Raw genomic sequence first — 62,374 nt, 5'->3', positions numbered from 1 at the left:
TCAGGTCATAATCTCTGCCACTTTTTAGTTTCCTTTTCTTTGCATGTGTCAATCTTAATCTTGTTTTTGCTTTTGAACGGCAGCTGTTCGTTATTCTGTCATTCACACTTCCGGTGAATACATCTTTTATTGGCTCCGCCCCACCAACTCTTTTGTCATTTAATGTCTCCCATCTTCTGCCTTATCACAGGCCTCCACATTTGGTCTTTTTCCACCTTCTCTCATTTGACCTAGTTAAAACTTATTACATTTCTAACTTTTCCCAGTTCTGATGAAAGCTCATTGACCTGAAACGTTAAGTGATTCTATCTTCACAGATGTTGCCTGATCTACTATTTCCAGGATTTTCTATCTTTATTTCCGATTTCCAGCATCCACTGTATTTTGGTTTAGTATCGGAAGCTGTGGCAAGTAATTCACTTCCTGACTCCACAAAGCCTTTCCATCATCTCCAGGTAAGGCATGCGATGAAATACGCCCCACTTGCCTATCTGACTGCAGCTCCAACAACACTCAGGAAGCATGACACCATTTAGGATAAACCTGCTTGATTGGTGTCCCATCCATCACCTTAAATATTTACGCCTGGCACCACCCACTGCACAGTGACTGCACTGTGTACCAGCTACTAGATGCACTGCAGCAACTAGTCATAGTTTCTTCAACAGCACTCCAAACATGCAACCTTTATTGTAAAGAAGGAGAAGAGCAACACACGCACAGGAATACCACCTCCTGCAAGTTACCCTCCGTCACACACCATTCTGACTTGGAAATAAAGCACCGCTGCTTCATTGCCACTGGATCAAAAATCTGGACCACCCTCCCTCACAGGGAGTACCTACATGACACAGAATGCGGCAGTTTAGGAAAAGGCTTACCACGTCTCAGGTCAATTGGGAAACAGCAATATATGCTACCTTCCCAGTGATGACCACATCCATGAATGACTATAAAAATAATCTGAGAGGGCTTGATAGATTGGATGCTGAGAGGCTTTTCCCCCTGCTTGGAGAGTCTAGAACTGGGGAGCATTATCTCAGGATAAGGAGGTGACCATCTTGGAGAATTTCTTCACTCCAAAGCTTGTCAGTTTTTGGACTTCTGTAACCCAGAGGGCTGTGAATGCTCAGCTATTGAATATATTAAAGACTAAGACCAATTGATTTTTGGACTCCAAGAGAATAAAGGGGTATTGGGATCAGAAGAGAAAGTGAAACTGAGGCGGAAAACAAGCCATAATCTTAATGAATGGCAACGCAGGCCCAAGGGCCCATATGGTCTAAGTCTGCTGCCATTGCTTGTGTGTGGCTGTCTGTATGCTGATGGGAAGCGTGAAGATGAAGAATGTGTGTTTCAGTGGGACTTTGATGTTGAAATATCTATGTATTGACAATGTAAGGGTCATGGTTTAATGATAGAGGACCATTCTGTTTGCCCCATTTTTTTGTTTTTAACCTGTATCATTTAATATTTTCATTCAATTGTTTATCCATTTCCCTCTGAAATCTTGCAACTCACTCAGCAGCAATATGCATTCCATATTCTAAAAAACCTTTTCTGTAAAAAAAAAGCCTTGAAATTTTCTCTGTTGCAGGCTTGTGAATTCCAAAGCTCCCTGGCTGACCTCCCATATTCCACCTTCTATACATTTACGCTTATCCAAAATTCTGCAGCCTGTATCCTACCTCACATCACATTCACTTCACCCATTGCCTATGCTTGATTGGTTCCCAGTCTGTGTTTAAATCCTTTCATGGCCTCATTCCTCCTTATCCCTTTGAGAAATCTGCCTTCCTCCAACTCTGGCCTCTTGTGCATCCTCCATTTTCTTCTCCCCACTATAGCTGGCTGTATCCAAGCCCTAGGCTTTGGAATTTCCCGTCTAAACCTCTTTATCTTACCCTAAATCAATAATACATTTCTGAAAATCCCTCATGCCTTTGGTTGCCTGTCCTCCTGTCTCCTTCTTTGAATCACCTTGGGATGTTTTGCCACATTAAAGATGCTATAGCTGTTGTTTTAGAGTTATCGCGTCCCTACTTTACTAACGTCAATCTCACTTTTAAAGATCAATTAACCTTAATCCCTCTGCCTGTCGTTCTATTAACGCTATCAATCGTACTCCTCATACCAAAATATGCGACTTCACATTTATCTTCATTGAACTGTATTTAGTTATAAACGATTTTTAGAAGTCCTTCTGATCTCTAATTTAAGCCCAGCCAGCCTCTGAAGTGGGCACAGTAATTACATGATGTGGCCTTAAAAAGAGAGATCAAATCGCACACAGTCACATGTTAACAGCATAATAATATATCGCCACGACATATTATAATGTTCCTGCCTTTTTAAAACAAAGAAGAAAGAAAAACATGCAAGTTCTGTAAAAAGTGGACGATTCACTCCATCAGATTGCTGCACAGGCTGTGAAGAAGACAATCTAACCTCATGTGATGGTCTGCTCCTTTCTAACACTCTTTCTAACCTTGAACATATTTGTGACAAATTGATCAAAGGCACAACTAACTGACTGTAAATCATCTGGAACTCAAAGTGCAGCAACAACTTTTTAAACAGCGCAATTAACGTGGGACAATGTCTCAAGGCGCTTCACAGAGGGTGAATGAAGAAACATATTGATTTAAAATGGTGATCTTTAAATATCTTACGTCTGAACACAAAGAAATACTATCCCAGTCTTCATTCCAATTTAATTTCTGAAACTGGATTAAGGGAACTCAATGATTCTACTTTCCTTTACAACTTGACTTTCTGAAACCAGAATTAGGTGGTCGGGACCCATTATTTCCACTTTCCAGTCCGATCTGACTTGCTGAAAAAACATGAAACAAATCCTTCCCAACAACAACATTGCAAGCGTCGCCTCACAATCCACAGGGGTAAAAAACAATTTCATTTCCACCTCAGGATAACTACAGGGGGAACCAGCCGAGACCAAATTAAAGCGTAAAAGGGATCAACTCGATTTGGAATATATAAATTTTGCTCTTCTAAAAGACATCAGCTTTTATATTTATATATGTATTAAAAATACCGAGTTTTACCTTCTGCATCCTACTGTGGTCTATCCAGGCTCTGTTGCTCGGCATTAAGGCAATGTTTGGTCAGGTCTCAGCTTAGCGGATATCACTCGGCTCCTCTCCTCGCTCCTGCCGGGTTGTCTCCCTCTGGTGATTTTTATTTTCTCCCTGAGAGTGTTTCCCCTGTTTCTCCGATTTACTTAATGCCAACTCCCCCCTCCCCACTCACACTCTCTCCTGGGGCTGAAATGCTTCCTTCGTGTGTCTGAGAGGACGAATATTCTACCCTCCCAACCCCCTCCCCATCACGCCGACTCGACTGACTTGCTCGATCTCTTTTATTGTTATTATTATTATTATTGTTGTTGTTGTTACTCCTCTTCCCCACTCACGTCTGCTGGAGCTGCCGCCGTTTAAAGTCTCTTCAGCCGCCCGTCACCATGGAGACGGGGCCTGCCCCCTACCAACGGAGCCTACTTCCAGGAGCCAGGGAGGGAGACAGACAGAGGAGGGTGGGGGGTGCAGGGCGAGAGTGGCTGTCGCCTCCTGTGACCCATCTCACCCCTCGTCCCCAGAAAGTATGGGGCCACTGCAGCTTCAATTCCCCCAAGGAGAACCTGCTGCCAAATGCAGGCAGCCAAGTTCAGCGAGCAGTGGTGCCAGCCTCCACTCGCCAACCCACACTGACTGGGGTCCTCTGCTTAAGACCATGAAGTCTTCAATGGCCAGAGAGATGTTGCCAAAATGCAACCAGTAGGGAGACCCCACACGCATTTACCAAAGTGGGGGTGTAGGTTCAGCCACTTTTTCCAGTCACATTGCCAAAAGGGGCAAAGTGCATTTCAGCTCCCAGTTACAATTCACGTGAGCAGCAGAAACCCTCAATTCTTTCAGAAAGTGGTGGTGGGTGGTGGAAAAGATGGGAAAATGGCCCTGCCTCGGTTGGTAGAACTCATCTCAATTCCTATGCCAAAAATGTCAACACAAAACTCAAGGCTGATGCCCCAATGCAGTACTGAGGGATTACTGTGCTGTTGGAAGTACAATCTTCCATGCGAGACATTGAGAGCAGATCAGGTCTCTGCTGAAAATAAAAGGTTCCTTGTCACTATTTTGAAGAGCAGGTGAGTTCACATCAGTGTCCTGCCCAATATTTATTACCTCAATCACTATTGCTGAACAGATCTCATAATCATCACGTTGCTTTTTGAGAGCTTGCTGTAATTGGCTGTAAAGCACTTCAGCACAGCCTGAGGTCACGAAAGGTGCTATATGAATACAAGATTTTCTTTTTCTTTACAGTGAACAGTGTCATGAGAGCATAATAATTTTCATGATATTTTTCTGGTTTATTGTAAAGTAGGTTTATGGAGGTTGTGTTTTTCTACCTTGTGTGATTTAATTACATTTTGTAGTCAAGCAGACTGTAAGTTGAAGTTATCAAAAGTAAGGTGTAGAAGTGTCTTTAAAATGCTAAGTAGGAAAACATGGCTGAGGTCTTCACATGTAAGGTGCGAAAGGAATTTGCGTTTTTAGGTAGATGAAGGGAGATTTGGATTTCAAAGAAATTAATGAGAATATTGGCAACATGAAAAGATTTATATTATAAGAAAGGTAAAGTTCCAAAGACATCTGGCAACAATGGAATTTACACATTAAAAAGAGAGAAACATATATAAAGGAGAACAAGGCTGTGTCAGGAGAAGGTATCATAAGATCTAACAGAAGTGTGAAATAGCCTTAATGACGCTTCCAGCATTTGTGCGTATGCCTACTGTCTAAAAAAACTGGAGCTGGAGAAGAGTCATTTGGAATTACACTGTCGAGGGTGTTGTGTTAATTTGCTGGATCTGTTTGAGTTATTATAGTAGTAATTTGTAGTTCTATATATGTGCTTGAAAATTCTTTTGTTAATAAATATTTTAATTTAGTTTTTAAAAAAATCTCTACAAGTCTTGGTGGGCTTATTACTTCTGAACTCACTGCATGCATCTCAAAGTAAATACAAATTGCAAAACCGTTGTGATAGCGCAATCCAGTTTCCCTCATGGATTTGATCTGCCTGGCATACATCATCTGCCACGTCATAACAGCAGATGAATAATCAAAAAAGCAATGGGCTATGAATTTAATAATCACATCTTCAATTTATGTTTGAATATTATTTTCGTTAAAAGCTATATAAATTTTATGTATTAACCTACAGAATACTTTAGTTGTGGTTGGGTGAGTGGAGTTTCCTGAACTGGCTTTGGGCTTCAGGCTACAGTCTACACTGATTGCATTTGTGCAAACAAACAACTTCACACTGATACCACTTAAAATGTGATGGCATTCTTAAAAGGCAAACTTTTAAAATTGTATAATCTAACTGTTCGTTCTACTGTTCATCCTCTTCAAGCACTTAATCTTCATTTTCCAGTATTACTTCCTTTCCAGTGGGTAACTATGTAAGTACCAGAAGCTGTATTGTTATCAAGCAGGCTTTAAGAGTGAATTTGTTCCCTTTCAACAATTTGATCCATGTATTTAGTGGCCTTGTTTGGTTATACCTTGATGCAGTCTCAGTGGAGTCTCATGTTTCCTAAGAGTGGTATTGATGCAAATGAATAGAACAAATTAATTCTAAGATGTGAAAGGGTCAAGTGCACAGACTTTTATCGAAAATCTCTAACGGGCAGAGGGATCTGGGTGTACAAGTCCACAGGTCACTGAAAGTGGCAACGCAAGTGGATAAGGTGGTCAGGAAGGCATATGGCATGCTTGCCTTCATTGGCAGGGGTATTGAGAATAAAAGCTGGGAGGTCATGCTGCAGCTGTATAGAACCTTGGTTAGGCCACACTTGGAATATTGCGTGCAATTCTGGTCACCACATTATCAGAAGGATATGGAGGTGTTGGAGAGGGTGCAGAGGAGGTTTACCAGGAATCTGTCTGGTCTGGAGGTTAGTAGCAACTCGGATTGTTCTCACTGAAGTGACGGAGATTGAGGGGCGACTTGATAGAAGTTTACAAAACTATGAGTGGCATGGACAGAGTAGATAGTCAGAAGCTTTTTCCCAGGGTGGAAGAGTCAATTACTAGGGGACATAGATTTAAGGCGAGAGGAGAAAACTATAAAGGAGATGTGCGGGGCAAGTTTTTTATGCAGAGGGTAGTGAGTGTCTGGAATTCGCTGCCAGAGGAGGTGGTGGAAGCAGGTACGATAGTGGTGTTTAAGAGGCAGCTTGACAAATACATAAATAGGATGGGAATGGAGGGATACGGCCCCCGGAAGTGCAAAATGTTTTAGTTGACGGGCAATACGATCGGTGCAGGCTTGGAGGGCCGAAGGGCCTGTTCCTGTGCTGTACTTTTCTTTGTTCTTTGAATCTTGCCAAGGTTTTATGGCTTACATCTTTCCAAATACATTATTTTTTCATGGATTGTTCAAAGTTTCAAGCCTATGATCTTTCCTGTAAACTAGAGGTGTTACTCAGGTCCATGAAAATCATTATCAGTATCCATTTTCCTGAAGAATTGTAACATTCTCATATCAAGCACAGTGTACATGAGGTGATTATACTCACTGCCAATTCTCAGTTTCCTGACTTAGTGTTATGTCTGACAGTTTCTAACCAATTGCTCACATTAAGTTTTACGCATTGAGATGGTTCCTTTACGATTGAAATATATTCCTGCAACCACATGATCAACATTTAACCTGCATTAAAGCAACAGACATACATTACAGTTTGCTTACTATATCCAATTCATTACTGCAGAAAATACTTGATCCATGGCCAGAACTTGTTGTTGCCTGGCTATATTGGCTTCAAAGCCAATTGAACACAGGTTTTACTTATGACATTCCTGTTGGCTGCTTCTATTTCATTCCTACTTCTGCTATTAGGACACAGGTGAGTCAAAAAATTGGTCTATCTGCAATGTTAATGGCATCTCTAAGAGAAAACCCTTGTGCGAGCAAATACAACATTACAACATTCAAGGGCATCACCATCTCTGAATCGCCCACTATCAACATCCTGGGGGCTTCCTTTGACCAAAAACTGAACTGGACCAGCCATTATAAATACTGTGGCAACGAGCAGGTCAGATGCTAGGAATCCAGTGGCGAGTAATTCACCTCCTAACTCCTCAAAGCCTGTCCACCATCTACAAGTCAGGAGTGTGTTGGAATACTCTCCGCTGCCTGGGTGAGTTCAGCTCCAACAACACAAGAAGCTTGACATCATCCAGGACAAAGCCTCCCGCTTATTTGGCACCCCAACCGTCAACCTCTCCACCAATGCACAGTGGTAGCAGTGTGTACCTTCTACAAGATGCACTGCAGCAACTCACCAAAGCTTCTTCAACGGCACCTCCAAAACCCATGGCCTCTACCACCTAGAAGGACAAGGGTAGCAGGTGTATGGGAAGGCCATCAACTCCAAGTTCCCCCACAAGCCACACACTATCCTGACTTGGAATTATATCGCCGTTCCTTCACTGTAGCTGGGTCAAAGTTCAGGAACTCCCTTCCTAACAAGCCTACAACACAGGAACCACAGTGGGTCAAGAAGGCAGCACACACCACCACCTTCTCAAAGGCAATTAGGGATGGGGGTAATAAATGCTGGCCTAGTCACATCCCATGAATGAATTTAAAAAGTTATGCTCCAAATCTCTATTTCTGCTATACGAGTTTACAAGAAATAATTTGCTTTTGTTTTAGCATGCATATGTTAAATAGGAACTTTCTTACAGTCCCTCGAAGCAGTTGTGTTTAATGTGACCAACTTAATTTTTGAGGCCATTTTTAATCCAATAAAATGTATTTCCCTCAAAGTTTGATGAAATTTGAAAAGCTGGACAGCTGCTTAGTACTAAATGGCATGAGCTTTTAAAGCCTCAATAACGCAGGTATCTAAAAATATTAAAAGTCAACACTGGTCATTGTTCTATTAACATTTATTTATAATTGCTAACATTTAAGATCTCCCAGTATTTTCAGTTTCAAACCAAAGGCTCCTTTATACACATATCAGAATTTATGGAATGCTTGGAATATAACACAGTTTGTCAAAAGTGAGTTTACATACAACACCTAACAACTAAACAATTTATACATCTCATGAAGCCAATGCAGGGGAAATACAATGAAAAAAGCTGCATGAGAAAGAGTCAGGTAAGACCAGAACTCGCCTTTTCTGTACTCAGAAGGGCTTTAATACAAAGGATATTAGTCCACAAGAGATATTCAGGCAGTCTAAGCTAAGGAAAAACTCAATTAAAAGCAAAGTCATTAACCATGAGACTGCACATTGGAAAAAAATGCTTACAGATTTCATGCAGAATGCAATACAAAATGCCTGTATTTTCCAAGCTATGTACCAATACATTAAGATAAATATATTACCAATATATAAGATAAATAGATCACACTACATTCCAATTAGGTTGATCCATCTTCAACTGACTTGAGTCCAAACACAAGAGAACCTAACTTAGACCTGGTCCAGACAAAGAAAGGATGGAACTGAACCTCCAGATGGAATGGAAAATCTTTGCCCTCAAGCCACATGACATTTTACAAAACCTATCCTTATACAAATGAGAAACAAATATGTAAACTCCCAAAAAGTCAAAGGGATACTACAACAAGCTGCAAATTTTAAGTGCTGACAAGTCTATTCTACTTTTGGTATTAATACCATTGGCTTAAAGAATCATGCTTAGGGCAAAATGTAAAAAGTACTAGCTGCGCATGCTGACTGGCCCAACATAATCACCAGCAGGTACCATTTTACTCTAGCAACCCACCAATCATTTGCTGAGAAATGCACCAACTGAAACATTCCACAACCTGTAGTCTTTCGTGAAGTTAGGAAGTTGTCTCATCTCTGCTCCAAAATGGACTCTAGTCGTGCAACAGCAAGTCTTTTCCGATTTATGCCCAACTTGACAGAACGAAAATGTAAAGGTTTCTTGTGAAGTAAACAGTTAAAACACCTTCAAAAATCTATGAAGTAATTTGAGCACCATCCCAGAAACCAATGAGTGAGTTGGAGAATGCCACATTTCTGAGCATAAGTACAGAGAAACCGAATTTGTCATTTCAGAATGTTATGTTGTGAAACAGCATGTTTAAAAGGTTTTTATTGTTCACTGGATATTTTCACCAATCTATGATCATTCGTTAACTAATAACAATAACTAAGATGATACACATGAATCATCAGTGATAGTCATTAGCTGCCTATAACACATAGGCAATCAGTTCAGCACCTTTCACACACTTGAAAGAACAATGGCAACGTTCAATTACTTGCAAGAAAGCCTCTCTGAAACCTTCACAAACCCCAATTTGTGCTGTGCACAAAATGCCTGCCTGGGTCACAGGCCTGCACGATCAGAAGACACCGATAAGACAGGTGCTACGAATCCTACTCAGGCTGAAAGATCTCAAAATAAACACCAGAAGAGTCACAAATGTTTGCTTTGCTTAAATACAACTTCTCAAGAAGTTTAACCACTGAAAATAAATAGGTCACGTGACAAAATAAAGAATACACGAATGCAGACAGCGAGGAGTTAATGCTTTGCGCCAGAGTCCCTTGGGTAGAACTCAGCCAGGATGCTCTGTGGGATTCGCTTTAGCATCTCCTTGGGGAAGATACGCAATAATTGCCAGCCGATGTCCAGGGTCTCATACACAGTGCGGTTTTCATAAGCTCCTAAAGAAATAAAAGTTAGAAAGCTAAACAATCCTCTGTGAGAGGACAAGAGTTTCCAAGTGTTGGGATATACAGCTCAAAGTTTAAAAAATGTTAACAAAATAAAATACAATAAGTTTGTCTGTATATATTATATATATTTATGATACGATCTATCCTTGTGTTTCAGGGCTTTTACTAAATGTGAAAATTGTAGCTGGAAAGGCTGGGTAGCAAATTTGTACTCCAGCAGAGGTCAGGTCAGATTTCACTGTTCTCCATAACCACTACTGCTACTTAGCCATGGGGAGAGGTTAGGAGGTGTGCAGCATCTGGCACCCCCTTCAATTTAACAGCCACGTGGGCCACCAGTTAAGGCAGGAGATTGGAATACCAACAGTACTGGGCCTCCAACCGCTTCAGATTATTGAAAGCCTAAAGTAGTCATTTGAGACCATGCTTTGAGGAGAGCAACGCAAAGATTTCCTGCAACTATGTCAGGAAGAAGAGCCATTGAAATTCTGGTGCGGTAAAAGGAACCTTACCCTGAGCAATGAAGTTCTTCTCAAATTTCTGTAGGAATTCCAGAAACAGTAGGTCATCAGCAGTAAGAGCTTCCTCTCCAACCACAGCTTTCATAGCCTGGACATCCTTACCAATAGCATAGCATGCGTACTGCAGGCAGAAAATAACACTGGTAAACACATCTTCAAAAGACCAAGTGTTCTGGGCATATTGTCTTTTATACCTCACGAATGAAAGCCTGGGTCATTCAGGGATGATATCAGGAAGTATTTCTTTATACAAAAGGAAGCTGTAAGCTGGCACTCTCTCCCCAAAAAGCTGCTCAGACTAAATCAGTTGAAAGTTTCAAACTGAGATTCATAAAACTTTTAAGGAAGGGTATTAACAAATACAAAACCAAGTGAGTAAAAAGAGCTCAAGTACAAAACAGCCATAAAAAAGAATGGCAGTAAAAGTTTGAGGGCTGAATGGCCTACTCCCGTTTCTCTGTTCCTTACCAGCTGGTTGGAAACATCTGCATGATCCTTGCGTGTCATACCCTCTCCAATAGCCGACTTCATCAATCGTGACAGTGAAGGAAGTACATTAATTGGAGGATAGATCTGTGGGGCAGCAGCACAACATTAAACAAAGGAGTCAACTCGCACCAAGAAGTTTTCTTCTTAAAAAGGAAAATAACTAAAATTCTAAATCTGCAACTTGTGATTATTTTGTAAAAGGAAGCTGGTGGTCACATTTTTATGTTGTTTCTATTAACCCATTCACTCCTTGTGATGGAAGTATAGCAAGGCCTTTGTAAGTAACATTTAATCCAGCTCACAATGTGTTTGATCACAATGGAATGCTGTACAGGGTATTCGTGCAGTCTTTAGATTCAAAATAAAACAAAAGCTGGAAGGACTTACCTGTCTGTTGTGCAACTGTCGATCAACATAGATCTGTCCTTCAGTGATGTAGCCAGTCAGGTCAGGAATGGGATGAGTGATGTCTGCATTTAACATACAAAATATCAACCAAAAAAAAAAAATCAACCACATTAAAAGCCACCAACATCAGCACCACTGTCATTGACACAGTCTACCAGTCAATGAAAGGACACACATCTTATCAGACTGGGAATAAATCTGGATCTATTTGTATTTTTTTGATAGCTTGTCTAGTTGAAACCTGATTAAGAGATTTCCTCACCTGCACCAGCAGGTTACAATTTCAAGCATCCCTCTGTCTGGTCAGAAAAGGAAAAACATATGTAATGTGCTAAAACTTAACCTTCACTTTTGTTCATATGAAAGTACACAAAGTAATTGTTAATCTTGGACACACTACTCCACAAAGAAATGCAAAATTCCACAGGCTTTGAATAATGAGAAACTCAGTCTGCTTTTGGAAAGCATAATTTCACCATGAGCACAAACAGTACTATTGGGAGAATGTCCATCAGTGGCATAAAAATAATAAAAACGTTTCGAAGAGTTAAGTACTGTAATAATCTGGTCTCTTGTGCATTCCCAATCATAACTACTACACCATTGGTGGCTTAGCCTTCAATTGCCTAGGCCCCAAGCTCTGGAATTCCCTCTGTAGACCTCTTGCCTCTCCAGCTCGCTTACTTCCTTCAAGACACTTCTTGAACCTACCTCTTTGATTAAGCTTTTGGTCATCTGACTTCATATCCCCTTATATGGCTCAGCATTTATAATACTCCTGTGAACTGCCTTGGGACGTTTCATTAAGTTAAAAGGTGCTATATAAACTTAAGTTATTGTTGTTGTAATTTAACAGCAAGCAACTCGGTGGGCCACAACTTCCTGAGGATACCCAAGTGACAAGATTATGGGACAGCCTATGATAAGGTTTATATGGACTTCCAGCAAGTTTTTGATAACGTTCGATATCTAAAATAGGGGAAATGCCTTTTCAACCAGAGAAACTTACTTCATAATTCAATTACCCTCTAGATGAAAATGTTCTACCTGACTTTTTTACTTCATCCAGTTAACCATTTGCCTGGATTCATTTTGTTTATTCTCCTCCTTCAGAATGACTTACAGGCTCTCATAGATTCTGATACATTGCAAGTGATACCCATAATAAATGTCCACTGAAGAATGTTCATACTCACAATGATTATGCTTACCATCATTAGGCATGGTTAGGATGGGGATCTGTGTGATGGAACCATTCCTGCCTTCTACACGCCCAGCTCTCTCATAAATGGTGGCCAAATCAGTATACATGTAACCAGGGAAGCCACGACGACCAGGCACTTCCTCTCGAGCTGCTGAGACCTACCATGATTGAACAGTAGGACAAAATATTCTCAGCTTGTTACATACCAGTACAGTGGGCAGTTGTACACTAACCCCATCAGCCAGACTTACTGCAGAAAATGGAATCTGTTAACAATTCTCAAAAATTTAAACATCCATTAAATTCATCCTTGCAGTTACAAGCGTAATGTATTTGAAAGTCTAATTTGACTCCTGCAAATTTGACACAGAAAATGCCTTTAGCAATATCCTAAAATGTATATTCAAAAATAAACAAATTCGAAGGACATATCATCTTAATCTGCACAACGCTATGTTTCGACAAATTTCCAGCTGCTACCTAAGATTTGTCAGATTCCATAGAGTTGTTTTGGTGCAATATTCTAAGAAACCTCAAGTGGAAATGCAGCAATGCATTTCACTATGTAAAAGATCCATGAACATTATACTCACAGCCCCACATCCTACATAAGACATGTAACAAGGCTTTTCCATTAAGCAGCTGTGCAACGTTTGAAAAAGTTTATTCCAGTTTTCTTGTCTAGATTTACCTCTCGAAGTGCCTCTGCATACGAGCTCATGTCGGTCAGAATAACCAGCACGTGCTTCTCACATTGGTATGCAAGGAACTCAGCGGTTGTAAGTGCAAGGCGAGGAGTGATAATACGCTCAATGCTGTGGGAGATAAGTCAACATTTAGTTCAGAAGTAACACTGCTTCTCGAAATAAAAATGCCATTTGTGGCCAAGAGGCCAGTCTCTCTTTCAGAAATGAACTACAAACTCGACAGTCTTTTCTGTTTTCAGTAGAACATCAAATTGTCCCGAGAACCAATATATACCGTACCTTCCAAATTTACAAATGTTATTTAAACCTGAACAATTCTCAAGATTTTCAGAACTTCAATCCGGTTACCTCAAGTCTCCCCTTTAGCAAAGAAAACGGCCCAACTTCCTTCACCCTTTCACATAACTTAGAATACTGACCCTCGGTCATGCTTGTTGTAATTTCTTGTCCAGCCTGTTTACATCAAACTGTGTAAACAGCATTCAACTCTCGACACAAGGGTCAGCTCAGATACACATCAGAGCTTCCAAACATTATGCAATGCATCTCAGGGCCTTCATCAATAGCAATAATCTCCATTCCAGAGCCTTCAGGCCGGTGGAATGCTGATATAAATTCAGTTGTAAATGAAAATACAGCATTTCCCCAAACTCCCCTGTGGAAAAACTAACTTACGTTGGGTCATTAGCCAGATTCAGGAACAGACACACATTATCCATTGAACCATTTTCCTCAAAGTCCGACTTGAAGAATCTGGCAGTTTCCATGTTTACCTTGAAGGAATAAGGTTTTTGTCATAACTTTAAATTCACTCAGTCCCTCTCCAAATAGTTGAACTAAACCGTTTCCTAATCATATGTTATTTTCAGTATTTTGTACATATGGTACATTATGGCATCATGATGAGCTTTCCATTCTGGCTTAAAAACTGATTTGAGGAAAAGGCAATAGTGTTAAAGCACACTTATATACTTTCCACTTGTAACACAGAGTCTCAATTTTGGACCTTACTCTGCTCACAGAAGGTGGAGGGACAATGGATGCTCAGTGTATAGATGCTGACAGGGGACTTCATCAAAATGTTGACCCGCTATTAATAAGAAAACCATGGACTGTGAAAAAGTCCCTTTGTCCCATTTACCTCAGTGGGCCAGAAACAGAGGCTAAATTTCCAAGAACTTAGCTTGGTTCAGCCTCCAGTACATCAATTTTCTCTAAGCCATGTATTTCCCAAAGTGTCTTTGTCTTCAATGATTGGGTGGAGATTCCTCTCGCTGCTACCTCAGTTGGATCCACTGCAGTTAGCAAAAAACCATATGCAACCCACTGACAGTAGCAGCAGTCTGAGGTGACAAGTACCATCCCATTGCCCTCCCCATTCTGTAGGAAGTTGCAATTTTTTGCTAACAATTCTAGATTCCCTCGGCTTTCAAGGATCACTTTATCCAAGTTGATAAAAAATACCAGGGGAAACTGAACAGATCAAAGAGTCTGGGTAGAGTGTTCGACTTGGGGTCACTAATTCCCCACACAAGGTAGATGCATACCATGCACCCCAAGGCCTCTTTGGACAGTCTTAACTAAGCTTCTGCTACTTCTCTTCATAGGCTTTAACCAATACAACTTTCTCTATGTAGCTTCACTTCCTCCTGCTTCATGTAGGCCAACTTCAAGCAAATAATTTGGATTGTTTTGGGGAAAGTGATAGCTCATTAGATACTTACACCCATTGCAGCAAACACAATGGCAAAGTTCTCTTCACTGTAATCCAGAACATCTTTGGATTTCCTTACAAGACCAGCTTGACGACAAATCTGGGCAGCAATCTATCACAAGATAATAGATCAGGATCACACCCATTATTAAATATTCTATCGTCACAAGAAAAAGAGTTGGTTCACTGCTACTTTGATGGCATCTATCTTGTGTATTCGTGCCGAGTGTCTCAATCTCAGCAACATACAGTCCAAATATTCAGCATGCCACAAAATTTGCATAGTGCCCAAATTGTGTGAGCTCATGGCTCTCAAGATATTTGATCCAGCACAATTCTGGCTCCTTTATACTGTATTTAGGAATCTTTGGTCACAACAATCGTATTGCAGCTCCATTTAAGTGGGAGAAAGAAAAAGTGACTTTCATTTTTGTATAAATTCTCTGCTATCTTTGTTGGTTTTCTCATGTCCTTCTTAAACCTCTGCATGACCCAACAGGAGGTACCAAAATGGAACAGAACCCAACATTGTTATGAGCCAACTGAGTCGGTCAAACTCTCCCCTCAGCTGAGGCCCCAATTTAAACAACCATTCATCTATGCATTGTTTTATGGGCACTGCAGACAGGTTCTCTCATATATAAAATCAGAATTTAGCTAGTGCCTGCTGATATTCTCACCCCTGCTTTGTGAGGGCTGAGCAGGCCCCGTCATTTACCTCATTGTGTGGTAAACCAGCTGCTGAGAAGATGGGAATTTTCTGTCCTCGAGCAATGCTGTTCATGCCATCAATAGCAGAAATCCCAGTCTGAATCATCTCCTCAGGATAGATGCGACATTGAGGATTTATGGGCTGACCTAAGAAATCCCAGCAATGGTGAAACATAATTTAAAGAAAACGAACTGTAACCAGCTAGCAAGATTGAAGTAGATTTTACTGAAGTGGAACATCCTGCAGTGTGACCCTCAGTTAGACTTTTCCTTCAACATTCAAAAACGTGCCCTGCTGGAAGTGCAAGCTAGTAATAGCATGGCAAGGGCAACGGGGATTCTAGAATCTCAGTGAATGATGGGACTAACAGTATATTCTTTTAAATATTTTAAGGTTTCAGATAAACAGAAAAGTAATGGAGAGGGATGGGGCCAACTAGAGTCAAAGCAAGTACAGAAAGATAAATAAAGAGAAGGGAGGAAATTAAGTGAGAAAAGGGAGACAGAAAAGGAGAAGAAAAAGTCTAAAATTTATATTAAAAAAAACTCTGACAACAATGTACAATGCATTTAATGGGCAGAGAGTGAACTGTCCTTTTCACAAGGCTAATGGCAGAGCAAATCATGCAGCAACTTCTGGAGCTTTACAATTCATAGGGTATCTCTTCCTCACCACAAGTTGCTGGATGATTTACATAATAATAGCCCGTGCATTAAACTCACCGTTATTAAAGCAGCAAAATCAGGGCCAATGATTTACAGAGTTTGTTATCAGATATCAAATGTCCCAAACTTCTTCCCACGAATGTCCCAAGGTACAGTATTTACTACACAGGTAGAGATATTACACAGCAAGCTGTCACAAGCATCAATGACAATCATAATCTATTTTTGGTGACATTAGTTGAAGAAAGAATGTTGGCTCGCCCATGTACCCAACTCCCTGTACTTCTTTGAATTGTGCCATGGCAGCTTTAACCCTCACCTCAGCAAGCAGACAAGCCTTTGTTTAATGTGTCAGTCAAAAGAGCGCATCCCAGATATTGCAGAATTTTCTCAGTATCAGACTGAAGTGTCAGTTTAGCATTTTTTTCTCTCAAAGTCCAGTGACACTTCAGGTAGGAACATGAACACATTAAAAGGATAAAAGCAAAAAACTGCGGATGCTGGAAATCCAAAACAAAAATAAAAATACCTGGAAAAACTCAGCAGGTCTGGCAGCATCTGCGGAGAGGAACACAGTTAACGTTTCGAGTCCGTATGACTCTTCAACAGAACTAAGTAAGAAGGAGGTTTGGAACAAATGCGAGATCATTTAACAGTTAGCATAAATTTCAGTGGTTAAAAATTTTCACCATATTTAGCCAAGTTAGTCCTGGGTTTGAGAGGAGATAATTGATTAGAGTTCCTGTTAGAGCCACAGAAAAGGTATGGTGCAGAAAGAGGCCATTCAGCCCATTGTGTCTGCGCCGGCCAAAAGAAACTAGCCGCTCATTTTAATCCCACTTTCCAGCACCTGGACAGTAGCCTTGCAGGTTACAGCACTTCAGATGCAGATCCAGGTACCTTTTAAATAAGTTAAACGTTTTGGCCTCAACCACCAACTTAGGCAGTGAACTCCAGACACCCACCACCCTCTGGATGATAAAGTTTATATCCCCTCTAATCCTTCTATCAATCACCATAAATCTATGCCCCGTGTTAATTGACCCCTCAGCTCGGAGAAACAAGTCTTTCCCATCTACTACTCTAGCTAGGCCCTTCATAATTGTATACACCTCAATTAGGTCACCCCTTAGCCTCCTCTGTTCTAACAAAAACAACCCTAGCCTAACCAATCTCCCCTCATAAATGCAGTTTTCAAGCCCTGGCAACATTCTTGTAGATCTCCTCTGCACTCTCCCCAGAACAATTATGTCTTTCCTGTAATGTGGTGACCAGAACTGTACACAAAATTCTAGCTGTGGCCTAACCACCATTTTATACAGTTCCATCATTACATCCCTACTTTTGGATTCAATACCTCACCCAATAAAGGAAAGCATTCCATATGCTTCCTTGACTGCCTTGTCCACCTGTCCTGCCACCTTCAAGGACCTGTGGACATGCACTCCAAGGTCTCACTTCCTCAACCCCTCTCAAAAACTTGCTGTTTATTGAGTATTCCTTTGCTTTGTTTGCCCTTCCCAAATGCATTTTCTGGATTGAATTCCATTTGCCACTTCTCCGCCCACTCAACCAAACCATTGATATCATTGACAGCTATCCTCCTCACTATCAACTACACGGCCAATTTTTGTCATCTGCAAATTTCCCAATTATGCCTCCCACACTTAAGTCTAAATCACAAGTATGTACAACAAACAGCAACGGCCCCAACACTGTGCCCTTGGAACACCACTGGAAACCATTTTCTATTCGCAAAAACATCCATCAACCATTATCCTGTTTCCTGTGACTGAGCCAATGTTGGATCCAACCTGCCACCTTCCCCTATATCCCATGAAATCTCACTTTCCTGACCAGTCTGCCATGTGGTAAATGCCTTACTGAAATCCATGTAGACAACATCCACTGCTCTACCTTCATCAATTCTCTTCGTTACTTCCTCAAAAAATTCTATTAAGTTAGTAAGACACAATCTTCTCCTAACAAAACCATGCTGACTATCCCTAGTCAATCCATGCCTTCCTAAGTGACAGTTTAACCTCTCAGAATTGTTTCCAATAATTTTCCCACCACCGAAGTCAGGCTGAGCGACCTATAATTTTCTGGCCTATCCCTCGCACCCTTTCTAAGTAATGGTACAATGTTCGAAGTCCCCCAATCCTCTGGGACCTCATCTCTATCTAGTGAGAATTGGAATATGATCCTCAGAGCATCCGCTCTTTCCTCCCTGGCTTCCTTCAACAGCCTGGGATACAATCCATCTGGCCCTGTGACTTATCCACCTTCAAGAATGCCAGTACATCCTCTCTCACTATGCTGACTGCACACTTCTCCTCTTTAACTAATATGTCGTAACTAAAAATCCCGCTCCTTAGTGAAGACAGACAAAGTGCTCATTGAGAACCTTGCCCACATCTTCTACATCAACCCACAAGTTACCATGTACATCCCTGATAGGCCCTACCTTTTCCTTAGTTATTCTCTTGCTCTCAATGTACTGGTAAAACATCTTAGGATTTTCTTTTACTTTACCTGCCGATATTTTTTTGTATCGTCTCTTTGCTTTCCTAATTTCCATTTTTACTTCACCCCTGTAATATACTCCTCTAGGCTTTCTACAGTGTTGTCTTTTGTGGCTGTCATGAGCTTTCTTTTTCTGCTTTATCTTGGCCTGTATGCTTCTGGATAAACAGGGGTTTCTAGATTTGGCAGTACCACCCTTTTTCTTTATGGGGACAGGTTGACACTGTGCCCGTACAATCTCGCCTTTGAATGCCTCCCACTGATTTGACACAGTCTTTCCTTCTAATAGTTGTATCCAGTTTACTCTCGCCATTCTTGATCATTATCTGTTGTATGCTGAATGTACAGTATGTGAACATCAATTGTGGACGTGAGGCTCTGCGTGATGCAACATGCAAAAAAAATATGCTGAGCACTCAAAATCTGACTTATGCAGGAAGAAAAGCACAAAATTGATGTAGCAGAAGATGAAAGGCACCAATGGAATCACATCTGAGCATAGATCAGCACTTTCAAGAAGAGTGTTAGGGGGTTTGGCTGGAGGGACTTCGGAGAAGGAATTGGTTTAATTTTACTGCAGTATTTACGGGGAAAAAGTTCAATAATATAAGTATCCCCCATACCCATAATGTCCAAGTAGTCCTCAGCAAGGACAGTGGGACCTTGGTCAATTGGCTTTCCAGATCCATTGAATACACGACCTGGAATAAACAAAAAAAATTACATTTTGTACAAAAATCCTGAAACAATTTTCTTCACTGCTTCTATGACTGTATTTCACAGAACATATTTTACCACTGTACCATACAGACAGAAGTCTAGATTTCATTCATGTCGTTGAAGCACAACAAAGTATCATCTATGAACATACAAATTAGGAGCGCAAGTAGGCCATTTGCCACTCCAGCCTGCTCCAACATTCAATAAGACTATGGCTGATGTGATTGTGGCCTCAACTCCACTTTCTTGTCCACCCCCTATACCCTTTGACACACTTCTCAATCAAGAATATATCTAACTCAGCAAGGTATAAAATATTAAAAGATAGGAGGGCTGAAGGTGCACTATACTAGACTCTGTCCATTCGTCTGAGACCTGGGTTTGAATCCAGTCTGTCTGCTTGCTTCAAGTGAAATTAATTCAGGTAGTCGTTACTTGATTCCTGGTGGGCACTGACCCTCAGCACAAACCTCCTCCTAAAACTGGTTCAGGTGGTTGCAATGCCAAGATAGAGGGAAAAAAAAACCAAACTGCTGCAGTTGGTGTGCTCTTCTTGAGCTGAGCCACATTGTTACAGAGCGTTAACCAGTATCTAACTGGAAACATTTGATACTCCCACCGTTAATCAAGATGGGAAAGTGCTAACATCCTGCACTTAATCAACAAAAAGTATTTTAACAAGTAACTTAAAGTAAACTGGTCTGCCATATAGCGCTGCATTTGCATTTGGCCCTTGTCTATGATCACAGACACACACTCTCGCTCACCTCTATGATTAAACATAAGAACAGATTGCAAAATCCAGACTCCATCTTGAGAATCACTATTTTGACGACACTCTGCACACAATGGCCATGACGTCCTCGACACTTACCAAGCATATCTTCAGACACTGGGGTCCGCAGGATGTCTCCGGTGAATTCACAGCTCGTTTTCTTTGCATCAATACCAGAGGTTCCTTCAAACACCTGTTAAAACAGGATAAAAAGGAAAATGTGTAATATTCCATGGGTGTGGCTTATATTTCACTGTCCCTAATGGTGAGATTTCTCACCACTAAAAACATGACACACATGGGGCATATTGTGGAACAACACCATTGAACAACATTCACAGCATAATTTATCTTTAGTCAACCACGTGGCTACAGCAGAGGTATTTTGTGTGCATAAAACAACTTGCATCTGTCTGGTGTGTAAGACAATTTATGAGACTATCTGCCTACGATTCTCTTGTCTAGCAGAGTTGGACAATCAAAGTTCTCTCCTTAGTTGAATACTTTATGGTGACTCATTCAATGGTTTCACTCTCCTAAATTTATACTGCTCAAGCTGTGAGGTTGTCACAACTTCAGAATGGTCTAATACCCTCTTCTAACTGTTTGGTGACAAGAGATTGTAAGCACAGTCCTGATGACAAACACTGAGTTAACTATTGATGCACAATGCCTCAGTGACACTCAAACATTAGTTTGGAAAATAAATGTGTTCCAAAAATGTACTGAAATAGTAAATGACAGTTGAACACAGATGTATTGGGGCTGGAATGGTATTTATTCCCCATCCCGAGATGCCACAACAAGGCAGTGGTGTGCCTTCTTGGACTGCTGTAACTGTAGTAGTTTGGTCCAACTGAGTGACCTGCTAGGCAGTCAGTTTGGAGCCAACCACCTTGGTGTAGCACCGGAATCTCTTTGGATGTGCGTATAGCAGGTTTCTTTCCCTCAAAGGACATTAGAGAACCAGCTGGGTTTTTCCAACAATCTGAGCTGCGTGGCCACTTTCACCGATGCCAGATGTTAGTTGCAGATGTAACTTTAAACTGGATTCAAATTCTCTGGTGGAATTTGACTCATGTTTGTGAATATTGGATTATGAGTCCGGGCCTATGCATTAATAGCCCAGTAATATAACCAAAACAACTACCAAACCCATGACATATGTCACAGAATGACAGAATAGAAATTTACCTGAGTGGCTGATCTCAGCCATACCACTGGCAGAGCACAGGCCAAGCATATGCCTAAGGGAAAGAAGGGAGCCTCAGAGAAATGACAATATGGGCAGAACTAACAGAGCGATAAGAATCAAGAGTTTAGATACTAATAGCAGAAACTTGGTGGAACAAATGTTGGGAAGTTGAAATACCAGTTGCAAATGCTGCAGGACAGTCAGTGTCTGAAAGAGATAAGTTAATTATTTGGGTTTAACCCTTTTTTAGAACCAGAAATGTTAACCTCTATTGAAAATGCTGATTGAGCGGCTGAGCACATCGTCATCCACATTCTGTTCGATGTTAAATGCACGTTGCCAGTTTACCTGGATACTGATGGACTGAATGCCTCATCATACCTGAACCACTGCCTTCGAGCCACTGACTTCCAGTACCTGCCCACTGCGCCTGGTGCCATCTGGGAGTGTCAGATGCACAATCTCAGCATACCTGGGAAACTAGAGGTAAAACATTTTACAGATAGTGGATTCCTTATGTGACAGACACTGAAAATATCAACACTTTAAATCAAAGCATTGGACACAATCTCATCTGGTATTATGGCAGCTTCTAAATATCACTAATTGCTGTCTGAAGGATGGCCACTGCTTTACGTGACAACATACATTTTGCACCTCAGTGACCTCAACTATAGAGCTGTCAACCCTCCCGGTTTGACTGGGAGTCTACTAGAATCAGCCTTGATCTCCTATTGGCTATTGAAAGCAATCTGAGAGATTTCAAAATATATTTTAAGCAAATATATTAATACAATGCAAAGCTCATCATTCGTTGAAAAACAGTGATCTGATTGGATTCTTGGCAGCATGATAACATAAAATGTAAACCAGTACAGATGCGCACGGATAATTCTGAGTCACAGCTGGACCAACCAGTCAACAGTAGCAACCACCAAGAAGTGGAAGAAACTATAACTCCCATCATGAGGCATTACAACATGGTGACATCACATCAGGTGCAGCACTGCCCTATCAAATTCAATTTGTCATAAAGCGAAAAAAGCAGCCGGAGGACTCTAATTGGCTGGGATTTTGGCAGGCCACAATGGAATTGATGGGTTTAAATTTCATTGAGGGATCTCCTCTGTACCCATCTAAGGCCTTGACATCATTCCTAAAGTATGGCAGCCGATTTGCACATAATACTCCAGTTCAGGCCCAGTGATTTATAAAGGCTTATTTTGACTTCCTTGCCTTCCACACGCTTTGTTAAATGCCTCATCAACTTACCCTGTCACCTTCAAAGATTTATGTATATGCACCCCCACGTCTCTCTGCTCTTCCATCCCAAGAAATATTTTCATTTTGTTGATATGTATCTCCATGCCATTCCTCATAAGAGGTGTCACTTCACACTTAAATGCCATGTGTCTACTCATTTCACCAGTCTATCTCTGTACTTTTGAAGTTTGTTGTGCGCGTTAAGCGCAGCTAAAAATGATTGTTTCAGTGGGTTTTAATTATGCATTGATTAGGACAGTGAGGGTGTTAATCGAGAAAAGGGAATAGAATTCCTAAAATGTGTGCATGACTCCTTCACCAAGAAGTTTGTTTGTCTGTTTACAGTGAAAGGGCATTAATAGATTTGGTTATGTGTAACAAAATTGATGAGCTACCTGAGACAAATGCTGGATGAGCATATCAAAAGTAGTGACTACAATATGATGTGACTTCAGGTCAAAATACCAAGTTAATACAGAAATAAGTTTAGAACAGAGCAGGTTCTGTAAAGATGATGCCTGAGCACACAGAGGTAGAAAGAGAAGTTAGGCACATAGGACTGAAGGTCAACAGTAGAATTTTTAAAAATCAGGTTGCAAAGTTTTCTTAATTTGCTCATGGGATGTGGGCATCACTGGAAAGGCCAGCATTTGTTGCCTATCCCTAATTGCCCTCCAAAAGATGGCAGTTGTGAATCACTTCCTTGAACTGCTGCAAGCGGTGTTGGTACAACCACAGTGCTGTTAAGGAAGCAGTTTCAGAACTTTGACAGTGGCAGCAAAGGAACAGCGATATGTTTTCAAGTCCAAATAAAGTTAGGTAAATAAAGTAAAGCGGGAAAAATGAAGTACCAATAAAACGAGTACCAGTAAAAACCAAGATTATTCCAAGTTTTAAAATGGTTTTAATCTCTTTCATTATTAATGGCAAACTAAATTTGTCAGCAACTGAAGTGATACATCTTGATTAAAAAGTAATGGTTACACTCGGGTGGAGGAAGGCTAGTTGCTGTGGTAGAGTAGAGGGATTTGTGTCCAATTCACAATATAATCCAAAGAGCTCCTCAAATGGAATTTTATGGCAAGAAGTAGAGAATATAAAAGTTGAATGGTGAATCTATGTAAAACCTTAGTAAGACCACTGGTGGAGTACTATGGGCTCAATACTATTGGAAGCATGTTGGAGCAAAAGTGGGTAGGGCACAGATATGAGCAAATAAAAAGACTTGCAAAATTGGAGCCATTTCATTACAGAAGGAAATTAAGGGATGATTCAACAGTTAAAATTATGAAGGGAAGCGACAGAGGAGATAGATACAGTCTGCTTCCAGTGATTGAGTGGTCTAGGAAGATGGGGGTCACATATATAAGGCTAAACATAAAAGATTTGGAATAAAGTGAAGGGAAAACTTTTATAAAAACACTAGGTGTGGAAAGGCTGTGTAGTGAATGGGGCAGTGATTAGGTTAACATTTAACAACAGGTTAACAGAAAAAGGGACAAAGAGTTATGGGAACAGGACATTTGCCTGGGATTAGGATCACTGCTGATATGAAGGCTAAACACCAAAGACTGAATGCACTGAACTTGTCCATTGAAACTACTGTGGAATTCTATGTAATATGACAGAGAACATTGAGGTCTGTACCTTGACTTGGTCCAGGATTACCAACGGCCCATTAACACCAGACACAGTTTTGTAAGCTGTAAAGTAAAATGCTGCATTAATTCATTTGTATCGAAGTTAATAAACCCAGAACTTGGTTACTGGGCTGCAAAATACATCTTAACTTTGTTGAATTTTAAACTTACGTTAGTCAAAATGTAAAATTGTACGTATTGCCAAAGTACAAGTGGAATTCTGCAGCACCTCATTTCCAATTGGCTACCATATGCCCACATGCATTTCAAATGAACAGGAGGGATTGGTTTGAGATTAGCATCAGACATTTTAGGTCATTAGTGCAATGAATGCTGGCCAGCGTCACCCACATCCCATGAACAATTTTTTTTAAAAATGCAAGCCAAGGCAAGTCCAGTCATGACACTGTTAACAATGTAAAGGGTACATGTTCAGTTGGCTTATACAAGGCTCCAATTGAAACATCAAATTGTTTCAATTATATCAATCATTAATATTTAGAGAACAGGTGAAGCTGTATCAAACTCCAGCATTGATAGTACACTGAAAAACTTGTTATTCAATGCTGTTAATTATGAAATATAAAATAGATGTTTAGAGAAAAGGCAGCTCATTCACTTTAATCTGAGGAAGACAAATCAGAATTTGACAGACTAGGAGCTGTGGAAGAGGTGTCATTGTACATAAATGACCAAAAACTAGTAGACAGGTACAAAAACTATCTAAAAGGTCAATAGAATGTTGGTCCTTCTCTTAAAAGGGCTGTAAGGCAAAAGGGAGGAAGTTATGCTTCAATCGTACAGAACCTTAGTCAGATCCCACCTGGAACTGTGTGTCACTTTTGGGCACCAAATCTCAACAAGAACGTGTAAGGGATACAGCACAGATTTACGAGGGCTTAAAGTGTTATGATGATGGAAAATTGCATAAATTACACTTGTGCAATTGAGTTTAGAGGGTTAAGGGTGATCTAATCAAGATATTTGAAATGATTAACAGAATCAATATGGTAGAGGAATTCAGAAGAAACAACCTCAAAATCAGCACTAGGCCATTTAAAAGTGAAATCAGGAAGCATCTGTCACACAAAAGCTAGCAGAAATCTAGAACTCACTCCCCCAAAGGACTGTGAATGCTGAGTCAATCGAAGCAATCAAGACTCCAATCCATCGATTTTTTATTACGTAAAGGGTATCAATGGACATGGATCAAAGACGGGGAAATGGAGTTGAGGCACAGGTCAGCCATGATCTCACAGAATGGTCCACTCCACTTCCTATGTCGGGTTGAGCAGAACAGTGAGTAAATCTGTCCATTTTTTGAATCCATTGAAAAGGCCATTTACATTTTCATTTTTGCTCCAGTCAAGGTCTGAGGTTAAGTGAATTCCTGAGGCACATCCTAACCAGAGCAGGAGAGGACTGCTGGAGGAGAGGTCCTTATCAGCCCAGTGCACTCCTGTTAAAAAGAAAGATGGTAATGCTGCCTGTTCTTTAAAATTTCCAAAATCCTTCTGGAGAATCAGCTGTTTTTGCTGCTGGGTTTTGCCAGAGGTGACCACTTGTGAGCATGACAAAAGACATCACTTCATTGACCTGGCACCTCATAGAGGAAAGGGACAAATTAAAAGGCAAAGCTTTGTGGCCCAGGTGAAATTGTTAATGAAGCAGGGTTTGACCCAAGGGCTGGAGTATGGACAATCTACCATAATGGCTCTTCAGGTGTTCAGGCAAAGGTTTTCTCTGTAATGTTTTCCCTGCAGTGACATCATGAAATGAAAATATTAACAGTTGAACAGCATGTAGTCACTGCAGGAAACTTCTACACAAAAGCATGATGCAGGTTAGCAAAGAATAAATGAGACCAAGACTGAGAAGTTATCCCCTTAAAGAATTTTCAAATTAGAGAACATGTTATCAGATCCCGTGTCTCACAGAAATACTTGCTCCACCCCAACCACATGTGAGTGAGGGACTGAAATGCTTCCCCATTGTTCTGGCACCATGGCAGTGACAGAAATACCTCCTTCTTCCCTCCTTCTAGCACAATGTGTGACTGCCTATTCCCCCACCCCCTCTCCTGACATCCAGCATTGTTTGGGGCCATTTATTCCCCCCACTCCAGCTATGTGTAAACCTGTCTCGTCCACCTTCCCAATTTCACTCCAGCAGAGTGTCTCCCCTGCCCTCACTCCAGCACAGATTGTAAGCAAAAGAAAAGCTGGAAATATCCAGCAGGTCAGGCAGCATCTTTGGAGAGAGAAAAAGTTAATATTTCAGGTTATCCAACTTCTGTCAGAATTGTCACCCTCTCCACTGGCACATGTGAATGCCTGTTCCCACACAGCCACAAGGAGCCTATCTCAGCATTATTTTTAAAACGATGAGTTTTTGCCTTGACTTTCAGACAGTGTGTTCCAGGCTCTAATCACCCTCGTGGTGAAAAGAATTTCTCAACTCTCCTCTAATCCTTCTACCATTTAATTCAAGTCTGTGCCCCCGATTATTGACCTCTCTGCTAAGGGAAACAGATAATTCCTATCCACTCTGTCTAGGTCCATCATAAATGTATACATCTCACTTAAATCTCCCCTTAGACCAGCAGTTCCTAAATAGTGGGTAAGAGCATTTAGGGTCACACGCTCCCCTGCCTCAAAGACTGCACATCGCGTCAAGGGCCAAGTGGCATCTGACCCTAGCTTGGGATTTTTTTCTTCTTCTCAAAGTATGTAAAAACATCGTCTGCATGGCCACTGCTGCAAACTGCCTTGGGTTGTCAGAGCTGCCGCGCCTCCCCATGAGTCACCACTGATTGGCTGACCTGGATTTATCAGAGTGGGGGTAGGAAGGAGCGGAGTTGATTAAAGTGTCTGTTTTGTGTGAGTGGATGGAGGATGGCAAGAGGGACTGAAATCCTCAATAGAAAATTAAGAGTTTATCTGATTTGTTTCACATTAAAATCAATGTCGTCCAAGATAGCCTTTAGATATGATGTTGGTGCAGGTAAGTAATTCAGAATGCAAATATGAATGTAAATCTAACATTTCTGCTGTAGCTGGCCAAGGACTGGGAGCTGGAGCAGCTCAGGTGAAGGGCTAGACTGGTGAGTAATACTTTTATGAAATACTTTAAAAAGACAAATATTTATATTTATACAATGTGTTATATATTGATCTGTAATGCACAAACTTTAATTAAATACTTAACGTTACTGTGTTTGTTGTTGTTTTTCAGTTGGTATCTGGTGTGATGTTAATTTTCGAAGTATTAAAATGGGGTCACATAGATAACTAGTTTGTGAAACCGTTTTAGACTAGATTTGCAAAGAAGACAACCCCAGTCCATCCTCATACTTAAAATTCCCCAGTCCTGGCAAGACTCAGTGACATCCTCAGTATTATTATTTTATGTCTCTTCCCCTCTCTGGCAGTGTAGGCAGGCGGGGGCACACAGTTGGTTGAGGATCAGTCCTTCCACCAGTACTGTGTGTGGGTGGCTTATCATCCCCTCCCCCGCCACCTCCTGCAAACACGGCCGCACTGTTGGTGGTCATCCTCGATCATCTCGTTTCACCCCTTTCCCATTGTAACACTCACTAAGCCTTGGCTGCGACATGTAGTCCCTGCTGACCGCCTGGACGTGCTCGAAGCTCCTCGAGCCCGTTATGTCGCCCATGGCTCCGTTCACCATCCTCCCGACCCCCTTCATCGCCATCTTGTCTGTTGTAGGAGACGGGGGCAGACTGCGCATGATCCTTGCGACTCCGGCACCAACGGCCCTCGGCCGGCAACAAACCCAGTGCGCAAGCGCGCAATGCGCATTTCCCCATGCTGTGGCTGTGCGCATGAGCGTGCTGCTGTCCTTGGTGCTGGAAATGATCCCTGAGTGTTGATTTGACCTGTCCCCGGTCTTCAACACCAACCGGGTTGGGGAAATAATTTGAACTGAGAGGGGGAAAGAAATCAAGCTTCATTTTTTTCTGCTTTGCTCACTATAAAACTCAATATTTTATTGCAACTGTACTTTAGTTCAGGGTTTAAGTCGGGTGAAGATCCAACAACACAGCACTTACAAGACACCACGTGGAGGGTTCGAAATTTAATCAGTCACTGAAGTATACCTTCTTTGAAAATAAATGCATTAATCACAAGATTATTTTCTAGTTAAGTTTTATTTGTGCTACACTGAGCTGAGCCATTCTGCAGTGGACAGAAACTATTTCTGCTGGGGAGGGGATCTAGCTCTAGGGCCATTGACTAAAAATTGGAAACTGGTCTTTCAGGCGTGAAGCTAGGAAGGACTTACGCACCCAAAAGTTGATAGGAGTTTGACGCTGAGACAATTGTTAATTTTAAATTTGAGATTGATAGGTTTCGGTTAAGCAAAGGTATTTAGAGCTATAGGGAATGGTGAGTATATGGAGTTAGGTCACAGATCAGCCATAATCTCACTGAACGACAGACCAAGCTGTTGGAGCTAAATGGCTTACTCCTCTGCCAATGTTCCTATGAACATAGCAAATGTTTTCAAAATGAATTTGCAATTCAGGCCAATATTGCATGTTTTCAAAATTAATCAGCAGCTGGCCTAAGAACTGGCTATTCCACCACCATGGAATATTTCCAATTTAACAGCAAGACCTGATTAATTTTTTTTTGTCTGTTTCCTGCTGCAGCCAGCCATCAAGAGGCTGGCTGTTGAGTGGACAGGCCTTCGGCACCACACAGCAGCTGGGGGTTGAGGAGATGGAGATGGGGGATGGGGAGACGAGGGAGAGAAAGATGAGAAAGGTGAGAGTGGGGGAAAGATCAGAGGCCTGAAAGCAGATCAGAGACCAGAGGGAAAATCGAAGGCCAGGGTCAGAAAGGATTAGAGGCCAGAGGAAAGATCAGGCCTGTGTTGGGGAAATTTGAGGCTAGAAGGCAGATTATTGGCCAGAGAGGTGGTCAGAAGCCTGGGGAGGATACGAGGCCAGAGAGAAGATCATAAAATTCAAAGGAATTTCTGATTATATGAGGACGAGTGAAGCAAGTAAGCTAGATCCAGCAAGTAAGTGAAAAGGCAACTACTTCCTGGATCCCACAATCCTCACCTCCCTTCAGCTACCAGGTTTTCTGAGACCCGTAAAACTCAGTCAGCCAGGATTAAATGTTAAATAGTTTTTAACATGAGGCATGTAACCTCATTATAATATATAAATGGACAAACAGCCTCCTGAGAGCAGGTTGGTTGGACCATCACATTGTCTTGCCTCCAATAAAATGGACACAAATCTTAACCCCCATTTTGTAGGTTTAAATTCCCCCAGTGGTCTTTATGAGAGAAACTATGTGGAATAAAGGAAATGTTATAGGCATAGATCATTGTTATAGATCATTTATTCTAGATGTCTCAGTCATATATTTACTGTTTGGGGCACCTTGTTGTGCATCATAACAAAAGTAACTGCACTTAATATGGTAATCCATTGGTTGTAAAGCACTTTGGGATGCCCAAAGGTTATGATAAGGTACATATCTGCATTGATATTTCTTATCTTCACACAAAACTCATGCCCCAAAGGAAAAAAATGTGCTCAAAGTACCAACATATAATGCTCTATTTCTTGGAGTAAGATGCCATTGTAGGTGGTAAATCCTATCTTTCAGTGTTACTTTGGGTCTGCACTAATCTTTCAATCTGGGCAACAAGGAAGTCTTGGCAGTTTTTCCTTCTTCACACCATGTCCTCTTTCATCCAATTCCCTCACTAACAATTCTCTCGCACGAGAGCAGCAGAAAAAAATCTTTCTGTGCACATTGATACAGGCCATACAGGAGGAGTGCATTGAATCAAGGAGCCAAAAAGCCCGAAGAGCGATGATTTGATAGAAAAAAGAAAACCATGAGGAACATTTGCCTATATCTTATGTTCAAACATTTTCTAATTCAAAAGCCGCAATGACAACTGCACAAAAATGTACAATGGAATAAATGTTAAATTAAATGAAGAACTGTCAAATGATTATTCTTTACAATGCCAATGGATAAAATTTACGAAAGTTGTGAGCTTTACCACAGGATGGCAGCAATGAGTGTGGGCCACACATGCCGACATGATTGCGAACTGTAATTATGTGAATTACGCATTTGTGTACTTTCAAAGTAACACATTTTGCGAAATAGCAGTCGGTAACCAACAGAGCTCATTTGCAAACATTTCTACTTCTGCAATAAGGTTTCCCTGACTTATTTTTTCCTGTTTGTTCTTATTTTAACTCATTTCCATTACAATGTGGCAGCCGTCGATCTCACAAGACAATGGCGTAAGCAGAAAAAGCGGTTTGGTTACGTTACCAAGCTGCAACGCTACGAGTTGCTGAATTCTTAGGCAACAAGCGCGTGCAGTCAGAAATCACAGGGTCATAAGATTAAGTACACACTGTTTTGCCTCTTAAAACCTGACATGCTTTGCTCTTTTTTTCTGTCAATCATTCCTCTTCGGGCTTTTTGGCTCCTTGATTCAATGCAGTCCTCCTGTATGGTCTGTTATTGTCTCTGCTGCTAGAACTGAACATAATAGAATGGTTACAGCATTGTGTCACGGACAGGTGGGAGATAAATTTAAACAGGCCGATTCCTCCTCTCAGCACCTGTCCGTAAGCAGAAAGGTGTTTTGATTTTGATTTCCCCCTTCATAAGTAATGACGTATTTTTCCCAAAATATTTTTCTCAAAATTGGTATGATCCAATTTCTATTAACCCCACAGCAAACGCCAGGTAGGGTAAAATCAGAGGGTTTGTTTATTTGCGCACACACAAACGCAGGAGGGGGTGTCGCTGCGTAGCCCCTGGTACATTCATTCAATAAAAGAGGGATAGAGAAAGAAAGAGGTACAGGACAAAGACCACAGAGAAAGTAAGAATTATTGTTTCACATGAGTCCAGAGTCCAGAATCAAAAGTCCAATGGTGTATTCCTTCACAGAGTCAGTAGGCTGAGACTGCTGCATAATCCAACTTTCCAGCAGAGATGACTTCCATGATGAGATGGGCACATAGAGCTGAATTAGTTTTGTCGACGCTGGTACAGAAGTTCCAGTAGAAACAGCGTAGTTGGGGGCTAGGCATTCACCTGGACTGAGCCCTTGTTCTGGGCTTCTGCTTGCTCAATGGAAGATGGCAGTCTGAGCTTTTGAACTCCACAAGGCAATATTACTGGTTCCAGCAGCTTGGACGGGGGACGGGGAGGAGGCGGGGCCGGGGTGGGGGGGTGGGGTGGGGAAGGGGGACAGGGGAAAGGGGGACGGGGAGGAGGCCGGTGGGGGGGAGGAGGGGGAAGGGGGGGAGGGGGGAACGGGGGGAGAAGGGGGGAACAGGGGGGGAGGGGGGAACAGGGGGGGAGGGGGGTAGGGAGGGGAGGGGGGAACGGGTGGGGAAGGGGGGAACAGGGGGGAAGGGGGAACAGGGGGGGGAGGGGGGTAGGGAGGGGTGAGGGGAGGGGGGTGAGCGGAGGGGGGAGGGGGGGAGGGAAGGGGTGGGGGGGGGAGAGGGGTGGTGGCGCAGTTCATTGACTCCCACCTCTACACTTTGGTTTGGACAAAGGATGAATATTCCTTAGTCTGAATTCTTGAGATTAGTAATGTTTCAACCATTAATAATTTCAAAAGAGGTTTCAGGGTCCTTTGTCCTCACAGACTGGTCATTTCCATTGGCCTTTGAAATGTAAATGGCCATTGTACAATTTCCATGGATTTGAACACTGCAGTCACAGGGGTCACCAACATCCTGTCAGAGGTAACAAAGTGACAGTCATTCTGAATGCCAGGAAGTTCCTCTTGTTTGAGTCATAGCCAGTCATGGTTTCAGTCATTTTATAGTTTTTGTCCAGTTCTTAAGATTTTGTAAAGTAGCCATGATGATATATATACTATAAAAATATAGAGTGAGGTCTTAGCCCCCTGGCAATTGTAAGATTATCAGGTTGCTAACCAGAATATTAATTGTTAAAATCTAACTTTATTATTAGAAACTGACATCTAACTTTATTGGGAACTTGCCTTGGTCATATACTAAAGTGGGAAAATTTAGAAGTAGGACACAGTATAGAAAAGATGCCAAAATAGAGGATTCTGGGAGTTTATCTCAAGTTTTGCTGCATACAGTAGCAAAAAACAGACCTTTAAGGCTGTCTGTAAGAAACTTCTTCTGTAACAATGGAATGTAGATGTCTCTCTCTACAAGACAAGCAAGCATAGGATGTAAAAGCCTTGAGATACAGTGGTAAACACAAAGGGCATTCAGTAAATATGGAAGGCGAGCAATAGTCACATAAACTAATTCCTGATTCGTCAAGAAAAACATGAACACCACAAGGCTGAAAATGATTGAGGAGATGAGGGGTTAACTGGATAAGAGTCAGGATAAATGAGGCCCGACAAGTCAGATTCACGCAGTTGAGAAATCTGGAAGAGAAGATAAGAACAACCAAGGCAAGAGAGAAGCAAGAGGGAGGGAGAGAGAGAAAAACAGGGAAGACAAGCAAAAAGACCAAAAGCTGCAAGAGACGTGACCATGCACTTCCTGTCCAGTCATAATAAGGGAAGAATATAGCATTCGTTAGACTGTAAATCACTGAGTTTATTGCTTTAGTTTACCTGAAAGCTTAGGGCAGAATATTATGGCCCTGTCCTGGCGGGGGAGCAGCTAGGTACAAGTGGCAAGCCGTTCAAAAGTCCATTGATTTTGGTGGGACCATAAAATCCCGCCAGTGTAAAATTCCACACTTAACAAACTTGTTCTTACTGTGTCTCATTAAAGGGGTCTCATAACTGAACTTTCTGCCAGTCCATCCAATTAGGGGAGCAAAAATCCCAAAACCCAACAGCACAGAAGGACAAATATCAAGATTATATCTATAGCCTAAGGAAGCAGACAGAAGAATAAATGCTGATAAAAGTGAAGATTAAAGACGCAGAAATGGAAGAATTTCATCCCTCATGAAGGGGCTGCAAGAAAGAGATGAGGGAAGAAAAGTGTTTTTGAGGACCAAAGGAAGTGCCATTATTCTGGGACATGAAGAGTGTCAAGTCGACGCTTGTATGTAGTGTTGAGGAGAAATTGGATGCTTCTAGAGTGCGCTGTGCAAAGCAGTTGTTGACTATCATCTGAGCGGATAAAGGCACCACTGCTGAAGAAAGAATGATCTATGCATTGTAATATCATGTGTTATGATGTGATGGCTGCACTCTGCAAGGGCTATGTTAGGTATGCCAAAGATTGGCACTATTGTGAGATGATGGGATGAGTACCAGAAACCACAAGAAAAGGCCAGAGCTGAAATGATGGGACTATATATGTAGAGTTGCAGGAGGATAAAGAGAGATAGTGAGGTCTTAATGTGTCTATGGGCAGCCTTGTTAAGATGACAGACTATTTTATTTAATTGCCATTTTTGCTTCTTCATTTTTGTTGGGTTCTCTTACATGTGGCTGGAGATTTTATTTTGGCTTTTTCTCACCAGGGGAAAGGCTTCAACCTGCTGCTACAGTAAATTGAGGGAAGGAGGTGGGGAGGGAGGGGAGGCATGATATCAGACCCATAGCTCAAGGAGCCTCAGCCTCAAAGAAAATCAGATTGGAAAAATGTGGAGAAAGAGCAATATGGTTGGATAATGAAAGGGAATGACCTCAGACAATCAGCACAGGAGATGCACATAGTGGAAATGTACGATACATCAGATGCTTCTTCTCAAGTTAACTGCATTGGGAATATTTAGTGGTGGGAAGTTATCCAAAAAGGATGTGAGGTTGATTCTGCTCTTAATGCTGCCAAGATAAAGATTATCAGACACTAGGCAAACCCACAGTTAATAATTGATAGATCATTACCAACAGTAATCAAGGGAAACTTGGTAAGGTTTGCAGTCTTTTGCCAGCTTTCATAGATTAGGAGTTTTCCTGTTTTTAACTATGGTCTGGGGTACTTATGGCTGCACCCTGAGAGACCCTGTTGGATCTTTTTGTTATGAACCAAAGTTATAGCCTCCCTAGCATCCTTGCCAATATACATGCAGTGTATTAGTTGTGTGTCATTCGCTCTTTCTTTCTTCTGTCTTATTCAATGGTTATTTTCAATAAAACATACACTTCATATGTAAACTGTTTGAATTAACAAAGAGAATTTTAAGTTTTCGACAATTGTCTGCTCTGGTTGCTTCATCCCTGAAAGAATCAAATGAAGGATACTAGGTGAATAGGTTTGAACAGAGATTATCTTAAGCAAACAAATCACAACAATGTCAAACTCTCCTTGTTCTGTTCAAATGAAGCCCTGTACCTGATTCATTTCCTCCTGCACTGATGAAGGGTAGAAGCAATTTTCCGGGCTACATTTTGTTTCGGATCTTTTATTAGATTTGACTCATAAAAACATTTCTCTTTATATCCGCCTGCAGCTGAAACTGCACAGAACATAGCGGAGCAAACAACAATCTGCTAAGTCCAGGGGCACAGCACAGCACGTTGTGGAGGAGGTAAGCGCAGAGTTGTTAAATGATGCAGGTGCTGTTTTGCAACTGAACTTAAAAAGATAAAAAGATAAAAAAGTGTCTTACACGTGTACATATGGCGATGATTGTATGATCAGTTTTAGACTCATCTTGCGCACAATATTAATAAGGTTATGGGGATATTTAATGAGAGTGTGAAAAATTACCCAAAGAGAGTAGGTGGAGCCACAGCCAAGAGTGTCAGTAACCAGAGGGCAAAGATTTAAGATAATTGTTAAAATAACCAGGGAGAAGATGGGGAGCCTTTTTTTCAGACAGAGAGTTGGTATAATCTGGAATGCACTGTCTGAAAGAGTGGTAGAAACAGCTTCAGTAACTTACAAAAATGAATTAGATAAATACTTGCAGTGGAAAAAATTTGGAAGGGTAGAGAAATTAGATTAATTGGCTCACTCTTTCAAAGAGCTGGCATAGGCATGATGGGCCAAGTGGCCTCATTCTGTACTACGAGATTCCATTCTATACTTATTCTATAAATTTCAATTTTGCAAACAGATAGCAATATTCTCTTAAATTGAAAAGTTCATTTTTTCAAGTCTATTCTTTGTGTTCTCTAATATTTCAATCTGTGTTTTTATTTTGTCTGTCTCTCTTTTGTTCTCTTCCAATTTACCCCAATATTCATTTGTCTAACTAATCAGTTCCACAGTATGTGTAAGGGGTCGGGAGAGGTGACACAGGACACCAGGTGAATCTGCTTCTCTGAAACCTTTTAATGCCCATCCAAATCATATTAAAGCAATGGAATTCATTTCAGGAAAATATCCTTAAATCTCAAGTATTTCCTGTTGACCTGTCCAGACTAGAGGTGAGCTGAGCTGAGCTGAGTTCCCCATTAAGGCTTGCAAAGTGATGAGAGCTGAAGCTGGACATGTCTGAGGAACTGGCCACGAAGAGACAATTTAAGCAGATTCCCTAAACTCACAGTTCACACAGATTATGAGTTACTTGTCTTCACATTCGTGAAACAGGGGCTGAATTGAACATTTAGCTCCTCATTTATTAATACCTTGGACTTAGAGACCAAAATCACATCAGATTATTTCTGTAATGTCACTGTGTTAGCTTGGCTCAGTTGATATTGCTCTTGCCTGAGTCAGAAGGCTTTAAGTCCAGGCTTCTGCTACTATATGTCGCTACCTGCAACATTGATTCTGTTTATGCAAAACAGCACAACAGAAATTACACCACAGAAAGAGGCTAACTCTACCCATTTTGCCTGTACTGATGCAAATGGAAAAAAAATGTTTTGAGAATTATCTTAACTCTCGGATTGGAATGACGGGCCATTACCAAACAGGCACACCTGAATCCCAGACACTACTTGAATCTCTAAGCCGGTTTTTGTCAAGTGTAGGGATATGACAGTCTCAGCTTGAAAATATTACTTCTGTTTAGAATCATTTTGATACCCAGAGTTAGCCTGTGGTAATTAAAGTTGTTAATTAGAGGTAGGGGCTGGGGTTGACTACATCTGATGATCAATGTGTCAAGTTGTTTCAGGTCGACGAGAGAGCTACTTGCCCAGGACGAAAATGGTGACATTTGTAAAGGAGTGCAGAGCATGGAAATGGCTGAAGAAGGCAAGGCAGTCCAGGACAATGGTGCTAGTTATTGTTTATATTGCACTCTTTCTGGACTATACTTTGCTAACTGTCATTGGTAAGTTCAAGTCTAATATCTTCTGGAGATTGTAGTTTTAAAATGACATTGTGGCCATTAGGTAGAATAGGAGAACAATACTGAAGGGCAGAGGTTTTAGGAGAATGGCAGTCTCGAGCTTCTAATGTACTGAGGGACCAAGCCTCTCAGTGAGTATCTCCGGCACTGAGGGGTCAAGTTTCTCACATACTGATGCATCTCCTCACACTACAATGAACAGTAAATTGCAGATCTTTTTCCTCCTCCTCAATTTCTGTTCACCACTTTCTCCACAGTCCCAACCAAGATGGCAGCTAGGAAATCTGCCCCCAGGCCTCCCACAGTGACTGTTCTGAACCACACTCACAAGGTTCAGGTTGACATTCTTCACAGTTTTTCTTCAAACATGTCCCTTGCCTTACTGGCTCAGTATCCACCTGACTAACCTGAATGTCAGAAGAAACTATGTGGAAAATTATGTTTGAAATCCACAGTCTCCAGCATGTTTGCAAAACAACACTTTACATTATTGGGCTATCCAACCCCCTGCTTCCCCCCTCATCTTGTCACTAAGTTATGCAAAGAGATGGTACATTTAGTTATCTCCAGTGGCAAGTGTCTCCAAATGATAACTCTCAGTTGTTACAAAGAGCCATTGCCCTTGGGCTATTCTAAGGCTTCAGAGAGCTGAACCATTATCCCAAATGCCATCACTTAAGTCTACAATGGCTACAAAGGGATTTTAAGGGGATTTTAATCACTGATCAACAATAATAATCCTTTCTTCTGTTTCAGTACCCATCATCCCCAGTTTCTTGTATGATAAATATGACACAGAAATGAATGGCTCAGCATCACCAAAGCAGCCTCAAGCACTGCCCTCCACTGCCTCCCCTGACCTCCCCTATTATAGTGGTGGTCAACTTACGACGGAGAACACTGCAAAAACTGAAAGCAAGACTGAAGGGTTTGAATGGAGAAACACTACAGGAGCTCCCATTCTGGGCTTGAGGCCAACTACTGGAAAGGTCCATTGCAGCAGAAATGAATCATTTTTATCAGAGGAAAATCTTCTCGTTGGCTTGTTATTTGCTTCAAAAGCAATTGTGCAGCTGCTAGTTAATCCATTGGTTGGGCCACTGACCAACAGGTAAGTAAGAAAGCCTTTGCACCAGCAGGTAACTGGGTAAATTTGTATGGACTGGGCACTGAACTGCATAGACCACCAGTGTACCATGCATGCAACATGTTGTACCATGGACCTCGAACTTGGTCTTGAGTTCTCAGTTTCTGACACAAGAGAACACCAGTCATGGCCTAAAGCAGCACAGAATCTGTGTATGAATCTTGTCTCCAGGCAGCCACAACTAAAAGAGCAGTGCCAAAGGTTAAGATGCGCCTGTTATTGGCCCCTTGGCTGGGGGAATGGTGTGGGCACTGGGGAGAACCAGCAGGGTTTCAACTATTCCCTTTGTGAAAAACTCTTTAATTCCTGCTCATTGTCACAACACAGAATTTCCGATCCAGTTAAGTTATCTAAGGTTTCAATTTTTGTCACCTTTTTCTTGACTAATTCCAGGCTAAAGGCAAAGTGAAAGTCTAAATGCTTCAGCTCCTCATTCAAGCTGCGAAGGCAGCACAGCAGCTTGATTTGACTGCAAACCAGTGGAATAAGTGAGCTAGAAAATAAAAAGCCAGGATAGGAAATCACTTTATTCTCCTTCATAACTGACACCGGTAATACTAGTTCAGCTCTGGAATTTGTATCATGTGAATCTCTCTTCTTTGGAGGGTCTGAAATTTAAAAGGATCCGTTCATAAATAAACCGACCAGTTCACCCAGTCAAGGTAGTAAGAGTCTCGGGATGGACAATAAATGCTGGCTTGGCCAGCAACATCCACATCCCATGAATGAATTTTTAAAAAAGCCTGAATGCTCTACCTTCATTACAGTAGTGATGTTGTTGAAATGCATATTAAAAGATACAATAGATATTTTTGTCCTGTAAGGAGCATGCTAAGGCAGCCATGTGGATACTCCTTGATACTATAGCTGTCATCGCTCATGGTATAAAACGTATTTTCTTCCTTTCAGGATTGGATATCACCTTCCAATGTTCACTGGTTTTGTGATATTGTTTGCGTCAACAATAAGTGAGTAGAGTTTTAATTGCTCAATATTAAAAGCAATTATGCATGGACCACTGCAGGATGATGGTGCATGTTTTATAACTCACTTTCAGGGAGCACTTGGAAAAGTGCCATATAAGAGGCTTGTGACCAAAGTGTAAGATTTTGAAATAAAGGAGCATGTTGGCTAATAAATTGAATAAGAAATTGAGCAGTTGCAAGTAGAGAGCTGTGCGAGCAGTGCTCCTGATTAATAAGTTGTTAAGTGGATTAAAAGTACAGTTAGGGTGGGGGGGTGTTGTGGTGGAGGATTAGGGCTACAGAAGAATGCTGCATCCATTCTATTCATGGGCTATGAGATTTTCCTCACTGACTGGATGAACTGTATCCTTCCTTAATGTGGAAAAATGCATTTTCTATGGAAAACTCAGTCAAATTCTTTTTCTTCCCATTGATTTGCTTTTTATTTTATTCCTCCCTCTTGTTGACAGTGTATGCTTTTGCGAACACCTACGCCTGGCTATTTGCCGCTCGATCTCTACAAGGAATTGGCTCATCATGTTCCTCGGTGTCAGGTATTTCTTTTAGGTATCGGGAAATCCTAGGTGAAGGGCCAAGTGCAAACCACTAGTAATAGGACAGAAGAAAAAACGACGTACATCAGAGAGCAGTAATTAGGTGGGAGATTATAGGAAGAAGGAATGGTTGAGGGACATATAGAGTCTTGAGAAAGAGTAAATTAGAGTATAAGACTGTAAAATAAGCCTTGATCTCAACAGAATGGGGAGATCAGAGAAACATAGAATAATAGTGTAAAGTTGGCCATTACCTCATTATGTCTGAGACAGCTCTTTGAAAGAGCTATCAAATTAATCCCACTCTCTTGATCTTTCATGGTACTGCAATTTTTTCTATTTCAAATAAGGTGCCTTATGAAAGTCATGATTGAATCTGCTTCCATCATGACAGAGAGCATGAATAGCTTGTAGGATGCTGTATTTAGGGGCAGAAGGGACACAAGAGGAAACTTCAAAGGAGCATTTGGCATAGGCATAGAAATATAGTTGTGATTGAATGAGAGAGAAAGAAAGAAGTGACTTAAATATTACCAGCACATGACAAGTTTGTTTGTGTCTGTTCAAGAATGTGAGGGAGATGGTTGAAGAGTGTCTCAGATATGGGAGGTAGTATTGAAATCATGAGCTTTACAGAGAGACACCAAGTCCTGAGAAGATCAAAATTATTTGGTATGAAAGGGAAAATCAAACTTCTTGGAGACAACTTTAGAAGTGAGGGATCCTTTTGAGCTAAAGGGTAGACGAGAAGTGAGGATGCCAATAGATTAAGGAACACCAAAGATAGAGCCAATGAAGGTTGTAGCTTTTTATTAGGCTAACAAGAGATTTGAAGAATCTGAATCTTTCAAGTGTTGAAAAAAATGTTTTATTAGCAAATTACATTATAATTCACGAAGATCGCAGATTATAAGTATGAAGAGCATGCAATGAAGGAAGTTGATGAATGCAAAATTTCAGATTTGACAGTAACTTGCCTAATTTTATAAAGTACCAATGTGAAGGCAAAGGAGCAGTGATTACACAGTTAGGAGAGAATCATCATTCTTAAGGATAATGTGAATGAGGAAATTTCCAACAACAATGAAAAATGGAGTTGGACTTAGAACAATACGGTTATTGCTTCAAGGAGGGCCTATAAGTACACATCTTAAAGATGATGAGAGGGAATCAATTGGACTGGAGTCTGGAGAGGGGAGGATCAGTAAGAAGGGTTGAACAGAATGGAAGAATGGATAGGAAGGTAGAAGTTACCGAGAATATCCTTCACATCTGCCTGCTTCTGCAAAGGTTAACTACAGTGAATTTAGGAGAGTATTAATAAACTCAGTCAAATTATGAAGAGAAGTCAAATAGATCAGACCACTCAGCACTGAAATATTGGACTCCTGATGGAAGCTGGTTAAATAATTAGAAGCTTTCATGTGTGACAGTGGAATGGTGACAGGTTCATTGAAACTCTAAGCAACAGTAAAGTGGGCAGACAGATTAAGGATGACATTCAGACGAATGCAAAGTATGACGCAAACCTTCAGTTTTTCTCGTTAAGGCTGAATGATTGTTGATCTAATGGTTTCTTCCTCTGTAGGTTTGGGAATGTTAGCCAGTCATTATACAGATGACAATGAGAGAGGCAAAGCCATGGGGATAGTGCTGGGAGGCATAGCCGTGGGGGTGCTCGGTAAGTAGTTTGGATATTGGACTTGCATTGAACCATGTACTGCTATACTTACGTGGATAAAAAAACACTAAATATTCTAGCAGCTGCTTCCATTGTCCCTTATCACCTTTTAAGGGTGCTCAGCAGAAAGGCACAACCTCCGCACTCATGTTGCGATCCTGTTCTCAGCAAAGTTGCTTAGGTTAGGTGCAGAAGCAGGGAGGATAAACAAAGAGACCAGAATCTTGCAGGACTCTCATTCACTTCTCAAGCAGCACTGACAGAACAACACACAAGACTGATTGACCTTTTGTACTTAATGGGCAGAATTTTCACCTCAGCAATTGGGCACATGCCCGACCCGCTCAAGCATGAAATGATGTACGTTGACGTCGGGCAAGCATCCCAACGTCGACAAGTAGTCGCGCAATAGTTCGGTTGGCGGGCCCGTGTGGGAATCAGCAGCTGCCGACAATTAAAAGGCCTGTTAAGGCCATTAAAGTATCAATTAAGTTAAATATTTTGCTGCCTGTCCAACCAAGTGGCCATTGCATTTTTTTGGAAACATCATCCACGGGCGGGATGAGGTTTCCAACATCAAATAAAAATAAAATAAAACTTTTCAAATTTCACTTATAACATGTCCCTACTCGTGTGACCGAACTACCACGTGACTGCGCATTGACATTGGGATACTCGCCTGACATCAACACACGTCATTTCACACTTGAACGGGTCGGGACAGAGTCACATGAGGGGACATGTTGTATAATATTTTTCTGATTTTTTTTTAAAACTCTTCACCTCCATGAGGCAGCTCTGTGCCTCAGGGAGATTCTCAAGTGCGCACTCGCCCTCCCCCCCCCCCCCCCCCCCCCCCCCGCCGCCTGCACAGGCAGCGCTGAGCGCTGCCACTCGCGTTTCATGCTGGGTAGGCCTTAATTGGCCTGCCAGCATGAAATCGCGGGCGGTGGTCGGCTTCCCGACCGCCTGCCCCCACCAAGCCCGCCTGACAAGGGCTAAATTCTGCCCTATATATTTACTGTGGATTCATTCCAATGATTTCATTGCTTGCAGTTGGAGCACCTTTTGGAAGTGTGATGTATGAATTTGTGGGAAAGTCAGCTCCCTTTCTGACTTTGGCAGCCTTGGCTTTAATCGATGGAGGTTGGTAAAATTTTGTTAAATTGTGAAGGAGTCGTGATTTACTGGAAAGTTTTATGGACAAAATGTTCTCCCAGGTGAATGCTCTCTTTCATGTAAATCAGCTATTTCGAATCATAGAATTATAGAATAGTGCACAGCACAGTAGGAGGCTATTTGGCTCATCGTGTTTGTGCCGGCTCACTGTAAGAGCAACTCAGCTAATCCTACTTCACCTCCCTTTTCCCAGAGTCCTGGAAATTTTTTTTTTGTCTTCAGGTGAATATCCAATTCCCTTTTGAAAGCCCTGATTGAATCTGCCTCCACCACACTCTTGGCCAGTGCATTTCCAGATTCTAATAATTATCAAGTAGAAAGTACATTCTCCCCTTACAGCGACCCACATTCTGCACATCAGCCTTACTGGAGACTAGCTTAGTATGGGCCAATCTGGCTGATAGCTCCCCCATGGGATCTTTCCGCCTTCAATTATAGATGCTTCTTCTCAGATGTGTCAGCTAAGATTCTGGGATGTTGCCATTCAGGCAATCACAGAGAAAACCTGCTATTCCAAAGCAGTCCTTTTAAATTAGTTCTATTTGTACCATTTGTTAACGAAATACGATTTTACCAGTTGACAGACAAATTGTCAATGTAATGTGATTTCCTAAAACCCCATTCTTGTTGCTCCCCATGCCACATGTATACTGATCCAAGAGGACAGGGTTCTCTCTCCAATCCTCCCTCACATTGGTCACTCTCACAAGAGATTCCTGAGTAGCCACCTCAGCTATGAAATTCAGAAGGCCTCAGGAAGGAGTTCAGTCCCTTTCTCACTGTGGGAGAAAAAGACCAGCCAACCAGTCAGCTCAAAATGTGGGCATCTGCCAGAGACAAGTTTGAGAGCAAGTCACCCACCGGTCCCCTTCGCTAGGAGATTGTGGAAGGGGAAAGAGTTTTGAAAAAGAACTGCAGAATGTAACATTTTATTAGTTTCAAAATGAATGGCCTTTTACAGGACCACTTTGTGTGACTTTGCTTTATACAGTTGCTTTTGTATAGTAACCTCTATGTCCTTGAAGAACGATGAAGTAGACCACTCATGAACAGTGTGTCACTTTGAAATGCAGGTGTTGTCCGCTGGCCTAACCAGGCAGATTGTAGACTCCATTTCGCAACCACAGAAATAAACTGAGAGAAAGCTGATCAGGAGAGAAATGCCACAGTACATGGCACCTAGCAAAATAATTCAATAACTCATTTAAACTAATAACTTACTTAAATATCATGCTTTAATTAATAACACTGTAATGACTAACTTGCTTTAATTATTGAATTACTGAATTCCTGTCCCTACTTGACCTAGTTCTCCAGCTCTGCATCTTTCAGCCCACGAAGGCTACTGCAGAGGTAAGTAACCAGCCTTTTCTCTCCTCCATGAGCGACTTATGATTCTACAGAGCCCCCCCTCACAACAACAACTTGCATTCATATCGCACCCTTAAATGATTCAAAGGTCCCAAGGTTCTTCACAGGAGAGTTACTAGACCAAATTTGACACCAATCTACTGAAAAAAATATTAAGACAGGTTGGTCAAAGGGGAAGGTTTTAAGAAGTGTCTTAAAGGAGGATAGAGAGGTAGAGGGGAAAAGAGATTTAGGGAGGAAATTCCAGAGCTTATGATCTAGAGAGCTGAAAGCACAGCTGTCAATGGTGTGGTAAAGGAAAATGGGAATGCATAAGAAGTCAGAATTGGAGGAACACAGAGTTCTTGGAGCATTTTGAAGCTTGAGGAGGTTACAGAGATAGGTTGGGGAAAGGCCAATGAGGGATAGTAACAAGGAGAAGAATTAATAATTTGAGGCTCTGCTGGACCATTAGATCAGTGAAGGTCAAAGACCACATGGAAGGATAGGTGTCATGTAAAGCAAACTTCTGAAAGGGCAGGAAAAGGTGAGCATCACAAAGCAAAAAAGGAAGGAAACTAATTGAGGGGAAAGAGCCTAAGGGTCATGTAAAAAGGAAGGATTTTTAAGGCTTTGAAGATGGGTAAAGAGGTAGCAAAGCCAAGGAATTTTGCAAGAGATTTTTGGTGGGCAGGATTGTAGTGGGAAAGAACAAGAAGCGGAAATGGCAGAGAAACAAAAGCAACCTTGAAAAATAGAGGTTAAGTTAGTGGTAAAAAAGTTGGTGGATGGAGTATAATGTAGTGAAGTGTGAAGTTATTCAGTTTGGTCATAAGAATAGAAAAGCAGAATATGTTTTAAAAGGTGTGAAACCTGTAACTGTTGATGTTCAAAGAGACTTGGGTGTGCAGAAAGTTAACATGCAGGTGCAGCAAGCAGTTAGGAAGGCAAATGGCTTGATGGCCTTGATTGCAAGTGGATTGGAGTACAAGAATGAAGAAGTCTTGCTACATTTGTACAGGGTTTTGGTGAGATCACATCTGGAATACTGTGTGCAGTTTTGGTCCCTATAGTTAAAGGATGTTAAGGATGGTTCAGAGGAGGTATACTAGATTGATACCTGGAATGAGCAGATTGTCTTATGAGGAAAGGTTGGAAAGACCGGACTTGTTTCCACTGGAGTTTAAAAGAGTGAGGGGTGATTTGATTGAAGTATAGAAGATTCTGAATGGTCTTGACAAGGTGGACTTGAAAAGGATGTTTCCTTTTGTAGGTGAGTCCAGAACTAGGGGTAAATGTTTTAAAATTAGGACAGAGATGAGGAGAAATGTTTTCTCTCAGAGGATCATGCGACTTTGGAACTCTCTGACTCAGAAGGCGGTGGAGGCAGGGTGATTGAATATTTTTAAGGCGGAGGTAGGTAGATTCTTGTTTGGCAAAGGAATCAAAGGTTATCAGGGGTAGATGGGAATATGAATTCAAAACATAAACGGATCAGCCATGACTTTATTGAATGGCAGAGCAAGCTCGAGGGGCCGAATGGCCTACTTCTGCTCCTATTTCGTATGTTTGTATGTACGATATACTTGCATTGGAGGAAGTAAAATGAAGGTTCACCAGATTGGTCCATGGGATGAGGGGGTTGTCCTATGATGAGAGGGTAAGTAAACTGGGCTTATATTCCCAAAAGTTCAGAATAATGAGAGGCGATCTCATTGAAGCCTACAAATTCTGAGGAGGCTTGATAGGGTAGACGCTGTAAGATTGTTTCCGCCGGTTGAGGGATCTAAAACATGGGGGCATAGTCTCAGGATAAGGAGCCAATCATTTAGGACTGAAATGAGGAAAATTACTTCACTCAAAGGGTTGTGAATCTTTTGAATTCCCCAGAGGGTTGTGAATGCTCCATCGTTCAATACATTTAAGGCTGGGATAGACAGATTTCTGGTCTCTTAGGGAATTAAGCGATATGGATAGCAGGTGAGAAAAGTGAGTTAAAGCCCAAGATCAGCCATGATCATATTGATGGGCCATATGGTCTACTCCTGCTCCTATTTCTTGTGTCCTTGTGAATAATGCATCTTTCAGTTCAGACAGTGAACATTCAAAATCGTCACAGACTGATCTCACTCTTTCTGTCTGTTCTACTCACAGAACAAGCTGTCCAACATCCTGAATTCGAAAGATATCTGAGCAGTATAGTTCAAATTCAACTGAGCAGGTCATTCAATTCTATTTTAGACCTGGATCGGGAATTTACAATTTCCTTTGAAAGATATGTTTATGATTTCAACAAGAAATCCATTACTCCCGTCTTTGGATTTGCTTTCACCTCAATGTTAAAGTAGGGTTTATACTTCATGATAAATAATTTACTACATTGGCACTTGGCCTCATCTATCAGAATTCAAGCTAGCACCTCATGCTAAATCTCTTCAACGGTCTGAGGACTTATCCAGCAGCTTGCCTCACTGCTGTTTCCGTTAATTTGGTTACAGAGTCAGAAAGGATCATCACTCCTAACACTGTTAAGGGACCCCTACATTTTGATCGCTGCCGGTAAGCAAATTCATTCTTTCTGCATTGTGCCAGGCAGAGTTGGGATCTTCTTAGAGTTTTGAGAAATATTTGCTTGACTGTCGATTTTGAATCATTTTCCTCGTATGGGGAGCTTGGTTTCTAAGATACTTGGCAGATTCTATTGTTGGCTCAATAAATATGAATGTTAATCTAGAAAATCTACAGGAGTTTGTAAGGCAGCAAGAGGGTTCTTTTTATCTGTGCCTCAGACCATGTGCTTTTCATTATTTATTCTTTCAAGAGATGTGGGTGTTGCTGGCAAGGCCATTCCTAATCACCCTTGGACTGTGTGGCTTGCGAGGTCATTTCAGAGGGCAGTTAAGAGTCAACCACGTTGCTGTGGGTCGGGAGTCACGTCAAGGACATTAGTGAACCAGATGGGTTTTTATGACAACTGATGATAGTTTCATGGCCACCGGGTGGAATTTTACAGCACTGCCATGGCAGGAGCGGGCAGGAAATTGCGGCTAGCCATTCAAAAGCCTATTGACTTAGGTGGGACCGGAAAATCCCGCCAGTGGGAGGGGTGCAAACTATTACAGAGACTAGCTTTCAATTCCAGATTTCTTATTTTAATTTAAATTCCACCAGTTGCCGTGGTGGGATTTGAAACCCTGTCCCCAGAGCATTAGTCTGGGCCTCTGGTTTACGGGTCCAGTGACGTTACCAGTAAGCAACCGTCTTCCTACTTAAGGTGTGTCCTTAAGGGGAGTTTCAGAGACTATGGCACAACAGAATGCCTCAAGAAGGAGGGAGGCAAAAAATAGGAAACAATAGGCCAGTTAGCTTGATGTCCATCATAGGGAAGGTGTTAGAGTTGATTATTAAAAAGGTTATAACTGGGCACTTAGAAAAGCACAAAGTAATTGGGAAGAATTAGCACGGTTTTGTGAAAGGGAAATCATGTTTAATTTATTAGAGTTCGTTGAAGGAGTAACATGTGCTGTGGATAAAGAAAGGGGGCCCTGTAGATATACTGTACTTGGATTTCAAGAAGGCATTTGATAAGCTGCCACATCAAAGGTCATTGCGGAAAATAAAAGTTCATGGTGTCAGGGGTAACACATTAGAATGGACAGAGTATTGGCAAGCTGGCAGAAAACAGAGAGTATGCAAAAATGGGCCTTGGCCTGATCGGCAGGATGTGACTAGTGGAGTTCCACAGGGGTCTGTGCTGGGGCCTCAACTTTTTACAATTTACATCAATGACTTAGATGAGGGGAGCGAAGACGTGCAGACTACAAAAGATAGGTGGGAAAGTAGGTTGTGAAAAAGACATATGGAGTTTGCAGACAGATACAGATAAGTTGAGTGAGCAGGAAAAAGCTTGGCAGATGCTAATAATGTGGGAAAATGTGAAGTTGTTCACTTTGTCAGGAAGAATAAAAAAGCAGAGTATTACTTAAACGGAGAATGACTGCAGAATTCCAAGGTGCACAGGGATCTAGGTATTCTCGTAAATGAGTGACAAAAAGTTAGTATGCAGGTACAGCATGTAATCAAGAAGGCTAATGGAATGTTATCCTTTATTATGAGAGGAATTGAACATAAAAGTAAGGATGTTATGCTTGAGTTATACAGGGCATTGGTGATACCGCATCTCGAATACTGTGTGCAGTTTTGGTCTCCTCATTTATGTAATGAAGCAAATGCGTTGGAGTAGGTTAGAGGAGGTTTACTGGATTGATACCTGGAATGAGCACGTTGTCTTATGAGGATAGGTTGGACAGGCTGGGCTTGTTTCCACTGGAGTTTAGAATATTGAAGTATATAAAATCCTGAATGGTCTTGACAAGATGGATGTGGAAAGGATGTTTCCTCTTGTAGGTGAGTCCAGAACTTGGGGACACTGTTTTAAAATTAGGGGTCGTCCTGATAGGACAATGATGAGGAGATTTTTTCTCTCCGAAGGTTGTGTGACTTTAGAACTCTGTGCCTCAGAAAGCAGTGGAAGTGGGGTCGCTGAATATTTTTAAGGTAGAGGTAGATAGATTCTTGTTAGTCGAGGGAATCAAAGGTTATCGGGGGTAGATGGGAATGTAGGATTCGAAACACAAACAGATCAGCCATGATCTTATTGAATAGCGGAGTAGTCTCCAGGGGCCGTATGGCCTACTTCTGCTCCTATTTCATATGTTCGTATGATAGTCTCATGGTTATGATACTGTACTAGTAATCCAGAAAGCATTAGTTAAAATGGCCAAAAAATGTAGTCGAATTGTTGTAAAATCCCTATTGGTTCACTGTTACCTTGAGAGAAGGAGACCTTCCAGTCTGGTCTATATGTGACTTTGGTCCCACACCAATGTTGCTGACTTTCAACTGCCCCCCTCAAGTGGCTCAGGTGTGGTTCAAGAAGAAGGTCCATCTCAGCACCATCTCAGGGAAGTAAGGGATGGGCAATAAAAGCTGGCCTTTCTAATGATTCCATGTCCCAAGAATGAATTTTTGAAAAGTAAGAAAGAAATGCAGAGTAAGAGAATACTATATATTTTTCTTGAACAGTTGGGTCAGTGACAATTTGTCATGCTAAGGCTGGATTCAACAATGCACCAAACTACAATACAGTGGTCTCCTGATATATTTTATGGTGTGCCGCTGAATTTTCTCTAAGGTTTGAAATACATTTTCTTATTTTGTTGGAAGCTCAATTCTTCTCTGGCTGAATGGGACTCTCTGCACTCAGCTCAATGGGTGAGGTACGTAAGGGTTGAATCACTTGTACACCACCTTGTAATAATGATGGAGAAAGCCCTGAGTGAATGGATTACTTTGGCTTCTTTCTCACCTGAAATGCTGTGGGGAAGCTTCCATTCGCTCGGACTTTCAACATGTCTTTGTCAAATATACATTTTAGGTCAGCCGATGTGCAAATTAATAGGTGGACCTATTATTTATTTCTAGGAAGCCTGTGCTTCGCAAATATGGCCATCGCTATGCTGGAGCAGGCACTGCCAATCTGGATGATGAAGACTATGTGTTCTCCCAAACTGCAGCTGGGTACGTTTATACAAAGATCAAATTAAAACCATTGTATCTGGTGAGATGTAAGACTGAGGCACAGTCAGCTTGCTCCCCCATTTCCTGACCTGGTGTTTGTTTCTTTCTGGTAGGTTTGGCCTTCCTGCCATCCACCATCAGCTACTTGATGGGCACAAATCTCTTCGGTGTTCTTGCCAACAAAATAGGCAGGTAGGAGCAATGTGGGATATGTGCATCAACTGGCCCACAGATAAAACTCAGTAATTCTTTACAGTGTGATATTTAAGAAACAATAACATATCCTACGACATTCACACCCACAATATATATGTTGCCAGATTCATGACAACTGAAACTACACTTCAAAAGTACTTAATGGTTTAGGAGATTCTCAGATTGTAAAATGCACCATATAAATTCAGGTTCTTTCTTCCCAATTCTGACCTGCAGCCCCCATCCCACCAACACCGCCCCACCCCCCGACCCCCTCCACCAACAGCACGCCAAAACCAACAGCTCTCCCCCATCCCTTCCCACAATTTTGTTGTGAAGGTGATGACTCGTGCTGAGACGCTGTTAAATACTTACCCAAATGGCCTTAAAGTGAGTGCTGGCATCATAGCCCATCTCATCCCGGTCTCACGTGCACTTTCCAGCTGGGGTAGGGGTGGGTGGTCACTGAGCAGCAATCCAAGTTAATTTCTTTTCCCTTACCCTGAGCCAGACACTGAAATACATTTCACCTTCCCACGATCACCGTACCAGCTCATTCTAGCCAACTCAGCAAAGTCTGTGCATTAAACTTGTAGCCTTCCTGGTCTAACTCGCTTAGTTAGCACGCAAGTCGAATGCAGAGCTCTCAAAAATGTTTCTGCATATTTCTGCTAATTACAGCTTACAATCCTGTTTACACAATTTTGAATTTACATTGCATCAGCTATTGGTGCTAACCTGGTTTGAGTGAGGTTCTGTTACTGCAGTGATGTTTATCAATCACTACTGCAAATTTACCTTGTATTAATGGCAGAGTTGACACCACAGCTGAAACCGTCATCTTACAAAAAGATATAGATAGGTTAAGTGAGTAGGCAAAGATCTGGCAGATGGACTACCACGTGGGAAAATGTGAAATTGTCCATTTTGGCAGGAAAAATGAAAGAGAAGCATATTATCTATATGGTGAGAGATAGCAGAGCTCTGAGGTGCAGAAAGATCTGGGTGTCCTAGTGCATGAATCACAAAAGGCTAGTATGCAAGTACAGCAAGTAATTAGGAAAGCTAATAGAATTTTATCACTTATAACGAGCGGAAATGAATACAAAAGTAGGGAGGTTATGCTTCAGTTGTACAAGGCATCAGTGCGACCACATCTGGAGTACTGTGTATGGTATTGGTCACCTTATTTAAGGAAGGATGTAAATGTGTTGGAAGCAGTTCAGAGATGGTTTATCAGACTAACACCTGCAATGGGTGGGTTGTCTTATGAGGAAAGGTTGAACAGACTAGGTTTGTATCCATTGGAAGTCGGAGCAGAGCGGACCTGAGGGAGACAGTTGGGAGCTGAGGAAGGCCTATAAACACAGATCGGGGATTTGAGTGAGGCCTACCTTGCTGGGAGTCGGGAGCTGGGGAGCGGCTGTTTCACTGTTTCAGCTGTTGTGAGGCTGCAGTCAGGGAAAAAGCCAAAAAAGCAACTGTGACGTCACAGAAAGCTAATAAGTTGATTGGCCGGTAAGTGCTCAGTCTAAGGGACAGTGTGTGAGAAACCAGCTTAGGACGGGCGAGTTAAGGTAGATCTATAAATTAAAAGAGCCAAAACTTTAAAATAGTAAAACAAAACTTGAAAACTTTAAAATTAAAATCAAACAATAAAGATTTAAAAAAGCAATAAAAATAAAGTAATTTAAACAAACATCTAAAACACATATAAGCACATAACCTTTAGTTATCAGTGGTACTGGAATTCAATAAACACAGTAAATTTTGTAGCATACGTAAGAAGAAAGTAATTAAAGTAAATTAGCTAAATAATGTAGAATGGCGGGGCAGGTGTTATGTTGCAGCTGTGAGACGTAGGAGCTTTTGCATGCCAAGGCGATCCATGCCCGATGCCAATTTGCATGTGTGCAGGAAGTGTAAGCAGCTAGAGGAATTCTGGATCAGGATGATTGATCTGGAAGCTGAAATGCAGACACTGCGCAACATAAGGGAAGGGGAGAAATACCTGGATACTTTGTTCCAGAAGACAGTCATACCTCTTAGAAGAGGGACATCTATTTTGGTCAGCAGTGAGGGACAGGAGGATGTGACTGTCAGCGAGGCAGGTAATGGGACTGAGCAGACAGTAGTGGAGGAGCCTCAGACTTTGCAATTGTCAAACAGGTTTAAGGTGCTCACAGCCTGCGTGAATGAAAGCGAAGTCTGCAAGGTGGCTGGCCATGGCACTGTGGTACAGGAAGGAATGTAGTGTTAGTGAGGGGTAGTATAGTAAGGGGGATTGACACTGTTCTCTGCGGTAAAGAGCAAGAGTCCAGACGGCTCTGTTGCCTGCCCGGTGCCAGGGTTTAGGACATCTGCTCGGGGCTGGAGAGGAACTTGCAGTGGAAGGGGGAGGATCCAGTTGTCATGGTCCATGTAGTTAGGTGACATAGGTAGAACTAGGAAAGATGTTCTGCAAAGTCAATATGAGGAGCTAGGTACCAAATTAAGAAGCATAACCTCAAAGCCACAAGCAAATTGGCATAGGGCAAATAAGATTAGAGAGATGAATGTGTGGCTCAAAGACTGGTTTGGGAGAAGTGGGTATTGGTTTGCACTGGCATCAGACTGGGGAAAGTGGGGGCTGTACCGTTGGGATGGTTTACACCTGAACCGTGTTGGGACAAGTGTCCTCGCAAATCGTATAACTAGGGAGGTAGAGAGGGGGCTTTAAACTAAACAAGAGGGATGAGGGATCAAGCTTCGGTAGAGGTAGCAATTCAAGGTGTAGAGTTAAGACAGGAGAGCAAACTAGTAATATGAGAAATGAGGTTAAGAGAATGACAGGAAAGAACAGAGAGAAAAAACCTAAGAATACATCAGCAGTCAAGACTAGATGTTGTAAAGGTAACTAAAAGACAAAACTGAAGGCTCTCTATCTGAATGCACGTAGCATTCATAACAAGGTAAATGAATTGATGGCTCACATTGAAGTAAATAAATATGATCTGATAGCAATTACGGAGACGTGGCTGCAGGACGACAAAGATTGGGTCCTTAATGTCGAGGGGTACATGACATTCAAGAAGGATAAGAAGCTAGGTAAAAGTGGAGGGGTAGCCTTTGTTAATCAACGAGGGCATTGGTGCAATAGTTAGAGATGACCTTGGTTCAGGAGATCAGGATGTAGAATAGGTTTGGGCGGAGATGAGGAATAGTAGGAGAAATAAGTCAGTAGTGGGAGTGGTCTACAAGCCCCCTAACAGTAGCCACAGTACAGGACAAAGTATTCAAGAGAAAATATTGTGTACTTGTGATAAAGGGACGGCAATAATCATGGGTGATTTTAATCTACACATTAACTGGAAAAATCGGATTAGCAGTAGTAGCCTGGATGAGGAGTTCTTAGAATGCTTTCGAGATAGTTTCTTAGAGCAGCGTGTTCTGGAACCAACCAGAGAGCAGATTATATTAGACATAGTATTGTGTAACAGGACAGGATGAATTAATGACCTCAGAGTAAAGGCACCCCTAGGTAGCAGTGACCACAATATGATTGAATTTTACATCCAGTTTGAAAGGGATACGCATGGGTCTAAGACTAGTATCTTAAACTTAAATAAGGGAACTATGTGGGGATGATAGCTGAGCTAGCTGAAGTGAACTGGGAAACTAGGCTAGAGGATCGATCAATAGAGAAGCAGTGGCAAACATTTAAGGGGATATTTCAGAGTATTCAGAATAAATACATTCCTACTATAAAGAAAAATTCTAAGGGGAGGACCCACCATCCTTGGTTAACTAAAGATGTTAAGGAAAGCATCAAACTTAAAGAAAGAGCATACAATACCGCAAAGATGAGTGGCAGGACAGATGATTGGACAGAATATAAAGAACGGTAGAAAATGACTAAAAGGTTAATCAGGAGAAAGAAATTAAGAGTATGCGAGGAAGCTAGCTAGAAATGTAAAAAAGGATAGCAAGAGTTTCTACAGGTATTTAAAAAGGAAAAGAGTAAGTAAAGTGAGCGTTGGTCCTGTAGAGAGCGACAGTGAGGAGTTATTAGTAGATAATAAGGAAATGGTAGAAGAAATGAACAAATATTTTGCTTATGTGTTCACGAGAGAGGATACAAAAAACATTCCAGTAATAGCTGCAAATCATGAGGTGAACGGGAGAAAGGAACTTGGTGAAATTGAAATCACGAGGGAAACGGTACTGAGCAAATTAATGGAGCTGCTGGCTGGCAAATTTCCATGTCCCGACAGACTACGTCCAGGGTCCCAGGTCTCCTAGGTGATTGGCAGGTTCTGACGAGGTCCCACAGGGTCTGTACTGGGGTCTCAACCTTTTACGGTTTACATCAATGACTTAGATGAGGGGAGTGAAGACATGGTCGCTAAATTCTTCAAGCAAATGTGGATTAACCAGGCTTCAACGACAGGAATACTCTCCCATAACAGTTATACGTTCATTTAAACACTTCTCTCTGTATCTGCAGGTGGCTGTGCTCCCTGATTGGAATGGTGATTTTGGGGATCAGTATGATCACTGTAAGACAGTTTTATTTTAAAGCATATTTTACTTTACACTTTGTACAATTTTAATCTCTGTTGAGTGTTTGTTTTTCTTGTTCCTAATTTGATACCATTTGTGCCTTAGGTTCCTCTGGCAACTAACATTTTTTTACTGATAGCACCCGGCTGTGGAACAGGCTTTTCACTCGGTTAGTAGCATACCAATGTGACTACATCTGTACCCAGGATCAGACAGGGGGCAGGGCCAGTTATCCTTCAACCTAGATCTACCTAGATGACAGCTAGTTATCTATTCATAAAAATCGTGTGCCTCACATTTCGAATATTAAAAGTATCAGGTAGGGATGAACAGGCTGGTTCTCTTTTCTCTTGAAAAGTGAAAGCTGAGAGGTGACAGAATACAGCCTTTAAAATTACATACACACATATGAACATACGAATTAGGAGCAGGAGTAGGCCACTCGGCCCCTCGAGCCTGCTCTGCCATTCAATAAGATCACGGCTGATCTAAATGTAACCTCCACTCCACATTCCCGCCTAACCCTGATAGTCTTTCATCCCCTTATTAATCAAGAATTTATCTAGCTCTGTCTTAAAAAATATTCAAAGACTCTGCTTCCACTGCCTTTTGAGGATGAGAGTTCCAAAGACTCAGGATCCTCTGAGAGAAAAAAATTCTCATCTCTGTCTCAAATGAGTGACCTCTTATTTTTAAACTGTGACCCCTAATTCTAGATTCTCCCAGAGAATACATCCTCTCCACATCCACCCTGTCAAGACCTCTCAAGATCTTAATGGTCTCAATCAAGGCACCTCTTGCTCTTCTAAACTCCAGTGGATACAAGCATAATCTGTCCAACCTTTCCTCATAAGACAACCTGCTCATTCCTGGTATTAGTCCAGTAAACCTTTTCTGAACTGCTTCTGGCACATTTACATCTGTACACAGTACTCCAGATGTGGTTTCACCAGTGCTCTGTACAACTGAAGCAAACCTCCCAACTTTTGTAATCAATTCCCCTTGCAATAATCTATAACATTCTGTTAGCTCTCCTAATTACTTGCTGTTCCTGCACACTAGCCTTTGTGATTCGTGCACTCGCACACTCAGATTCCTCTGAAGCTCAGAGCTCTACAATCTCTCACCATTTAGATACCTTTTCTTCTTCCTGCCAAAATGGACAATTTCACAATTGCCCACTTTATGCTCCATTTGCCAGCTCTTTGCCGACTCACTTAACCTATCTATGTCACTTTGTAGCCTCCTTATGTCCTCTTCACAAATTACTTTCTCACCTATCTTTGTGTCATCAGCAAATTCAGCAAACATATCTTCTGTCCCTTCATCCAAGTTATTTATATAAATTGTAAACAGTTGAGTCCTCAGCACTGATTCCTGTGGAACATAACTTGTTACAGCCTGCCAACCAGAACATTACCCATTTATGCCTAGTCTCTGTTTCCCGTTAGCTAGCCAATCTTCAATCCAGCCAATGTGTTACCCCCACGCCATGAGCTTTTATTTTCTGCAATAACCTTTGTTGTGGCACCTTATCAAATGCCTCCTGGAAATCTAAGTCCAGTACATCCACCAGTTCCCCTTTATCCAAAGTACATGTGATTCTTTCAAAGAACTCCAATAAATTGGTTAAACATTATTTCCGTTTCTCAAAAGCATGTTGACTCTGCTTGTGTGCCTGAAACTTTCTAAGTGCCCTGCTATAACATCTTTAATAATAGCTTCTTACATTTTCCCTAGGACAGATGTTAAGCTAACTAGCCTGTAGTTTCCTGCGCTTTCTGTCTCCATCCCTTTTTGAGTAAAGGAGTTACATTTGCTATTTGGAACCTTCTCTGAATCTAGGGAGTTTTGGAAAAAATTAAAACCAATGCATCAACAACTCACTAGCACTTCTTTCAAGACCCGAGGATCAAGTCCATCAGGGCCCAGAGACTTGTCAACCCGCAACTCCAAAAATTTGCTCAATAACACGTCTCTGGTGATTGGAATTTTCCTGAGTTCCTCCCTCCCTTCCATTTCCTGATTTACAGCTATTTCTGGGAGTTACTTGTATCCTCTATAGTGAAGACCGATGCAAAATACATGTTTAATTCATCAGACATCTCCTTATTTTCCATTATTAATTCCCCAGGCTCACTTTCTATCAGACCAATGCTCACTTTGTTAACTCTTTTCTTATTTAAATATCTATAGAAACTCTTACTATCTGTCTTTATATTTCTAGCTAGCTTCCTCTCATACTCCAAAATTTTTCATCCTTCTTTATCTTTTTGTCACTCTTTGCTGTTCTTTATGTTCTGTCCAATCTTCTGACCTGATGCTTTTTAAGTTTGGTACTGTCTTTAACTTTTTTAATTAAAAAGTTTTGACTTGTGGAGAAGTGTAAAACTAGAGGCCATTAACATAAGATAGTCACCAAAAAAAAAATCAATTAGGAAATTCTGAAGAAACTTCTTTACCTCGAGAGTGATGAGAATGTGGAACTTGCTATCACAAGGAGTAGTTGAGATGAATAGTACAGATGGTGTTAAGGGGATGTTAGATAATCCTAGGAGGGAGATGGGAATAGAGGGTAACACTGATAAGAATTAGACAGGGAAGGATGAGAGAAGGCTCAAGAGAAGCAACTTTGGCGTTGACTGTTTTGGCCAAATGGACAGTTTCTATATTCTGTGCATATTCTATATAAAAAAAAGTATTTAAAAATGTCTTTTCTTTTTGATTTCTACTGACTGGGAGTCAGAAATTTACTAGCACCTCACTGACCACAAATTTCTCACTTCTACAACTCTAAACGGTCCTATTTACAGCAACTCGATTATATGGCCTTGAAGGGACAAAGCAACGGAACAATGTTGTGCAATGTGTGATATTGCACTCCTCTTGTTGTGAAACAACTTCTCCTCTGATAGATTTATCAGTAATATAAGGGGACACTAGTTCATCAGCAGCAACTGATATTCATATAGTGCCTTTGATGTAATAAATCGTCCTCAAGCGCCACAGAGGAGCATTCTCAAACAAAATATGACACTGAGTCACATAGGGACTTATTGGACTTGTTAAGTCAGATGACCAAAAGCTTGTTCAAAGTGGGAAGTTTCACTGGAGTGTCCGAAGGAGGAAAGCAAGGTAGAGGGGCAGAGAGGTGTAGGAAGGAAATTCCAGAGCCTAGCACCAAGGCAACTGAAGGTGCAGCCACCTATGGTGGAGCAATTAAATTCAAGGGAAATACTGCAGATGCTGGAAATCTGAAATATAAACAGAAAGCGCTGAAAACATTATATGAGGAGCAAGTAAAATTGGGGATACATTAGAGGCCAGAATTAAAGGAGCGCAGATGTCTTGGAAGGGTATGGGGCTGAGAGAGATAGGGGTGAGGCTTTGAAGGGACTTGAAAACAAGGATGAGTATTTTAAATTCAAGACGTTGCTTGATGGGGAGATAATGTGGGTCAGAAAACCCAGGGTGATAAGGGAATGGGTCTTGGTGCAAATCAGAACATGGGCAGCAGAGTTTTGGATGATCTCAAGTTTACGGAGGCTACAAAACAGGAAACCAGCCAGCAGTGCGTTGAAATAGTTAAGTCTAGAGGTCATGGAGGCCTGAATGAGGGTTTCAGCAGCAGGTGAGCTGAGACAGGAGTGAAGTCAGGCGAGGTTACAAAAGTGGAAATAGACAGTCTGAGTGAAGTTCATTCAATAAATACAAACAGCTTGTCCCAGGAATTGTATCCACCTGTGATAAAGCCATTCATCTCTTTCTAACCTCTGAAACCTCCAGCAGCCCTCAAAATAACACAGAAAATCCTGTCTTCTGCCCAGATCCCATATTCCCATTCCCTTTGCTCAGGTAGCATTACTCTCCCTGGGTTCAGTTTCTCTGCTCTTAACTCCACAATATTCCTCTGTTTTGGCACTCTGCAAGGGTTTTCCTTCAATGGTTCCTGTCTGTATTCCAAGCCCTCTCACTCAGCCCTCCTGAATCAGCAAGATTGAGCACTTAATCACAAACTAATGGTGGTTACTAAGATGTTACTCAGGATGTTAACGTTATTTTTGCGGAGAAGCAGCCAGAGCTGGACCTAATAATGGAACTGCAGCCAGAACGAGGGTCCCAACAACGTTTCTCATTCTCGTCTGTGAGGGAAACTTCAACTAGAATTGACATCTTGTATTTGCGGAGACCGTGGGCAGAATTGTCCCGACGTCACCACACGTCATTCCGATGTTCTGTTCGGCTGGCACGCGCCGGAGGCAGCTGCGCGCCCGCCAAACTGTCAAAGGCCTGTTAAGGCCATTTAAAAACCAACTGAGATAATTGACAGGGCTGCCCGTCCAACCTTAAGGTTGGCGGAGAGACGAAGAGCCCAAGCGGCCTTCGCGTTTTTCATGAAACCTCATCCATGGGTGGGATGAGGTTTCATGAAGGGTTTATTAAATTAATAAATAAATATTTCACATTTCATAAACAGTAAATAATTTTTTACTTTATTAAAAATTCTCAGTATGTTCTGAATCTGCCTGAGGTGCCTCAGGGAGATTTTTACGCTTTCACGCCCATGCACGAAAGAGCGCAGGCCTCGACTCTCCCTCCTCCCCCCCGCCCACACAGGTAACGCTAAGCACTACTGGGTGTGCATCACGCTGGGTGGGCCTTAATTAGCCCGCCCACATAAAATGGCGTCACACAGCCGTTCGCAGGCGGTAATCGGCTCCGCGCCCAATCCCAACTGGCCTGCACACCAGGGAGGAAATTCTCCCCCATGTGTCAACATGGGTTGGGACTTAAGCTAAGTCTCCAAGTCTGAGGGTGGGATCTGAACTGCTTGCTGATGTTGGTGGCGCTGAGCTGCCTGACATAGTTCAGAATTAATAAGGGATCCAACATTGGTCATGGTTTAAAATGGTCCTGTTACTGAACCCTGTCATGAAGTTGCCTGGCTCCAGATCAGCTGGAGTCCACCATGCTGAATATGAAGGGAAGAATTTATATATAAAATGTGAACAATGTCCAAAGGTTTGATCGGCAAAATAAACCTCCTATTTTAATGTCAGATGTTCAACGAATTGATTCAAGATGAATCTTAGCATTTCCTGTTCCACAATATCAGTTTGAAATGGGTATGAGAGGAACAGAGTTGTACTGAGCCCAGGTCTCTCCATCAAGAGAGTCCTGGAGAAAAGACCAACCCTAGTCTGCAGGTGGAGGTTACTCAAAGCTTTTCGATTCTAGGGTTGGGAGACATCCCCCCCCACCAAATAACCATGCAGCCATTCACTGTCTATATGAGTGAAGGGTTTCCCCATGATTAAGGTGCTGCTTCCAATCTAATCCTGCATTGGGAAAATATTGTTGGGTGTTGCAGCCTTAATTCTGAATGTGTCCTTTGAAATGACCAGGGATGATTGATTCCACGATGATTCCCATAATGGGATACCTGGTGGACATTCGTCACGTATCTGTGTATGGAAGTATTTTCGCCATCGCTGACGTGGCACTTTGTTTGGGATTTGCAATCGGTGAGTCAATATCAATGTTTTCTTGGGTGCACTTTTACTTAAATAGTCTGTATCTCTCTCTCTCTCTCTGAAAGTGCCCAACGATAGAGCTGGGGTGGGCCTACAGCTGCTCAGTATTAACCATTTCAAATTAACGCTGTGCCTCTCTGAGTGCCAACCTGCACTTCTGCAGCTTCCCATTTCCATCCAATGATTATATTCTATTGTTTCTTTTATTTCCGAGGTTCCTCCTTTCTCCCCTGAAGGCACTGACTCTTGCTGAATTACAGTTCCACTGGCACCTGTGACTCCTCTGGACCTCACTTGCTCTTTGTAAGTGAGCCAAGACAGTGGGTGTAATCGAGGCAGAGCCAGGAGGACAACTCATTAGCCGATCAATTTTGTCTTGGATGCGAAGTGAAATCACACATATTTTTCACCGTTCAACATTAATAAACGTTTGCCTACCCAACTACTTAACTGCATCCTTCACCCCTGCTGCAGTAGCCCAGTTTTCTTTTCAAATTTAACAAACTTTCAATTAATTTCTATTTTCATCATTCATGTAGAAACACCATGGTCAAAGCACCAACCCCAGTCTTCCTCTGCTGAGCAGCTCCCTCCATCTCCCGGGTGATACCACGCCTCTCACTAATTCTTAATTTTCTGCTTTCTCACCAATTTCTATCCAGTGCCACATTCTACCTTGCATTCCTCCAGGTTTTAGTTTAATTAATAGTCTTCCATGTGAGATCTTGTCAAAAGACTTCCTGGAAATTCAAATATTGTCGGAACTTGCACTATTTTATTTTAATTTTTTCAGACAAAATCAAAGAGCTCCAGCCCTTGGTGGACATATATAACTGGCTAATTATGTCTGAAAAAGTGAATGTCTCACATTAAAGATGAATAATTTTATTCTTACCATCCAGGGCCCTCAATGGGAGGAGCCATTGTCAAAGCAATTGGATTCCATTGGCTAATGGTCATCATTGGAGTAATTAACATTTCCTATGCTCCACTTTGTATCTTCCTAAGAAATCCTCCTATCAAAGAAGAGAAAATGGTAAGAGAGGTATTTTATTGCTTCAGGGAAGGGCAGGGAGGGAGGGAGGAAGTGAAAAAAAAAGAAAGGGAGGAAGAAAGGAAGGGAGGGAGAAAGGAGGGAAGGGTCGGGGGTGGGGGTGGGGTGGGCTGGCGCGGAATGAGGAAAGGAGGAAAGCAAAGGGAAATAAAAAAGGCTTGCATTTTTCTAGCACCTTTCATGACCACTGGATGCCCCAAAGCACTTTACAGCCATTGAATACCTTTGAATCGTAGACACTGTTGTCAGGAAACACAGCAGCTAATTTTCACACAGCAAACTCCCACAAACAGCAATGTCATAATGACCAGATAATCTGTTTTTATGATGTTGACTGAAGAATAAATGTTGGCCAGGCCACTGGGAAAAATGCATTGCTTTTCAAAATAGTGCCATGTGATCCTTTACAACCACCTGAGAGGGAAGGCGGAAACTCGGTTTAATGTCTCAGCAAAAAGGTGGCATCGCTGACAGTCCATTGGAATGTCAGCCTCGATTTTGTGGCTAAGTCCCTCAGGCGGTGCTTGAAGCCACCACCTACTGACTCAGAGGGAAGGGTGCTACCCACTGAGCCAAGGCTGGTGAGGGGAAGCGTGCAAAGGAATGAAGAGTAAGTGAGTGAGTGAACTGACTCAGTGAGACAGGACCAAATTGGTCAGTCAGAGCAAATGAGTTAGTGAGGATAGGGTTCAATGAGTGGGGAAGTCAGTGAGCAGCAAATGAATGAAGGATGAGCAAAGAACAAGTGAGTGAGCTCCAAAGCCATTCAGAATTTAGCTCTCATCTCACTGAGCTTTGAAACCACTGAAAGCTGATGGACAAGAAGTTCTCATTCCAGACATATATGCACATTCTTCCATGTACTTTGTTACCAAGAAGAGAGGGTGGGCTTATCTCTGTGCATGTTTGGCTTAACACTTTCTCGTGATCCTAAAAATGTTTCTGTTTTAAGAAGAAACTCAAAAAGAACCCAATGGGTAATTTCATGGTTCATTTATTCCTTTTGTCTTGGGTTGGCCAGTCCATCCCCAGCTCCATTATTCATTAGGACTCAAATAATATGCACAGACAATTGGAAAGAAGGAATGGTGTTTGAAACAAACTGATTTGCACAACACACCTCCAGTTATTGTACAGTCTTGACAGTCTGGTGATCAACTGCTCCCATCCTCCCTTGCCTTTCATGTCTTTCAGATGACTTGTTAAACCAAGGCTCTTTCTGCCACAGATAAACATAAACGGTCTCATGGTACGATTAAAAGATGAGTAGGGTAGTTATGGCTGGTGTCCTGGCAACTCTCGATCCCTCAACCAAAATCACAAACAGACTGTCAGGTCATCAGCACACTACTGTTTGTGAGACTTTGCTTTGCGCGGACTGAGTGTCATGCTTCCAAATTACAACAGCGACAACACTTCAAAAGTGCTTCAGTGGCTGCAATGGGCTTTGGGAAGTTCTGGGGTCATATAAGGTGCTACATAAATACAAGTCCTTTTCTTTTGAGAGGGAGAGAACCCACACACTGCAGTCCTGGAACTATTGTGTGTAATAATGCAAACGAAAATTTCACAAAGAATTCCTCAGTCTGTTTCTTTAATGGAGGCATTAACCAGTTTATTTCAAAATAGCGGATAAAAGAAATGTACCATATGTTCAACATTTGTGTGGTGATAATCACATGGTGTCGACCAGTCAAGCGCTAATGCTTTCGCTTTTTTTGATAGGCAATTTTGTCCCAGGACAATTGTGTGAATCCAAATCTTTACACTGCTGAGAGGGACGGGCAGGAATTCCCCATGACTGAGGCCAGAAATGAGGAAGGAGTAAATTCAGAATAGGGGCTGATGTACTGATGGTCAAAGGCCTGTAACTCCTTTATTCCACCGTCATCGCTTTCAATAAATCCACACCACAGTTCTGTTCACCACAAGAACCTCAAGCCGGCAATACTGCATGACATGATACAAGATGGCAATACAGATACCAACAAGGAATCATTATACTTAAAAAGGCAGTGAGACATCAGATTACACAGAATTGTGTTGACTCTACAA

At 41.7% G+C, this 62,374-nt stretch overlaps 2 protein-coding genes across 4 annotated transcripts; one reads left to right on the top strand and one right to left on the bottom strand.

Moving 5' to 3' along the window:
• Positions 1-7,976: 7,976 nt before the first annotated feature.
• LOC144694868 (V-type proton ATPase subunit B) lies at positions 7,977-28,051 on the bottom strand. 3 transcript variants are annotated; one of them, XM_078565525.1, is made up of 14 exons: positions 27,908-28,051; positions 24,319-24,374; positions 21,790-21,888; positions 20,313-20,406; positions 19,342-19,419; positions 15,534-15,673; positions 14,826-14,927; positions 13,777-13,874; positions 13,086-13,209; positions 12,402-12,552; positions 11,170-11,252; positions 10,762-10,866; positions 10,285-10,414; positions 7,977-9,760 (listed from the first exon to the last, which is right to left on the bottom strand). In XM_078565525.1, the coding sequence occupies exons 1-14, from the start codon at positions 28,023-28,025 to the stop codon at positions 9,618-9,620; spliced, it is 1,521 nt and encodes a 506-aa protein (XP_078421651.1). In that variant the 5' UTR covers positions 28,026-28,051; the 3' UTR covers positions 7,977-9,617. The 3 variants fall into 3 exon arrangements, with proteins under 3 accessions (XP_078421651.1, XP_078421652.1, XP_078421653.1); XM_078565526.1 differs by lacking the exons at positions 21,790-21,888; positions 24,319-24,374; positions 27,908-28,051 and adding exons at positions 21,408-21,462; positions 21,652-21,714; XM_078565527.1 differs by lacking the exons at positions 21,790-21,888; positions 24,319-24,374; positions 27,908-28,051 and adding an exon at positions 21,757-21,776.
• An 8,342-nt stretch (positions 28,052-36,393) lies between these two features.
• slc18a1 (solute carrier family 18 member A1) lies at positions 36,394-62,158 on the top strand. Its single transcript, XM_078565319.1, has 15 exons — positions 36,394-36,520; positions 37,295-37,649; positions 38,595-38,653; positions 39,121-39,204; positions 40,793-40,885; positions 41,942-42,031; positions 43,374-43,417; positions 45,913-45,973; positions 48,899-48,994; positions 49,108-49,186; positions 53,676-53,727; positions 53,837-53,900; positions 59,137-59,256; positions 60,168-60,301; positions 62,045-62,158. The coding sequence occupies exons 1-15, from the start codon at positions 36,394-36,396 to the stop codon at positions 62,156-62,158; spliced, it is 1,572 nt and encodes a 523-aa protein (XP_078421445.1).
• Positions 62,159-62,374: the final 216 nt, after the last annotated feature.

Source organism: Cetorhinus maximus, chromosome 20 (genome assembly GCF_964194155.1).
Source record: "Cetorhinus maximus chromosome 20, sCetMax3.hap1.1, whole genome shotgun sequence".
Lineage (NCBI taxonomy): Eukaryota > Metazoa > Chordata > Chondrichthyes > Lamniformes > Cetorhinidae > Cetorhinus > Cetorhinus maximus.
The sequence above is the reverse complement of the archived record's forward strand: the minus strand, read 5'-3'. Positions and strand labels throughout refer to the sequence as shown.

What these genes read in the sequence shown, in the direction of transcription:
- slc18a1 (XM_078565319.1), top strand. Translation starts at nt 36,394, where the DNA reads ATGGTGACATTTGTAAAGGAGTGCAGAGCATGGAAATGGCTGAAGAAG. An exon ending in GTTGGGCCACTGACCAACAG is followed by an intron (nt 37,650 to 38,594) that starts GTAAGTAAGAAA and finishes TCTTCCTTTCAG; the next exon opens with GATTGGATATCACCTTCCAA. An exon ending in CCACGAAGGCTACTGCAGAG is followed by an intron (nt 43,418 to 45,912) that starts GTAAGTAACCAG and finishes ATTTGGTTACAG; the next exon opens with AGTCAGAAAGGATCATCACT.
- LOC144694868 (XM_078565525.1), bottom strand. Translation starts at nt 28,025, where the DNA reads ATGGCGATGAAGGGGGTCGGGAGGATGGTGAACGGAGCCATGGGCGAC. An exon ending in GGACTACTTGGACATTATGG is followed by an intron (nt 15,674 to 19,341) that starts GTATGGGGGATA and finishes GGGATTTCTTAG; the next exon opens with GTCAGCCCATAAATCCTCAA. An exon ending in ATGCAGAGGCACTTCGAGAG is followed by an intron (nt 12,553 to 13,085) that starts GTAAATCTAGAC and finishes CAATCATGGTAG; the next exon opens with GTCTCAGCAGCTCGAGAGGA.